Genomic DNA, 72,089 nt, shown 5'->3' on the forward strand with positions numbered 1-72,089 from the left:
ATTGACTTTTTCCACTAGAAAAAATAAATAAAACAATAAAAAATATACACTCATATTTTCCACAAAATATATTTTGAACGTTTCTTTTTTTTTTTTTTTACAATCACACAGCTTTTGGCTTCACAAGATGTTAATTGATGGACTGGGGTAGTGTGGATTATTGTGATGTTTTTATCAGCTGTTTGGACTCTCATTCTGATGGCACCCATTCACTGCAAAGGATCTACTGGTGAGCAAGTGATGTAATGCTACATTTCTCCAAATCTGATAAAGAAACTTCTACATCTTGGATGGACTGAGGGTGTTCATTTTTTTTTTAGCAAATTTTCATTTTTGGGTGAACTTTTCTTTAATGTGCATAAAGATTGATGTAAGTTCAACAGGATATGCTTTTGATGAGTCAGTACAGTATATACAAACCTGATTCCAAAAAAGTTGGGACACTGTACAAATTGTGAATAAAAACAGAATGCAATGATGTGGAAGTTTCAAATGTCAATATTTTATTCAGAATACAACACAGATGACATATCAATTGTTTAAACTGAGAAAATGCATCATTTTAAGGGAAAAATAAGTTGGGACAAGACCATGTTTACCACTGTGTGGCATCCCCTCTTCTTTTTATAACAAGTCTGCAAAATGTCTGGGGACTGAGGAGACAAGTTGCTCAAGTTTAGGAATATGAATGTTGTCACATTCTTGTCTAATACAGGCTTCTTGTTACTCAACTGTCTTAGGTCTTCTTTGTCGCATCTTCCTCTTTATGATGCACCAAATGTTTTCTATGGGTGAAAGATCTGGACTGCAGGCTGGCCATTTCAGTACCCGGATCCTTCTTCTACGCAGCCATGATGTTGTAATTGATGCAGTATGTGGTCTGGCATTGTCATGTTGGAAAATGCAAGGTCTTCCCTGAAAGAGACGACGTCTGGATGAGAGCATATGTTCTTCTAGAACTTGGATATACCTTTCAGCATTGATGGTGCCTTTCCAGATGTGTAAGCTGCCCATGCCACACGCACTCATGCAACCCCATACCATCAGAGATGCAAGCTTCTGAACTGAGCACTGATAACAACTTGGGTTGTCCTTGTCCTCTTTAGTCCGGATGACATGGCGTCCCAGTTTTCCAAAAAGAACTTCAAATTTTGATTCGTCTGACCACAGGACAGTTTTCCACTTTGCCACAGTCCATTTTAAATGAGCCTTGGCCCAGAGAAAACTCCTGCGCTTCTGGATCATGTTTAGATATGGCTAATTATTCCACAGCCCATGTTGTGATTTCCATTACAGCAGCATTCCTGTATGTGATTCAACCCAAAATAATTTCTGGAAGTATTCCTGAGCCCATGTTGTGATTTCCATTACAGCAGCATTCCTGTATGTGATGCAGTGCCATCTAAGGCCCGAATATCACGGGCATCCAGTATGGTTTTCCGGCCTTGACCCTTACGCACAGAGATTGTTCCAGATTCTCTGAATCTTTGGATGATATTATGCACTGTAGATGATGATAACTTCAAACTCTTTGCAATTTTTCTCTGAGAAACTCCTTTCTGATATTGCTCAACTATTTTTCACCGCAGCACTGGGGGAATTGGTGATCCTCTGCCCATCTTGACTTCTGAGAGACACTGCCACTCTGAGAGGCTCTTTTTACACCCAATCATGTTGCCAATTGACCTAATAAGTTGCAAATTGGTCCTCCAGCTGTTCCTTATATGTACATTTAACTTTGCCGGCCTCTTATTACTACCTGTCCCAACTTTTTTGGAATGTGAAGCTCTCATGAAATCCAAAATGAGCCAGTATTTGGCATGCCATTTCAAAATGTCTTACTTTCAACATTTGATATGTTATCTATATTCTATTGTGAATAAAATATACGTTTATGAGATTTGGAAATTATTCCATTCCTTTTTTACTCACAATTTGTACAGTGTCACAACTTTTTTGGAATCGGGTTTGTAATTCACTTTGTTTTCGTACTCGGGCAAAATATGTTTCTACCCTAATTTAGCATGATACATTACAGACCCATATTTAGTTCTGAATAATCTAGTTTCACAGTCCATTCAGTATACAACTGGTATCTCCGTTTATTTAGTTTTCCAGGCGAGCACCTCTTACCTTGAGGGGTTTTATGGGAACGGGTTTAACAGAACAGGGAGAGGAGAATATCCCATAAGATAAAATGATTAATATCACAGTTAACATTGATCTTCACGCACGCCTGCGAGCTTTAAAATATTTTTAAACAGCCTGTTTAAAAAGACGAGACATAAGATATAAAATTATATAAACTTGAGAAATAATAATAATAATAATAATATTAATAAAAACACATTAGAGTACATAGCTATGTTGTATTTACAGTTCACTCATGCTTTTTGACAGTCTTGCATTACGTTACAGGATATGCTTCGCTCTCATGGCCTTGAATGCATCGCGCTACGACCCAAAGAAACAGGCTGGCTTGGTGTTGTGGACCTTGACCTGGTTTCTCATCCCATCCCGGCATTATCTAACGCACTGAATAGGTCAACCGGGATGTGCTGCCAAGAATGGCTTTACTGGGGCAGTGGCCCATATGTGCAGGGTCAGACCATGTGTTGCCTGTTAGAGAAAAACGGAAAGGAAATAATTCATGTCCCATCATCCGTTCCCATGTTTTGTTTGATCGATTTCAGTCTGCGATTTCAGTGGTCGCTATACGTTAGTCTCCAGACCGTTCATGTCGATGGCACAATGGTCCTTGTCTCTGTGTTTCAGGTGTCGCGGTGGTACGGGCGGCTTTTTCCGATCGGGAGGCGGTGGACGGACCCCTTCCTCCAGCTGCATGAGACGGGCCACATCTGGAGGGATGTGCTCAGGTTTGCCCCCTGGTGGCGGGGACTGGAAACTACCATTGTTCTGCTGACAGTTCGGCAAACCCTGGTTAGTCATGGGCTTTGTTTCGCAGATGAGAGGGACCTACGGAGAAACAGGCAAATGCTGATTCAGTATTTATTTTTATGCACTGTTTAACTCAAATCTCAGGCTCAAATCAGCCTACCAGAGCAGTGTTGTTATCATTAACTAATTATTAAAAAAAAATTGTTCATTGACATAAAGCTAATATAAATAGTAGTTGAAAAACTTGAAAAAGTTGCCTTTGTAAGTAACTGAAATAAGTTTAAGTGAAAATGCTCCTATTTTGCATGTATTATGAATATAAGATCTTGTGCAACAATTTCAAATTGAAAAATTAAACATTCCTTTTAGATTAATGACATCAGCAATACATAAAATATAAATTTAAGGAGTGATGTAGAAAGAGCGCAGATATTAAATATCTATTTTATATCTATATCTATATGAAGGAACCAACGTCTCTCTACAGGACTGTCAGACTAGAGTTGTTATCATTAACGAAAAATATTTAAGAGCATTTTTGTTGATTGAAATAAAGAATATTAAATATTAGATATTCAAATGGCTAAAATTACTAACGGAAATAAAAATAAAAGTGGAGAACAAAATAAATAAAAACAATTTTTACAATTAACAAAATCACATACAAAATTATTAAAAAATTAAGCTAAAATAATAATAAAAAAAGTAGATAAAGAATACTAAAACAACACTGAATTGCTGTATTGCTCATATTACAGTCTATACACAACAAACAAACATGCTTCACATCTTTTGGTGGTGTGGTGTAGGTGTTAAATCTCAGATCACGTAATAGATTTAAGCTCTGTAATGAGAAAGCCATAAGCTATCATTATTTTAATCTTGAGCTAATTTGTCCCGTTGAATAGCACCTAAAGTAAGTGTACTATAAATGGCTCTTGGTTAAATTTGTCTGCTATATGACCACTTAATTACTAAGAGAGGAAAAATAAGATTGTCACAGAAGCACTCACATGTCCTGAAGAATCATTAGAAACAGGCATCAGCATATGGTGTGCATATGCCTTCAAGACAAATATGTTTTCCAAGCCATTTTTCCATAAATTGGACGGCTGTGTGTCTATAATGGATCCGTTTGTAACACATGTACATTCTTTTTTTTTTTTTACGAAACTATGTTTTTCCACCTTGTCGTGACTATCCTGTTTGTCGATATCTGCATGCAATAGTCACGATCTCTCCTCTCGTCACTAAGTTTGTCCTGATTTACAAAACCTCAGTGTCCTTGAGATGTCTTTGTGATTACAGCAAGGTACAAATTAAATGACCTGTCCTGTTTGTCAAGAAAAGACGTTGAAACCCACTTTAGTTTTCTGTGTTTCAGAGAATCGTGTTCATCGGTTATTTAACATGCTTGTTTTCCATTCAAATGTGCATCTGTCTTCATTCAAATTTTGTCAACTTGTCAATTTTTTTTTTTTTTCTGTCTCAGGTAACTCACCCCATCTCCCTCTTTAATGAAGTCCTTTCTGCAGATATGGGCCACCATCACATTGACCATAGCACCTAACATCACACTGAACAGTTGAGCACAAACAGACATGAAGAGGTAAGAATAGACATGATGAACAGAATTAACTTCATGCATTTTAAAAACACTGGTGGATAAAACATAGTCAGGATAAATACAGATGATGGGAAATGTACAACCAAGTCCAAAAGTGAGTGATTATTTGTCTATGTGTCCGACTCTGATTTTTGTGAAAACTCTGATTTGTGTGACTCCAGTAAACTCATTTTTATGATAATAGTGACCATTAGTCACTTCCTGTCGAGTTGATTTCCTGTCCAAGAGGCCAATCACCCAGAGCATGTTTTTGCATTTACAGTACAAGTGCAGCATACAGGGCAGCATAATGAAAAAATGCAAGGTCTTGAGAAAAGTTGAACTTCTTGTAACTCAACACAGCATTTTAAATATGAAGCATTCTTGCAGCTAAAGTGTGCAATGCTCAAATACATCCACCTAGTGCATATTTAAATAGAAAAAACAATGGAAAAGCAGCACAGTAGAATGCAACAACACATTGTGTGTGTGTACAGCCTCCAACGGTGCACTGACAAAAAGTGTTTTCTACCTAAATGTCCAAAAATATCAAGCACTTGTCCATACTTACAGGGCCCAATCAACAGCGATAATGAGAGTGATGTCGTCAGTGGGCAGTCCGACGGATGTCAACACTATTACCATGGTGACCAGGCCGGCCTGTGGGATCCCAGCTGCACCGATGCTCGCTGCTGTCGCTGTAATACTGGAAAACATGGTAAATGAATCATTACACAGCAAGCAACAAGTTATGAAGGACAAACAACCACTGTCACAGAAAAGCTTTTTCTTTACAAAGCTAATTTAGGTTGGCAGATCATAGGCTGGATATACTAGCACAAGTTGCATGCCAATTTTATGAATGACTGAGAACCAGACTTCATGCAAACAGTAATAACAAACAAAATCAAACACTGAAATAGCACCTGAACAAAACAATCTCTTGCATGCAAGCTTTCATGCATATGCAGCTCATGCACCTTCGCAGGTGTAACATCAGTCAGCTTGTGTGGGATTTAATGCACACTGCTTCACTGAGGAATAACATCTATCCATGTCACGCTTCGATCTGCACACAATTTATAATGCAAAGGGAAGAATAAAAGATCCTCTGACCTTCTCTAGCGAAGTAATGAGTCTCTAATGAGAAACACTGGTTGGTTTTTTGGGTAGATTGGTGCAGAAGAGACTGACTGCGAAGCTTAAATATAATGACATGATAGTTTTGAGCGATGTTATTTTTAAAAACAACATTTACAATAATTTGTTACTCATTATAAGAGATAACTAATTATGGAAAGTGACGAGTTACAGCATTAAGGTGACCTGTTAACTGGGTGGTGCAATAAAGGCACGTCTCCATTGCATTGCTTATGTGCACAGTGTAAAAGCTGTGGCCTGTTATGCATGCATCACAATAAATAAGAATTATATTGAGTGAATGCAGTAGTAAGAGTAGTGCAATAAATGTGCATCACTATTGCACTGCTTACATGCAATAAGTATATGCTACTATTGATTACAGTATAAATGCTGTAACCTGTTAATATAGACATCGCAATAAGTGCATGCTGCTGTTGCTCCACTTACTTGTGCAGAGTTAGTTCTGTAACCTGTTAATATAAGTGTCACAATAAATGCATGCTGTTATTGCACTGCATAAATGTGCAGTAAATTCTTTATCCTGACAATGGTTGTTGTTAGAAATGCATGCTGCTATACCAAAACTAATTAAACCTCAGTAAATTCTCAAAAATGTTAAAAAAAATGCACTTCCAATAATTACAACAATAGAAAATAACTTATCAAACACAATAAATGCATGCTGCTATTGCACTGCGTAAATGTACAGTAAATTATATATCCTGTTAATATAATTACAGCAATAAATGCATGCCGCTACAATTGAAAACTGCATGATAATCCTGGGGTAAGACAGCCATGTGACAGCAGCATTTATCCCTGTAACAGCACTGCCCAAATGCTCTCTAGCTCTCCGTTCCTGTCTATATTTCTACACCCTCCATTTCTTCATCTGACCTTCCATTCGCAAAATTGTGGGGTTGTCGCATCACTCTGTGATGTAGTGCACATAGTGAACTCTGAAGTATGCACGTCGACTTGGCTTGATGTTGCTTTTAGTCTATACGGGCTGACAGCAACATTTATGACTCTGTGGCATGGCTCTGAGATAACACTGCATGCCATATAATCTCATGAGTGATGATTCTGTCAGGCACCCATCTGTGCAGTGGCGGATGTCTTGTGCATGCATAAATACACCCCACATGAGCAGGTCCACACGCTTACATGGATGGAGGAAATGTAAAATAAATGATTTAAAAAAAAAATTAATAGCAATGTAAAAATTTCAGAACGGTTCAGCATATTTTATCTTCTTATATTATATTATATTTACACCTTAAACATTTCTTAAGCAGGTCTAGTTAATGCATATTGCGAGTTTGTTACAGTCAGCACTTTTGCAGGGAACTTGCATCAAGCTTGACAAATGTCTTCAAACAATGGGTGAGTAGTTCAACAGTATATATTACACTTTCAACATGTTTTCTGCTGATTTCAGTAAAACTAGTTACAGACACTCTGCTGTGTGGTAGCATTCTGCTTAAACAAGTAGTGCGAATATTTTAACCTGTTAATAAAGGTGACAAAATAAGTACACCCTGCATGCAAGTGCGAACAAAGGAATGAAATTACCATATGCTAATCTGCAGATGCATAGAGTAATTGCTTGTATTATGTGTTATTTGTTTCACTAATTTTATTTATGTTAATATGTGTCTGATTTACACAAGGTGCAATTGAAAAAGTAATAAAGGGCTTCTTACACTTGCAAACACCGGCGCATTAGATTATAGAATGCATGGCAGACACTTTCCTTTTGTTTTTAATGAAAATGTTTCCGTTAAGGTCGTGAGCTGTTTCTGTAGCGTATCCATTCAGATCCATGAATGCAAAGATGGATCTTAAGAGGTCTTGAGTTCTTTTCATATGAATATCAACAGCATCTCTTTGTATGTAATATATATACCGGTGCATCAAAAAAAAAAAAAAAGATTTTTTTTGCTTATTTCAAAAAGTGAAACTTTCATATATTCTAAAATTCATTGTATATAAAGTAAAACATTTCTAAAGTTTTTTTTTGTTTTTGTAATTTTGATGATTAGAGCTTACAGCTCATGAAAGTAAAAAAAAATTTGTATAACATACAAATATCAATTAAATCAAAGCAATTTAACTTGTTTCCTTCTTTAACAGGGTCACTTCAACGTGGAAAAAGCTTTGAATTGGTAAAAACTTTTCATTGTTGTTCTTGTAAGATATGTGTTACTTTCTCTTACATTTAATAACTGCAAACAAATATGGATTGCAATTACATAATGCAGTGTATCATGCAGCTGGATTAAAGCATCTTTCAGGCCTCGTTCAGTCTCTGCGTTAGCCGCGCTGTGTCGATGCGTTGTTTGCTTTCAAACCAAAATGTAAATACATGTAAAAAACGTATCCTTGTGGCGCGGCTGATACAGAAGAGTGTATGCCATCTGCGTACTGCTCAGAATTGCCAAAATGGCACTATGCTGATTTGGAGAGACACAGAGGAGAGGAATTGTTGAACAAAGTCATTATTTTTGTTTTCTTCATGTACAAAAAGTTTTCTCGTCACTTCGTAACGTTACAGTTGAATCACTGATGGCAGATGGACTATTCTGACAATGCTTTTCATACTCTCCTGGACCTTGACACTGTTATTTATTTGGCAGTCTATGGGACAGTCTCAAGCCTCCCTGTTTTCAGCCAAAATATCTTAAATTGTGTTCCGAAGACGAACAATACTTTTACGGGTTTGGAACAAAATGGGGTTAAGTGAATTATGACAAAATTTTCATTTTGGGATGGAGTATCCCTTTAAGACTTAATCATTGTTTTGTACCTGATAGTGATGATTTGGCCAAAGTCAAGCTCGTAGTTGTTGACCTGTGCGATAAAAATGGCAGCCACAGCCTCATACAGCGCAGTGCCATCCATGTTGATAGTGGCTCCCACGGGCAACACGAAGCGAATGATCCGCCGGTCTATGTGATTGTTCTCCAGCAGGCACTTGAAGGTGATAGGCAGAGTGGCAGAACTGCAAATGAAAAAATATCCCAACAATGTCTCAGTTTTACCCAAATATCAAAGGCTACACGTGAAAAGTCTTAATATAAACTCAAACATTTCTCATCATATTCAAACACTTCCAGATTTCATCTACTACTTGCATGATTGTTTGTTCAATATTATTTCCAGAGTACTAACAGAATCTGTAACACATTAAATCCCTTCTGAGAAAATCAGTGTAAGAAATGCTAATAAAGATGTTGATGATGATAATGATATTTCACCACCTGTTGCAGCAGTTTTTCTAATTACAAAAAAAAAAAAAAAAAAAAACGACTTCTACTTATACTGGATGCAAACACTGAAATGATGCGGGAAAGACTGAAGACATCGTGTTATGAATAAATTACAGATGAGTGTTGTGCAGTGGAGCTGTATTTTCAAGAAAAGAAAAAAAAATCCACTATTATGCTTTGTGTGTGTGTGTGTGTGTGTGTGTGTGTGTCGGCATTTTTCTTTTAAGTGGACACAGTGTTAACTATAGCCACTGGCAGGGTGAGTTGACAAAAGCGTTAAAGTATTGATGAAATTCCTCATGTGGATGAGAGCTTGTGCAATATTCATTTTGTTTTGCTTTTCTCTCTCTGTAATGTATTTTCCTGTGTCAGGAACCATGGGATGGGAGAAAACATGTTGTTTGTCAAGTCAGTATGAGTGGAAAATAAAATAAATGTCTTGTACTTTAAATATATTTTTCTATAAAATCTAGCTTGGTTACTTGCACAAAGGCAAGAAAATTAACAGGATGGAAATAGTGAGCTGAAGTTTTTAATATTTATGTTCAAAGGTTTGGGGTTAATTGACCGATTGATCAAAAGTAACAGTTACTTTACCAAATTCTAATTTTAATTTTAGATTTAAAATTTGTATTTCAAATAAATACTGTTCTTTTGAACTTTCTATTCATCAAAGAATCCTGTACAAAATTGTATCACAATTTCCACCAAAACATGAAGCAGCACAACTGTTTTTAACATTGATAAAAAGTTTTATCAATGTTAAAAATTACTTACTCATTTTAATTGCTAAAGAAGCATCAAGTACACATCTAACATGCACATTTTGGTCTTTAAATTGTTGCACTGAAAAAGCAAAACAAAGAACTAAAAAGAACTAGTTTTATTGAGCAGCAAATCAGTATATTAGAATGATTTCTGAAGGATCATGTGACACTGAAGACTGGAGTAATGATGCTGAAAATACAGCTTTGATCACAGAAATAAGTTACATTTTACAATATATTCAAATCAAAAACAGTTACTTTAAATTATAATAATAATTCACAATTTTACTGTTTTTACTGTATTTTTTGATCCAATAAATGCAGCCTTACTGAGATTTATTTTTAAAGCATTAAAAAATCTTGAACTTTTTAACAGTGTGTGTGTGTGTGTGTGTGTGTCTTCTAAAATTTTTATATCAATTAAATCAGGAAATAAAACAAAACACCAGAAAATCCATCAAATTTGTAACCACCAAAAATTATGTCACTTCTTGGAAGATGATGTCATTGTGGAGCTGGCTTTTGTTTAGTTAAACAAACCTAACAGGATGAATATGAAATCTGACTATGCTTCAGCTGGTGTTTGTGTGTGTTGTACCTGGAGGACGTGGCCAGAGAGATGAGCAGGGCCTGCAGGATTCCTCGAATGTAGACGATCGGGCTCTTCTTGGTAATGAAGAAGTACATGCTGGGCAAGATGAAGAGGCCATGCAGAATGAGGCCCATCACCACAGTGATGGCGTAAAAGCCCAGCTTCTTCCCCATCGCAGATGGGTCACTCATCTCCAGGATCTTACCGGCCACCAGAAACACAATGCCAAATGGGAAGTACCTGCACAATAAACTAGCTGTAAGTATATTCACAAAATATCCTCTAATTCTATATTACTTAACCCTTAAAGCGTACTGTATCATTACTGATGCAAATTTCTGAGGCCTAAATTATCAACATGATCAAGCCATTGCTGAAAAACCTGTTGCACACAATCTATTAAAAGCCTGTATTCTGATTGATAGTTTGTGTTTTTAGCAAGCAAAAGGCCTTTTAGTATAATCTTTACTGATTTTTATAAACCAAATGTATGAGTAACTTTTATATTGTTAGTAATATTTCAAGTCCAACACTTACTGAAGCACCTTAGGTTTATTTGATTATCCAGACATCATATTTCAGAAAAATCAGTGAATATCAAATACTGTATGATAATCATCATTGTATTGCAGTGCATTATATGTTTAGATCATAAAGCCAAGTATTTAAATATCATCTTACTTATTAACATAGACATAGACATATTATTGGCAGATGTAGAGTGATGACTGGTATTTACAGTATATAATTTTATGTAAATATCTCGCTGATTTACAATACAAGCTATCAGAATTACATCTTACTTTTTGGCCATATAAATATTAGCATCTGCACCAAGTTGCATATTTTTGCTCAGTTTTACATTTATGCATTTGGCAGACGCTTTTATCCAAAGCGACTTACAGTGGATTCAGACTACACTTTTTTTTTTTTTAAATGTGTGTTTCCTGGGAATTGAACCCACAACCTTTTGCGCTGCTAACGCAATGCTCTACCACTGAGCCACAGGAACCCATTTTGACCTCTGAATAAAACTTATGCTTTTTTACCTGAATTTGAGCTCCATATTCTCTATTTATCATACTGTATGAGTTGTAAAAGTCTGAAGTATTTTTTTTTTCTTTTTTAAAGGTTTTGTTTGGTTAAATACAAAAAAAATACAATAAATAAAGAAATATTAAATTAAATTAATTATATTTTTATGCTTTAGATTAAATCAATACTGTTTTATCATTCGTTTTTTAATGAGCTAAATTAATAAATAATTTATTTTTATTATACAATTTTTTTTATACAATCTTTTTTTTTTATAATAAAATATATAATTTATTAATTTAGCTTATTTAAATATAGTCTTACCAGATGACAATAGCCACGATTTTCAGCACTGCTTCATTGAGACTTTGGCAGAAGTTCACCAGAGCGCTGCCGTTAGGACCCATCCTGCCCAACATTATGCCTGTGCATAATTAAGCAGTGATATGCAAATATGAGATATGATATGAAAACATTTACACATTTATCATCCAATTCGTTTGTGCCAGCGTTCTCACCCATCGTGGCAGAGAAAATGACGATCCCCAGGACGTTCATGCCCTCGCTGGTGCCAGGAAGCGTCCGCATTACCACGTCAGGAGGTGGCGTCAGATCCAGCTGGAAGTTCTGGATGTCCGTCCCATTATCGTCCTGAATCCCGTAGATGAGAGCGCGGCGAGTGGTGGTTTCTGTCAGACTGGTGGCCACTGTAGTCTTGGGAGTCTTCATTATGGGGACACTATTGGTACGATACTACAGAGAAGAAACACAAAATGGATCTTGAATGAATGAAAATTTGATGAAATTGTACTTGCACTCAGGCCATCCAAGATGTAGATGAGTTTGTTTCTTCATCAGATTTGGAGAAATGTAGCATTACATCATTTGCTCACCAATGTCTGTGAATGGGTGCCGTCAGAATGAGAGTCCAAACAGCTGATAAAAACATCAGATTAATCCACAAGTAATTCACACCACTCCAGTCCATCAGTTAATGTCTTGTGAAGTGAAAATCTATGTGTTTGTAAGAAACAAATCTTTCATTAAGACTCTTTAACCTTAAACCGTTGCTTCCTCTGCCCATAATATTGCTTTCTGCAGTGAAAAAGTCTGCACAGATCAAGCATCATTTTCATGCTAAAACAGTTTTAAACAAATATGTGGACGGATTTTGATGTGAAAGGACAACAGAGCAATAACATCCACAACCAAAAGAATAAAATATCATGAAATATTTGCTACTTACAAACAAAAAAAAAAAAAAAAAACAAGATGTTAACTGAATTTGTTTCTTACAAACACGCAGCTTTTCACATCACAAGATGTTAACTGATGGACTGGAGTGCTGTGTATTATTGTGATGTTTTTTTATCTTATTAAATAAAACAAATTATTATAAAAAAACAAAATCAAGTAAAAACAATAAAATAACTAAAAAAAATATGACATTAATAAGAACCACCTATCATAAGAAAATTAGTAAGTAATAAACACCATCCATAAGCAGATTAGTTGCCTAATCTTAAATGGTAAAACACAGCATTATATACTATGACATTTTCATGGTCTATTTTTCCTTACATAAGGAGTGTGACTAATAATTCACAGCTATCTGTAGATTCTTACCTGTTGAAATGTGGCTTGAACGAGGTTGGCTGGAAACATGTTTCTGTTTGGAGACATAAAATACAGTTGCAGAGTTATACACGTGCATAGAGCAGCACTGAACTGCACTGAATACTTCCAATAGGACTTTCCTTGAAAACATATATTGTACACAACTTATAGTATAGTAACCTTCATACAACTGTCCTTGCCAGTTCCTTGGTGTGTGCAAATACTTAAAAAAAAAAAAAAAAAAAAAAAATCCTTTTACATTTTGTCATGAGGACAGAAAACAACCATGTAAAAGAAAATTGAAAAAATTGGAAGGCCAACAAATGCGTAATGAAAAATGAATTTTCTGCTGTTGAAGGATGTTGACATTTTCAAATATGGACAAAAAATTTATTCATTATTCATTATGGTGTGAATTCAATCCTGTGCCAGTTTTGTGAGGTTCTTCAGTGCAAAAAAAATTGCATCCTATTCACAAATAATCATGTATTCATGAAACCAATTATGTATTGGTTTGTATGGAATAATGTTGGTACACCTTTATATTAAATATTTAATAAATAAACATTTAATTTGATTTAATATTAAATATTTATATATAAAATACATAATATCAAATATTGATTTACTTGTTTTTCATTTTTAAGCGTTTTCCTCACAAAACTGAAATAAAAAAATGCATCTGTTTTTGAGGGATTGAAGTTGTAATTCTTTCTGATCTATTTCAGATCTTCAAGATATGGACCCCAGAAGCAAGTGTTGATCCTAACGGCAACATATGCAGTGAGTACAAACAAATACTCTTTTAATAATACACTACAAACTTTTCCAAAGCCAGAGTCTGGGATTCCTGTCGAAGCACACATGCACACAAAAGAAGATGTGCGATTAGTATCTGAAGGTGTTAAAGGAAGAATCTACAACACATACTTTTTGTACATACTAGATATTCAATGTTTACAGATTCTTAGATTTCATAGATTTGATTTGTTTTCATAATAAATTAGATTAAAAATTGAATGTTTAATACCATTAAATTTAACATAGCTATTACACTGATTTGATTTGTGATTTAAAAAATATCCAATAGTCATAAGAACCTCTATAAAAACACACACAAGACACACAAAGCAGTACAAATACCTGTGGAAACTATTGAGACTAGCCTGGATTGGTAGTAGTCATATTGTGCTGTATGAATGGATGAGATTCATTCATTAGCATCCAAACACAATCTGTGCATACGAGAGCCGCTGGAGCAGGACCAGATGTTCTGCATGATCCCAGTGCACTATTCACATCAAGACAATGTCCTGTGTTAATATCTGATAGAGTTTCCTGCAGGCGGATGCTGTGACAATTCAATATGATGCAAAAGTGCTGTTAGTTTGGGTCTACGTAAATAAAGCTGGCCTGGCTCATGTGGTCTTTTCACACTGAGGCATAAAGTGCTATATTGTTGCAGGAAAATAGCCGAACCCATTGAGTTTTCCTCTTATGCTTTAATGGAATTTAAATCAAATGTTCATAACCAACTCTCAGTTCCACAGTCCAAGTCTCTCAGTATACTGCACGTTTAAAAATAGACACTACCTACACACTGTAAAAATAAATTATTTAATTTAATTATTTAATTATATATAAAAAAGTTATTCCACTGACTAAAAAATTTAAGTTTAGTCAACTGAAATATCCAAGTTATCGTAAGTAAATTAAAATTTCAAGGTGAATAAACTAAAAAGTTATAAAGCTATAAAGTTTTAGTCAGCAAGGTAATAAATTATTTTAAGTTGAAACAATTATATATATATATATATATATATATATATATATATATATATATATATATATATATATATATATATAAATATTTTTTTTTTTTTTTATTTTACAGTGTAGTAGCGCATAGCTGCAATGGATTTCACAAAATATTTAATGGAAAATAGATGTGTGAATGCATTTGTTTGTGTTTGTGCAACACTTTTTTGCTTGTTTTGTTCTTATTCTCAATGTAAAAATGCTTGTGCATGCATTTTGCATCAGTTTATGTTCGTTCATTCTGTCCATTAAGGAGATTTTATACCTGTGTATGCAGGTTTTTAGTTCTTTGTTTTGCTTTTTCAGTGCAGCAATATAAAGACCACCATGTGCATCTTAGATGTGTACACTTTCATTTTCATGCTTCTTTAGCAATTAAAATGAGAGAGTAGTGTTTTTTGGCAGGCTTTGTAGATTTTCTTAATGAACAATAATTAGAATCACTGAGTTCACAAATAATATTTGTTTCCTTTCCTTTCCTTTCCTTTCCTTTCCTTTCGTTTCCTTTCCTTTCCTTTCCTTTCCTTTCCTTTCCTTTCCTTTCTCCTTTCCTTTTTCTCCCTTGCTAAAATATACAATAAAAACAAACAAAAATCCTCCTCTCCTCCTCTCCTCTCCTCTCCTCTCCTCTCCTCTCCTCTCATCTCCTCTCCTCTCCTCTCCTCTCCTCCCCTCCTCTCTTCTACTGTCCTCCTCTCTCCTCTCCTCTCCTCTCCTGTCCTCCTCTCCTCTCCTCTCCTCACTGGTCTGTGTGAGGTAATGAAGCACTAAATTTGGAATCAGTGAACATGAATATTCATAGCTAGGGTTCTATTTCATAAGAAGAATAAGAGAAGCTCAATTGCACGTGATTTTATTTTGGCATCTTTGTTTTCATAGTGACGGAGTCTCCAGATCGCTAAAGGCCATTAAAGCAGCATGCGGTAAACCTGCGTGGTTTAAAACAAATCTAGATCTCACATCTGCCCTTTGAACACAAGGCTCTCCAGATGTAGGGCTGAATGTGAAAGTTATCATTGGGTCTGTCCAGTTATTAATGATGAACATTTCAGTTGCTCACGGTGGACTGTCTGACTTAAAAGGATAGTTCACCCAAAAGTGAAAAATTTTGTCATCGTTTACACACCCACAAGTTGTTCCAAACCTTTAATATTTTTTTTCTTCTGTTGTACATAAAAGAATGTACTTTGAAAAATGTGGGAAACCATACCACAAACAGTTTCTTGTCCCCAATGATTCTGATATTATTTTTTTTTTCTTTACTATGGAACCTAATTACAAAAACAATCTATTTACCCACACACATCAAAGTATCTTCTTTTGTGTTCAACAGAAGAAAGAACTTTACGCAGGTTTAGAACAACCTGAGTAGGGGAAATTATGACAGAATTTAATTTTTGGAGTAACTGTAAAGAGATGGACCAACGAGACAGAGCAGGTATTACAAGCCTGTTTCGATTGTACTGATTGGAGTGTTTTTGAAGCTGCCGCCAATGATCTGGACGATCTCACAGAGACTGTAACATCACATATCAGTTTCTGTGAAGATATGCATCCCTACCAGGACTCATTTAACATTCAAGAATGATAAACCATGGTTTACAACCATGGTTTAAAACGTCGTCATTTTCGTCAGGCCAAAGAGGATGCCATACAGAAGGGGGGACAGAGAACGGCCAGATAATGCACTGAATAAAGAGATTAGTGTGGCCAAGGGGGACTATGCTAAAAACACCAGTTTTCTGCCAATGACCCTGCATCAGTGTGGAAAGGCCTGAAAGACATTACCAACTACAAGACACCATCCCCCAGCACTGAGGCCAATCAACAACTTGCTGAAGACCTGAATGGGTTTTTACTGTAGATTTGAAACTCCCAGTAGCACTCCACACTCGCTCTAAACATCTTCCCACACAATCATTAACACCTCTTGCAACCCCCCTCTCCCCAACTCCTACGCTTCAGATCAGTGCAGATGATGTGTGCCAGGTCTTCAGAAAGAACAAGAGAAGAAAGGCACCAGGCCCAGACGGTGTTACACCAGCCTGTCTGAAAACCTGTGCTGACCAGCTGACTGCCAGCTTCTCATAGATCTTCAACAGATCTCTGGAGCTGTGTGAAGTCCCTTCCTGCTTCAAACGCTTCACCATCATCCCCATCCCAAAGAAACCCAAGACTACAGGAATTAATGACTACAGACCTGTGGCTCTAACGTCTGTGGTCATGAAGACATTTGAGAGGTTGGTGTTGGCTTATCTGAAGGACATTACTGGACCCTTAATTGACCCCCTGCAGTTTGCTTACCTAGCAAGCAGGTCCATGGATGATGCAGTCAACATGTCAACATCTGGACAAAACAGGGACTTATGTGGGATCCTGTTTGTGGATTTTAGCTCCGTTTTCAACACCATCATCCCAACAATCCTCCAGACAAAACTGACCCAGCTGTCTGATCCTTACTCTGTCTGTCAGTAGATCTCTAGCTTTCTGACAGATAGGAAACAGCTAGTGAGAATTAGTAAATTCACATCCAACAGCAGCACCACCAGCACTGGGGCCCCTCAGGGATGCGTTCTCTCCCCACTGCTCTTCTCCCTGTATACCAACGACTGCACATCTAAAGACACATCTGTCAAGCTCCTGAAGTTTGCAGATGCTGGTTATTTGCCCTTTCTTTATAAGTCTACTTACAGACAAGAGGTTGAGCAGCTGGCTGGTTATTTGCCCTTTCTTTATAATTATTTCTGTATGAAAATACCAAATATTTTTCAGTGTCATGTATTCTTCTGTTTTATTCTTCTGTTTTTAATACATTTAAATTTTTTAGATATTTGTATTTTTATTGTTCATTTTTCCTATACAGCTTTTTTGATTATTTCATCATTATTTTTAAAATACTTTTTATGTAAAGCACTGTTATTTTAAGGCATTACCATTGTGTACTATGAATTGTGCTATACAAATTTATGTTCAGTTGAAATGTAATTCTTCTATATACTTCTATATACAAACTTATGTTTAATTCAGTGTTACATATTTCTCCGAAAATGTTCACTCCAAAATCCAAAATTTCAAGATTATATATTTCAGTGTGATTGTAATATATCATGTTATTATTTGTTCGATTTTCAGTCAGTTTATTTTTTTATTGTAAATTTTTTTTCTTATAGAACTTTTTGATTATTTAAATAGTTTTTATTTAAATCACTTGGAGATGCCGTTGTGTATGAAATGAGCTATATAATCTTAATTTAATGTAATTTAATGTAATGTAATTTAATGTAAAAAAATATATATATATATATTTTCAAATATTTGGTAATATTCAAATATTTGGTAATATTTTGAATTTGAAATATAAAATTCTTTATATTTATTGTAAAAAAATTTCTTATACATCATTTTGATTATGATTATAATTACTGATTGAAATGATAAAATTATTTTAATAACCATTTGAACTGCTGTGAATAACCATTAAGTATGAAATCTGATTAAATTTCAAGTTTTATTTTAGATCCACTGAGAAGCTATTGCAGTTTCTTGAATATTTAGAATTTGACTTTAATTATTATTTGCTTTTAAAAATGTAGCATTAAAAATATAATTTCTTTACATTTATTGTTATTTATTTTCTTACATGCCTGTTTTGATTAGTATTATTTCTAATACCTATTTGACCACTTTGAATAATCATTGTGCATAAATTGATATTTTAAAAATAATATTAATATTTAAATTTTTCTCAATTAATATTTTAATATTGATATTTTAAAATTAATATTAATATTTTAATTTTTCTCAATATTTTTAATTTGATTTTGTTTTTATATTTTAGTGATTTTTTGTTTTTATAATTATTTATAATTTTTTTTGTTATAAATATGTTGATGGTTTTTATGAACTGTTATTTTCTAGTTGATTTAGTATTAGTTTATATAGTTGAAGTTAAACTAAAGTTAAACTAAACAGAAGTGAGAAATGTTGCTTTAGCAATTAGCTGAAATAAAAATAATTTTAAGATTTTATATATTTTAGTTTATTTTGGGTAAAGTTTACTCTATTTCAAGAAACTAAATTAATTAATTAATTAATTGATGTATTTATTTGTTTATTTTCTAATTGGTCTTAGTTTTTGTTAACTATAATAACCCTGTATGTAGCACGAGGGTGAGCAAACACTTCTAATTTCTAATTTTTGTGTGAACTATCCCTTTAACCCGTCTCTGTTTTCTCTCTGTGTTGTCTTTAGGAGCACGATGAGGACCTTCTGACCGTATGAGATCCAGGAGAGCATCTGCGGAGCTCATGATGGGTTTCCCGCTGTCCTCGGAGTCCTCTTTCTGTGCCATTCCACCCGGATGGATGATTAACACCATGACGATTCCCACCACCACGGCCAGGAATGTGGTCCACAGGTAGTAAGAGACGGTGATGAGACCCAGCCGACTGGAGCACTTGGCATCCAGCGCAGCCAGACCTGACATCAGACTGACGGAGAGCAGACAGAGGCATGTTCATGTCAAGACAATAGAGGTTTAATACAATTAGCTTTAATTGTAATTTTTTTTACATTTGATACATTTGAATGTGTCCTGCTTAATTATATCATATCTGAGCAAAGAAATTATGACTATCATACATTTTGACAATGATTTAAAGGGAAAAAATGTCCTTCAGTGTAATAATAGCTCACATACCAAAAAAATAAAAAAATAAAAATAAATCTAGTCAGGAATATTAAAACAAGAATCATTAGATAATATTAAAAGACTCTTGTAAAGGGATTTAAGGATCACACTGCAGCCCCCTCAAAACTCATTAAATGTAATTGTAAATCTTCACCAATCTTTGCCACTATCCTTCAAACCCCTAGGTTTCACCCATATGTAATTTTTTTTTAAATAAAATATAATAAAATTTAGTATGATCACTTATTCTTATTTTATAAAATGGTTAGTTTCAAACTAACCATTGATCAGCATTTAACAAACAAAAAGTAACATATCAATACATGTTTTTTTGGTTTTAATATAATTTGTTGTGTGGTAACCATTTTATAAAAGCGGTTAATAAATTAAAATAATAAAAAAATACAATAAGTCACGCTTTGCATCATGCCTAACAACGACCTTCAGCCCTGACTCATTCACAGTACACCACAGCCTCTCGTACCTTATATATATATATTAATAAGTACAGGTCAGAACCAGTCTTCAGTGTCACATGATCCTTCAGAAATCATTCTAATATGATGATTTGCTGCTAATTTCTTCTTCTTATTATTATAAATGTTGAAAACAGGTGTGCTGCGTCATATTTTGGTGGAAACCAAGAGAGCGCTTCATTAGCTACAGATTACATATTAATGACTGCAGCAGAAATATAGCTTTTTCTCATTCACATGATTTCCTTTTCCTGCACCGAATGGCTTGTTTGATGATTTTGAGTATGGTAATGTTTTGATACATACAGTCACAGATGAGGATGTTGAACTATGAAGAGAAAGTGAAATTAATATTCTGGTCTCTCTTTTAATATCTATATTTTTATTTTATCCTTTGAATTGGACCAGTAAGAAATAGCAAGATCTTGACTTTTGCGTGACCAGAGGATGCTCTTTCAAACCTCAGGACACTTAACTCATTTGTTTCATTTTAGTACAACTTTTTGTCCTGCATTGCATACAATTACTAAAATAGTCTTATGAGTCAATAGTTGTCATACAATAAGATTATAGAGGTATGAATTAATGTGGATAGAAGGGATGGGTTGATCCTAAATAGATACCAGTTTTCTGTTGCTTTTTGTGCATTGCAGCTGCATTGAAATGTTTGTGTCACACATAAAACACAAATGCAAACAAAAGAGCAATTTACCTAAAAACAGAACAGCAAAAACTAATATCTAATGTGCAGTAGCTGGTAAAATTGTAACTAAAACACTATTTCAATGCCGTATATTCACTTTTTTTATGGCCTTGGTTCTGTACATGTTTTACACATTAATCCTTCAAAAAAATCAATGCCATAAGCAAAACCAACCAGCTCTGAGAAAAAAAAAATGCTGCATTACAAACTTTGATTTAAAGCAAAAGTATCTGACAATCAGAAGTAAAGACAAAGTTACAAGAAGTCTTTTATGAAAGGAATTAACTTCTCATCCCACGAATCACTGTGAGTGATGTTTAATTTACTATTGATAAAAAGTTTTGAATATTTAAGATCTTTGAATGCTTTTGAATAAAGTCTCTTATGTTCACCAAGGCTGCATTTATTTGATCCCATTCAAAGTTCAGGGGGAAATTTACTGAGTAATTTACTGAGAACTGAGTAATTTTGTTCAGCAATGATGTATTAAATTGCTCAAAAGTGATAGTAAAACTTCTGTATTACAAAATATTTCTATTTCAAATAAATGCTGTTCTTGAACTTTACATTCATCAAAAATTCCTGAAAAAATATTAGTTTCTACAAAAATATGGAGTAGCTCAACTCTTGTCAACATTAATAAAACAAAATGTTTCTTGAGCAGCAAATCAGAAAATTAGAATGATTTTTTAAGGATCATGTGACACTGAAGACTGAGTAAAGATGCTGAAAATTCAACTTGCATCAAATGATTAAATTGACATTTTATTTCCACAAGAGTTATTTGAAACAATAAAGTAAACAAATATTTTCACAATATTCCGGAGTTTTTTTTTTGTGAGCAGCAAACAAAATGATCAAATTTAGGAAAATTCAAATATTATATGAAAATGAAATTTGAACGGATTCAAAGCATGTGACACTGAAGGTCACTGAGTAAAGATGCTGAAAAATTCAACTTGCACAAATGAGTAAAGATGCTAAAATTCAACTTGCATCAAATTTTTTTTTTTAAATTAACAGCGATGTAGTCAAAAACTGAAAAGTTTTTCCCCTTCCGTTTTTAAAAAGTTTCAAAAGTTGTTGTAAAAAGTTGTTGTCGTATACACGACAACATTATCAAAATGATTCGCATTTACACATATCCGCGAAAACGGCGTATACACGACAACATTATCAAAATGATTCGCATTTACACATATCCGCGAAAACGGCCAAAAATGCTGTATTACGTATGTCAGGCCAGTAGTTGGTGCTGCCACCTTGTTAGTAAACAGTACCTGTAGGGAAGTGACGATTATATGATGTATATGATGCGTCTCTGCTGTTGGATGTAATATTTGTGAAGTAAATCCACACTTTGCTGAAGAATAGTTAGCAAACTCTTGAGCAGCAACAACAGTACCATGTACTCCACCATTGTTGTGTATGTTTGTTCGCGCTTGTGTTTAAAATGGACATCGTGCTGTGCATGTCTACATACCTAACACGTACTACGCAAGCGCATGACGTCACCGTTTTCAAAGATTCCCATATTGGGTGTTTACACGGAAACTGTAACGGTGCAATTTTCAAAAGCTTGCACTTTGAAACCCATTTTAAAAAATATGCATTTTCATTCCCCACAACTAAACTAACATGCAAAACGAACAAAAAAAACTCACGAAAAAGTCTCAAAACATTGTTGTGTAAAAACAAAACACACACTTTCAAAAACATTGAAAAAAAATCTTAATTATCGTAGTGCAAGTCAATCAGAAATTACAAAATAATATAGAACTATTGTTATTAAGTATAAAAACAATATATTTTAAAGTTCAAAACAAAACATTCATCTATATATAAGTAATTGAAAAAGCCATAATTGTAAGATAAAATGTTTTTGTTTTATTCCTTGGCAGAAACACAATTTTCACAATTCTGAGGGGAAAAAAAGGTTAGATTTGTAAGGTGTAACAGAACAATTCTCTGTTACATCTCAGTATATAATAAAAAAAAAATTTCTCAAAAAAATTAAATGTGCAATTCTGTTTCTATCTTGCAATTCTAACTTTTTATCGCAGAATTGATAGATATAAACTCAGAATTGCTAGAAAAAAAATCACAATTAACATTTTTAATTTTTAAAAATTAAATTAAATTAAATTTAAATTTTTAAACATTTTAACATTTTTAAAGAAAATAAGCTTCCATAGCGGTTTCCATGACCTTCTCATTCTGATGCTAACATGGCACTGCTGATGTCAGGTCAGTGTTAATGGGCATGTTTGCATGCAGTCCATCCTCTTGTTCAAGGTTGTGACCCTGATGAGCATTGTGGGTAATCCGTATCCAGCCGCAGTGACGTTTCAATCTGGACTTGGATGCTGACGGATTTATTTGTAAATCTATTTTTTCTGTCTCTTTATCCGCTCCTGTTGTCAGTGTGACTTTAGACCCTTGCTGACCTTTATCAGTAGAGAGGAAACAATCGTCATCAGAAATATGAAGCATATGTTGAACTAGAGTCATAATCTCACTGAATGTATGCACAAAACACCGTAGTGCTAAAAATGCATTTTTACAATGCATGAATATCAGTGCATTAGATGATAACATCAAACTGACTGGCATTTATTTTAATGGAACATTGTGCAAGAAGTTTTTTAAGCAAAACACTAATACATAAAACAATAAATGTAGTGTACAAAATGAGGTGACGTTCAGACATTATTAAGTCTCTTTAAACAATTGCTTCGGTACAGTGTTAATTTTGGCAGTCATTTTTGATTTAGTCTTAGTCTTTATCTTGAGACGAAAATGCTTAATAGTCTTAGTCACATTTCAGTCATTTGAGTATTTCAGAGTTTTAGTCTAGTTATAGTCGACGAAAAGACATTACAATTTTGTCATCTTTTAGTCATTACTTTTAGTCAATAGTTTTAGCCGAACTGTAGTTACCAAAATTTATTTTGCCTATAGGATGCATTTTGAATGTCCGGTAGTCCTCAAATAACATCATAGTCCAGTCTCGTGTAGTTAACGAAGACACGGCATAAATTTCGTCATAATTTCGTCATCAGATAATATTTTTAGCTCATCAACGTCTCATCTTAGTCACAGAAAAAATGTTCGTTAACGAATATTTTTCGTTGTCGTCTTCGTTAACGAAATTAACACTGCTTCAGTATGACAAAAGTAGGAGGTGAGTCTTGCAGCAGTGTGAAGAATGTCACGCATATTGCCATATACGTTGAACAAAACAATGGCTGAATTAAAGCTTGCATACAGTAGCTCAAAGTGTTTGTGCACTTGTAGTAAGTAATGTTCCAGACCTAAGTTTTGATGCATTGCAACATGCCACTTTCAAGGTCTAAAACAATACAATTATAAACCATTAAAGTTCAGTTTCTTGGACAGCTCTAATTATACATACTTTGTGTGTGCAAACACCTTGTGGCTTTGCATGGCATAACCGATAGCATCTTTAAATATAATTGCATGTTTCTGATGGATAAAAGGATTTAGGGGAAGATAAGACGTTCACATGTACTTTAAGGGCAAAAATGATACCTTTCAGGTCTCCTGTAAATGTCACATCCCACACATCTCCATAGAGAGTAACGCACACAGCCACTTTTACTGTGAGAGGGAAGAAAGCCTGGCCGACGCACATTCATCAGCATCATCTCACAGTAAGCGGCTGATCTCACGCCTCAGTGGGTCGACTTCAAAACAACAAATCCCCTCTGGAGCCCTGAGCCGCCTGACAGCAAGATCAGCAGCGTGACGTGACCCGAGATTTAGCTTCCACAAATATCGCCATACACACTCAAATGAAGCATGTGGCTGGAGAGAAGGCCAGACAAACAGGACGGCTGCCTTTATTTATCTCTCTATAAATTGTTTTGTGAACTCTGTCCAAGCTATTTCACTTTTTTTTTTTTTTGTACAAAAATCTGAGGGTTGTCCCCCCTAAAAAATATAATTAAAAACCATGCTGTGTATTGTAAATAACAATGTTTTATACTTTAAATAATCGCGTAAGTAGTAAAATAACACAAACGGGGCACAAATGTGTTTTAAGTTTAGAAACATTTTGAGTCTCCCCCTCCCTTGCCTAAGAGTGCTTTGGTCCAAATGCCTGCTTTCCTCATCACCTACACACACATGCAGTGTTGCCAAATCCACAGTTTTCCCGCGGAATTGGACTACTTTAAAACTGTTGCCGCGGGTTGTTTTTCATGTCCGAGGGTTGAATCGACACCAATAAAGGGATATTTAGCACCGGAGATGCTAATTTTACCCGGGAGCCCCACCAAAAAAAACATGTATTTTATCCCCCAGAACGTGATTGGGCTAGTTTTGAGTAGCAATTGCACAGGTTTTGTTGTGAAAACCTGCAACCCTGCACACACGAGTCTCACTCTGTTAGCAATAATAACGTTACCTGCTTAACGGAAAGGGTTGCCATGTTTTCACAATAGTGCTGTCAAATGATTAATCACGATTAATCATATCCAAAATAAAGTCTTTGTTTACATAATATATGCATGTATGCTGTGTATATTTATTATGTATATATAATTACAAACACACATGCATGTATACATTTAAGAAAAAATGTTATATTTATATATTAAATATATTTATATATATAATATAAAATATAAGAATATAAATATAAAAATGTATATACATGTAAATATTTTCAAATATATACTGTATGTGTATGTATTTATATATACATAATAAATATACACAGTACACATACATATAGTATGTAAACAAAAACTTTTATTTTGGATGCGATTAATCACGATTAATCATTTGACAGCACTAATTTTTCCATGAGTCACTCTGTTAGCAATAATAACGTTACCTGCTTAACGGAAAGGGTTGCCATGTTTTCACAACAAAACTCGCCCAATTGCTACTCAAAACTAGCCTAAATTATCCGCGTTTAAAGGGGTTCCCTGGTAAAAATCACGTTCCGGGGTCTAAAATACACGTTACTGGGGTCACTTCAACCTGCAGCAACAGTGATAAAGTAGCCCAATTCCATAGGAAAACAACAGACTTGGCAACACTGTGATGGATGGTAACGTCTACAACGGACACAACAGCTGTCTCAGCGTGACCACAACAGCTTAAAGTTCACAAGTTCACAAATAAAACAATGATTTGTGCAAAAAGAATGATTAGTTATCAATGGAGAATTTGTTACTGATATGTTCTGATGAAAATAATAATATGGGCTGCAAGAAAATAATAAATAAAAAGAGGCATGACAACACCGGCCCTCGCGGCCAAAAAACTAAAATAAAACTAAAAAAAAAAAACCCAACAGAACGGGCGTACCGACTAAACATGCTATCTATGAGATGGTGCTACCAAAAATATATTTGCAAAAATATAATTGCAATGTTATAAATGTAATACCGACTAAACATGCTATCTATGAGATGGTGCTACCAAAAATATATTTGCAATGTTTTAAGGGTAAGGGTAGGTATGGACATTAAAAAAAGCCTCAAACCACATGAATAAGATGCTGGTAGCACCGTCTGATAGGCAGCATTTTTCACTACTGATTTGTGCTACCTATCTTTTTAATAGGAGGTAACACAATCAGAGCAGGTAGCACAAATCATCAGAATAGGGAATCCTCCCGGTGGTGCTTTTGCTTTTCAGTTCACTGCTTACAGTAGCCTGATCTTCTTTCTCTTATTTACGGTTATGATGAAACACACACGGTGTGAAAAAGCATGCAGTTTCCCGGGAAGTCCATCCCGACAGCTTTCAAATATGATGATTATAGGCTTACTGTAGTGATTTAAAGGCAAAATGCATGTGTGTGTGTTTGAGAGGTATCGTCTCTGTTACGTATGGTAACCCTCGTTCCCTGCTATAAATGAGAAGGAGTGACTGGTAATAGCCTATGTTTCTAAAATTGATTTTGAGGATTTTCACTTAAGTATTTCTTGAGAAAATGACTGTGAATTTAGCTGATAAATTCTCCTCCATAATTGTGCTGGAAAAATAACAAATTAATTGATTGAGAGCTGCTCTCTATCTCTGTTGGCTCTCTTTTTCATCCCAAAATGACTCACTCGCCACAGTTTTGTTTGTGCGTTTGACTCCCTTTCATGCTGGTATCTTTAAATGCAAATCAAAGCTGTGAAGTGTTTGAGCATGTACAAATAAACTTTTCTGAATTGGCTCTTTCTTTTCAGTTATTTCAAACCAAGCAGATTCAAAAACAGGTTTCTGAAGGATCATGTGGCACTGAAGACTGGAGTAATGATGCTGAAAATTCAGCTTTGATTAAAGGAATAAATTATATTTTAAATATATATTCAAACAGGTTTTTGAAATTGTAATAATATTTTATAATATAACTGTATTATATTTAAAGAAATGCAGCCTTGGTTAGCAAAAGAGACTTCTTTCAAAAACATTAAAAAATCTTAATTTTCATTCATTGCCATGTTTCATTATTTTTATAGTGTCAGCACAATCACTGTGAATACATTATAAATATTCAATATATGTATATTTTCCTATGGATGAGCACATTGGTTGCAAAACCTGTCAGAATTGAGCAACATACAATTCATAAACACACCTTTTGAGTCTCTAAGTCAACGGGCCACATCTTTAAAGGAGTTTCAAGCTTTATAAAGGATTCAAAAGCCCTATAATTATCCTAAAATAGTCCATACGGCTTGTGCATTATCCTAGTGTTATTGATATTCTCACATATGAGAGTTTTTTTTTTTTATGTGGAACACACCAAAATCAACATTGTGACTTTATTAGAGTTCAAGAGAGAAGATGATTCATGAATAAATCATTATTTTGTGTCAGATCTATTCAATCAATCTTTGACCCTGTTCTCAGAACTCAAGTTCAGCTCACAGATTCAATGACCAGCGATTTTAATTGAAAAAATGACTTAAATATCGGTTTATGGGCTTATGGTTGCTTGCCATCATATAGTCTTCATATTGTGTTTTTGTGTGAGTGTGTGTGTTGAACAGAGGAAAGCTATAGATCAACATGAAGATGAAAAAAAGAAGTTCCAGATCTCGTTTTTATGTGCACACTCCATACCACACTATACTAACTGTGGTATACGGTATAACTGTTTTAATAACTTAAGTTTTCATTGTGAATCTCGGTAGTGGATGACAAAAGCATGTCATCGCCAAACAATACAGATGCAGCACAAACCATTCACATGTGCCACTCAAGGCAGCGGCTGAGCTGAGGTGCACTGCAGTGTCAAATCTCACATGATCAACAGATGAATGGAATGATTCTGAAATTGTTTTCAATGGCTCCAGTGCATCTCCTCTCATTGTTAAGGAGGTCACACTATAATATACAGGATTGTTTGCAAGGTTTATCATATTTACCTCTGTAGTAAGGATTTGTGTGATGAATAGTGGACATGATTGGTGTAAATAATATAGACTATCAAAGAACAAAGAAAAATGATTTGTGACTCTTGAGCACAAAAAAGTCGCTGGGGTATATTTTTAGCAATAGCAAAAAAAAAACAAAAAAAAACATTGCATGTTTCTATGAAGATATTTTGTAAATTTCCTACCATAAATATATCAAAACCTAATTTTTGATAAGTAATATGCATTGCTAAGGACTTCATTTGGACAACTGTGTTTTCTCAGTATTTTAAATTCAAACACCATTTTGATAAAATTACAAATATTGTCTGATCCTAACAAACCACACATTAATGGAAAGCTTATTTATTCAGGAAAGCTTTCAGATTATGTAAAAATAAAAAATAAAATTTTGAGAAATTGACCCTTATGACTGGTTTTGTGGTCCAGGGTCACATTTAGTATTTTTTCACTGTTGTTTACATCAGGCCTTGAATTGAGCTCGAAAAAGGACACTTGTATCTTCAAATTTGTATTTGGTTCATTGTTTTCAAAAAGTGGACTTTTTTTATTATTCCACAGTTTCCACCCATTTGTATTTAATTATGAGGTTTAAATACTTAATTTTGCTGACTTTTTATGCTAATTTGTGTCTGCTCGTATCCTAATGATGAACTAAAAATATTTACTACAGTGTTGTCAGATTGCTTACCAAGATCATGAATCACCTTCTTCAGTCCAAACACACAGTTCACAAGTTTAAAGATCACACTAACAGAATGCATTTAATGAACTTTGCTGACATATTATTAAAATACAAGTTCAATACCTCTAATCATAATCCCCTCTTGTCTTTCTGTCAGTGCCTCTTCACTTGTTGCGGTAAAGTTAAATTCATTAATCTGGTGCACTCTGAGAGTTCAAAAATAACCAACCCATGTTCAGTGTGCAAATTGAACAAAGATAGACGTTTTTTTATTTTTTTTATTAAGTGTTTTATTAATTTTTGTGCGACACACATTTCATTTTTAAGAACAAGCAACTGCACTAGCATCTGATCTACTGAATGGAGTAAGACTGCCTGTTAAACAGTTTACAAGACCAAAAGCCACTAGATTATGGAAATGCGTCATATCTGCATGTTTTGATTAGACATGCTCAACTGCCAAGAAGTTGAAATCAGATTTACAGACACTAGTTACTGGCTCTCACAATGTCCTGGGAGATATTCATTAATACCAGACTCAGAAAGAAATAATAAAAGAGCTGGAAAGAACTGCAGAAATATGATTTAGTTCATTTCAGTTTAAACACGATCTATTTTAGATGCGTCTCTTATGAATGGCATGGCAACAAGAAGACCGTTTTCCAGATAAGGTTCCTGTTATCTGATACTGTTCTTTACAGTGCAGCATAAAAAAAAAAAAAAGCTTCACTTTAAAACTTCTAGCACAATACATTCAGTTATAAGTTCAGAATGGAATTCTATGAATTCTATGCATTCTATTTTTAAAAATGGAGTGTGCAAAAGCACACATTTTGAACATTGTCACATGACCTCACATAAAGTTATGACCTTGTTAATGATGGTTGTTTAAAATCTCATTTTGTGTAAAATTGTCTTAACTTTTGCTGTATAATCGAATAACAAGTCAAGATGATGTTGAAAGTCAAGCCTGACATTATTCATGATTCATCCATTACAATGGAAAGTAAAGGTCAAAAGCATTTCATATTGGGATACATAATTCAGTTTTAATATATCTGCCTGTGCCTTTTTCTATTTACAGTTTTCAGTTCAGCTACACATCTTTACAGAAGATAATAGCATTATTATTCAGCTCAAATCAGTTCTCTGTTCAATTCGGTTCAAATTTCATTGTCATCTATTAGTGTCAGATCGATGATATGACTGAATATTAATTGTCTTTTAAGATAGAGAATTGTAAATTGTGCACATAATTAAAACTACAATCTGAAGACTTGTACTGAATATTTAAAAGTAATCTGTAAAAACATCCTCCGTTTCTCACTAACAAGACTTGCTTCAACGCTGAGGTCAGACCGCAAGTAAATAGCTGTTTTATAAAAACAGTCTGTCCTGTGTTGATCCATGATGACAATTACTCACCAAATCCAAAGACGAACATTCATTAAGCAGCCGTGGACAAGCATGCAACCACAAGACAGATCCTATTACATTCAATCTGACATGTTTTTGTGCAATCACACAAATGATGGACATTTTGGTTTTAAGACATCAAGTGCACTTGTGGTCTACAACAAAAGACTTACTACATGTCAGAAGCTAACATGCAAGAGAGATTTTCAACTAATTTGTGCAAGAGGAGTTATTAGAGCCTATAATAACCAAGACTATCTTGGGTAATTTAAGAAGCAGTAAACACTCCAAACTGCATCAGACAAGAGTCTTCACATCGATTTTATAATTCATCTAATGCATCTGAAGAATGCTCAAATAGGTAAAAATAACTTGGTTGGTTTTCTTACATCCCTCAGTTTTGTAGAAGACAAACAGAACAAGTCAAAAGTCATGGACAAAGTAATGAAACATTGACGTGAACCGATTGCAAACAAAGATGCTAACGGAAGTCTGGCCTCCAAATAACCCGGAGATATTTTAAGGTCAGTAAACATACTGTACATATTACAGGTTTGATGGACTGTTTGTTGTTAAAGGGTCAAAGGTCAAAATTTCTTAATGTTTGGTTGCATGATAGATCATCACTTTTCTACACAATGATAATTCTAGTAAAAGTGCTTTTACTCACACTACTAACTTTGGTGAATCTGTTCATTTGGACAAATTATGTAAGTTATACTTTTTTCTAAACTTAAATTTGAATGTTAGATAAAGCCAGGTTTAAAATTCTTGTTTTTATTTTATTGACATATTAGAATTAAAGGTTTTTTTTAAAGATGAGATTTTGGATATCTCTTTTTATCCCTCTATAAATGAGAAAGCAGTTAACAGTCAAAAAGAAAAAAAAAATCACTATGTTTTTGGGAATAAAATGTTATTCAAAACCCTCTGTAAAAGCCTTCAGAATATAATTTCAAATTCAAATTTATTTCTAGACCACTGAATAAAACAACCACATTTACCATAGTGCTGTACAATATATATATATAATATATATAATTTTATATAAGTAATATAAAAAAAATAAACCTTAAAAAAAGACAATCAAAATACATCTTAACTAGGATCAGAAGAGGCATATATGGTACTAGCAACCATCGCACTTATCTATGTTCGAACGATATCATAAAAAAAATATGTATTCAAGTGGCTTTTAAACTGAACGAGCGTCAGTACGTCCCTAATATATAATGGCAGGCTGTTCCATAATTTAGGGGCAGCGACCGCAAATGCGCGATGCCCTCTAGATTTCATCTTAGAACGAGGAACAACAGGAAGTTTCTGTGATTGAGATCGTAGGGATCTTATTGGCTTTTGTTCCGGAAGTAGATCAGCAATATAAGATGGAGCTAAGCCATGTAGAGATTTAAATAAATAAATAAAAAAAATTAAATTAATCCTAAAAGAAACAGGCAACCAATGCAATGATTTTAACACTAATGTACAAGTGCCTGTGAGCATTCTTGCAGGCGCATTTTGGACCATCTGCAGTCTGTCTAAAACTTAATTTTGAGCACCATAATATAGCAAATTGCAGTTGTGACGATAAACGCATGAATAACTTTTACCAAATCTTTCTGGGATAAAAAAGGCTTAATCTTAGAGATCATCCTCAATTTGAAAAAAAAAAAAACTTGTTCTGACAATTTAATTTATCTGCTTGTCGAATTTTAGTGCGCTATCACAAATCATCCCCAAATTTTTTACATGATGTTTCCTAAAAGGGCTCAGGGGACCCAGCTTAAATTGAACTGCGTTATCAAGTACAGAGGGACCAAAATGAATCAGTTCTGTTTTCAATTCATTTAGGCTCAAAAAATGTACAGACATCCATGCCTTGACATCATTCAGACAGGCCAACAACTTTCCATGGCAGTGGAATCATTTGATTTAAATGGTACATACACTTGTGCATTGTCTGTGTAGCAGTGAAAGGACACACTGTATTTATGCAGAATCAAACCTAATGGAAGCATATAGAGAGAGAAGACAAGCGGTGCTAATTTGAGGAACTAAGCGGTCCCTTGAGGAATACTACATGATAAATAATGATATGATTTATATGATAAAATATAGATAGGAGAACAATTGTTAAGATCAAATCTAAGTTCAAAGTAAATAAAACAAATATTATTGGAGTACATTTTACAAGAAAATACTTTTTCAGTTTTTCTGCTTGTGAGCAGCATTTTTTAGTGTAATCTGAAACAACACTTGAAAACGCATAAAAAGCCAAATAGTCCAAAATCTCAAAATTCACAAATGCATGAAAAAATGTTTTTATCTGTAATGTATTGCCCTAAAAAGACATCCTTCCCATAATTGCTGCAATGCTGTTTTGTTAAAGCTACTGTGCTCAGATTGTACTGTAGCTCTCCCAACTTCTAGCAGTTTTATCAGCACACCAAGTATTAAAAATGAACCAAGTCTGAAACTACACAACTAGCGTGATAAACATCAGAAATCTTTTAGAATAGCTAGACTGAAAAAAGGGTGTTCGTTTAGCCTGCTGACATTAGTGGGCGTTTCAAAAGTAATCTGAACTTTAGCACTGTGTGCTGATGTATACTTTGGAATTAAAAGGACCTGAGAATCCTCTTTCACAAAGCTGCTGTGTCAAGGAATGGAATGAAAAAAAAAAAAAGCATTTACCTTTCTTGAACCCTTCAGCATTATATTATGTTAGTATTACACCCTCACCTTAAGTGCTCTTCAACAAACTTTCATCTCAGATTCTCACAGTATCCAGGGCAGACAAATCTATCATTTATTTCATTTTTAATTGTACAAATGAGGACTTTGGGGTGAAATCTACATCCCGGTGGGACAAAGTATTTTTTACAGTGGTACTTACATGCATTTCTGTCTGTACCTGACATAATGCACTACTGCATAAAGGACATGCAGTATTTATTTTTAAGCATATTTTTAAGGCAATGACATTAAAATTCACCCTATTTACTTTCTTAATGCATGTTCCTGGTCTCATGCTGAAAACACAGTTTACCAGTACAAACATCTTAAATCATTCTTAAATCAAGATAAATTTATTTGAGAATCAAAATGACTCAATGAAAAATGAAAACAAGAAAAAACAACTGTCAATGGGCTAAGAAAAATAAAAATTAATCAAAAGAGAAAATAGCATTTTTTTGCATATTGTTTTAGTCAAATTGTACTTATTGCATATTGTTTTAGTCAGCAATGCATTAATTATGAAAGTAAAACTGGTTAGTAATGCATTTCATGTTAAATTTAAAGTTTGACACTTTTATGTCCCGCTTGGCAAATTATATTGTCCCACATACTGGAAGAAGAACCTTACACCTTTTTTAATTACGGTCCCTTAATTTAGATGAGAAACTTTTCAGACATTGATGAAATTTTTAATAAGTTCTTTTTAGAAGATGTGGAATGAACATCTGTATAATTATGAGGCATTCGGTACAAGACAAACTTTAACTGAAACAGTCATACTGGCACATTTTAATTTGAGGCTCATCAGGAGAAAAGGAAGAAAATCGCAGAAAACTATTATACGAGTACATTCTGATCAAGCACAGCATTCTGTCTGCATGATTAAAACATTTCATAACCTGAAGAGAATGCTGCACATAATTCAATTAAATCTCAGACAGTAGAAACCGAATGTGTTAAACAATGTTTATGGCTCTCCACATTATTACTCTTTGACACATTAAAAGGTCATATCATGAAATAAATGTGTGTGTGTGTGTGTGTGTGTGTGTGTGTGTGTGTGTGTGTGTGTGTGTGTGTCTGTGTATAAAGGTTCATTCATCAAAGTCAGTGGTCAGATGAAGAGACCAGGATGTGCTCTTCTTCTCAAAGGAAATAGGCTAACATATTGAAGTAAATATAGGCTGACGTATCAAGAGCTCTGTGTTTCCAGGAAATGAATGGGATGTTCTCAGAAACTGTGTGGAAGGACCATACAGCTCCTCTTTTGATGATAAACCTTTTAAACCCACTACTGTGCCATTCACACCCCTCTCTGCATCAAATGGATTAGTGTTATTTGTCAGATCAGGGGCCTGTTTCATAAAAAAAGTTTACCAAATAAGCCAGGTTTATTTCAGTTAGTCTGACTTATTGTCAGTTGATTTAGTTTAAAATAATTCAGAATAACTGAAATAAGCCTGGCTTGTTTGGTAAACTTGTTTTATGAAACAGCCCTCAGGTTGCTTATGTTTTTCCAGTAAGATGGCAGATTATTGCAGTGCAGTGTTTGTGAGCATGATGCACATGACTAAATCAAGAGAAGCTCTTTATTTAGCACAGCTGGGCTAATTTCTTTAATGATGTAGAAATTGGTTTATTAAAACGAGTTGATGGCAGGCATCTGAGATGAAGCCAGGACTGCTGAATTTGTTACTATTCGTGATGAAAGCTGCCATTTCTATTAATAACTTTTGCAAATCCAGTTAAAACCATGAAATGTTTGGAACATGGTTTCTAGGAGGTTCAAGTTAGTTTAGGTGGCTAAGATTGATCAAAAGTGAAATCTGTAATGCTTCTAATTCAAATAAATACCTTAAAAAAAACATTCACTGTTTCCAGAAAATGTATGAAGCAGGCCAACTGTTTTCAACATTGATTTTCTTTCTTTCTTTCTTTCTTTCTTTCTTTCTTTCTTTCTTTCTTTCTTGTTGTCTTTTTTGATCTTTCTTTTTCTTTTCTTTCTTTCTTTCACTTTCTTTTGTAATAAAATGTTTCTTGAGCAGCAAAATCAGCATTAGAATGTTTCTGAAGGATCATGTTTCACTGAAGTCTGGGAGTAATAAAGACATATAATCAGCTTGTTATCCATTAAGAGCAATATCAAGTCTTACCTAGACACGACCAGAGGCAAGAGCAATATCAAGTCTTACCTAGACACGACCAGAGGCAAAATCAACATCTTCAACATCCTCATCAGCAGCTCTCCAGGAAACTGGAAGTATTTCACTTCCTAGAGTAGAAAAGAGACACAGCAATCAACAAAACACTGACCAGTCACAACTTTCGAAGAGAGAAATGCTGAAGATTAACATGTGAGAGAATATTTGATATGGATTTGGCCTTTAGGCCTCTTTACCAGTTTTCTGGGGAAGATGATTTTGTAAAAGCCCTCAGGCTTTCTTTGGTGTAAAGTTACCCAGCAGTGCAGTTCAGTGATCAAGACTTGTTTTAAGACAGAAATGAAATGTCTGCCAGACATAGTGCTGAGGTTTTTTACTTACAGAAATTATCAAAAAACTGAGAAATTATGTCCCATTGCACAAATAGTCTAATCAGGCCTCTCTTCTGTTGTGTTGAGGTCAGTTTGACCCACACTCGATTTTCAGACTGTTTGAATACTGATTAAACTGTGTATTTCTTATTAGTTCTCATTTAGGGTGCAAACATCAACACTTTGAAAAACAGCAAAGACTAAAGTAAAAAAAATTAAATAAAATAAAAAATTTAAAAAAACTTTAAATCTACAAAAAAAATACAAAATAAATTAAAAAATATGCAAAATTTAAGCCTACTTTAAATTTTACTGGAAATTGACGACTCATCTTCTGATTTATTACAGCTGTTTCTTTGTCAAAGTTTATTTTTGGTGTTTTTTTTTTTTTTTAATTTATAGATTATTTATTTTTTTATTTCTTTGGATTTCTTTTACAGGAGTGTTTCAGCACTGATACACATTCCAGATTAAAACAACAACAAATATATGCCAATGGGTTTAGAAAAATTAAATACTATTCATTTTCAAAGGGAAAACAAGTTTATTTTTTCTGACCCATTGACAGATATTTGTTCTTGTTTTAAGTATAAGCTCACATAATATTGTTCAATTTTGTAGAAAACAAGACTTCATATCTTCACTTTGCTTATCGAGTAAATGTTATCTTAATTTAAGGTTGTTATATTGTAATATTTCTACTGGAAAACAAAACAAAATACAGAGGAAGATATATTTATTATATTATTATTCTGAATAGAATTTAATTTAACAGAGTAAAAGAATAGACTATAGTGCAGGGTAATATAATACATTAAGTCCTTTTGAAACACAAACAAATCATTTGTACTTTAGTTGCACCACTGTGTCTGTTTTTTATTCATATTTTGTATTTTTTGTATTGCTGTGTTTGTGCTGGATAATTATGAACAAATAAAAAACTAAATAATTGACCCCTAACATAATAGAAATAACAATTAAATAGATGGAAGCTACTAATTTTCTCACATTTTTTATATTTTTTAGTCTTTGACCATCAAGGTTTTCTGTTTTTAAATAAACCAATGTCGTTTTTTTTTTTTTTTAATTTATAGTGCCGATTTTTGGCAAATTGCATGGAAACCAATGTGGTACTGTATCCAGTTTCTGAACACAGCAAGAAGATTAACTTGAGAAACTCCACAAAACAGCAGGAATCCGAAAATCTTATTGAGTTTCCCGTCATCTCCCCCTAGCAGTGACCGCAGTCCGAAACTAAAGAAACTGCCAGTGCAGAACTCTGAGAAAGCCTCTTTGCTTTCAGTGGTTGGATGCTTTTGGCCTGCGGTCAGAACTCTGAGAAAGCCTCTTTGCTTTAAGCTCTGCTGGTTTTGTGTCGTGCTATGAGAGCAGAGGACTGCCAGAGCTGAGAAATTAATCATCTTAAAACTCACAGCAGCACTCCATAGACTGCTCACACGGACTCGTACACAATTATTAAAATATTTTAAATTCTGTTTGGATGAGTGCTTGCTGATTAAATGCAAATATTTAAATATCTAAATGTTAAAATAATTGTCATGCATACATTCACACAAAGATTTAAGTGCAAATATGCATACAGGCACAAACTGGCAAAATGGAAAGGGAATGGATTTAATCAATGCAAAAGAAGTTCATTATTTGTCTTACAGAATTGGCCTGTTAGATACATATTTTGTTTCATGTATGCAAATTAGATTTCTATTCGATTCCAAAATAAATTCAAAAATTAAAAACTCCCTCAACAATTTGTGTGGTATTTTTTATTTTATTTTATTTATTTATTTAATTACTTATTATAAAAAAAATATATATCTCAGGGAAGAAATTATTTTTTTTTGCATTTTTTTTAGATCTGCATGGCATAAAGATGGCATGGCTGAGGATAAAAAAAATATATATCACATTTAACAAATAATTACAGCATATACAGTACAAACAAGAATCCTATACATTTTTACATGATAAAATTACCTCCATCTTTCCAATGCAGGAAACACAGAAGCTGCATGTGAAGAGGCATTAGATGTATTTGCATAAATCATTCAACACAGAAAACACATAAGAAGAATCATAAGATGCATTTACATATAATCACATAAATCATTTTATAAAATATGTTTTAAATATTTTTGAACATATAAATAAGAAATGTTGGGGAAAATCCGATGATACTTTCAAATATGAAACAAAACTACCAGTAGGTGGCGGCAAATTACTGTTTTAATGAGTGAGTCATTTAGTCATTCATTCAACCCATTCATTTAAACGGCTGATTCATTCAGAAATATACAAGTACAAATGATACAAGTAAATGGGTTACTAAGGCTCAATCCCATTTCTACCCCTTACCCCAACACTTACTCCATCCCTCCGTTTCGTGCATGTCACACCGCACCATTCGTGTTAATTGTATACATTATACCCGCGCCACACCACATCCAGTGTAGACACCGTCACTGATTATAATGGGCTCTATTGTATTTTGTCATGTCACACCGCACCATTCGTGTTCGGTTCAGAAAAGAACCACACAGGTGTGCTTGGGTTGTCTGAATCACATTTTGCTAGTTAAATGCCGGAAAAAACGGTAGGCGCGTCCACTGCTATTGCGCAAAGAGCGCTCTGTTTATAATCACTAAAAAGCTCTCGCTAATCTTGCAAAGAGCGCTCTGTTTACAATCACTAAAAAGCTCTCGCTAATCTAATTCAATCTCAAAAACACAAATTATAATCAATAAACAACTAATTCCACCACAATCACAATAAATCTCTTATTTACATTGTGTCTGCACTGTTATAATGAGATGATCAGTGCTGAACACAACACCTGAACAAATACTCCAGCGTTTTGAGCGTGGATTCTAACTTAAAAGCCTCTGATTGGCTGTTGCGTTTAAGAAATCAACATATATGTCTGTGATTGGCTACATTGCTCAATGCTGCCAAAAAAACGTTGAAATGGAAACCGATCTCAAGAGTGCAAACCATAACGCAATGGCCGATCACGTGGAAAATCAACTAATTCTGGTACCTGGCCAGTCGATTAGTGCATCTGTAGTGTTATTCTCAGAAACAGAAAAAAAAATTGTATGTCACAGTGTGCTGTAAAGAAATATCAAAATGACCTTGCTTACAAAATAATTATTCTGAACCTTTTTAATGTCATTTCTCCTTGCAGATTACAGAACATTTCTGATGATGAGCTCCTGGGAAGGAACATGGCATATTATCTCATTCAAAACTCTGCTTGTTGCAAGATTAAAAACAAAGTTCTCTTCCTGTCTGAATGGATTAGAAAATTTTAATTATAGTGGAAGCCACTTCACAGCAGGTCTTACTGTAGAAAAAATAAAAGTACGAATACTAATTCTGTTTCTCACACATAAAGAAATACAGATACAGAGCCATAATTTACAATACAACAATGACTGTCATTATTCCTTTAAGAACCTCTCATGCTTTGTTTCTGAATGCTCAATTTTGCCTGTAGAATTGTTATGATATGCCTTTGTTCCTTTACTCTGAGAAGAATTACAAAGCAGTTGTTTAAAAATTAGCTATTGATTTGTGCATAAGTGGCTCGATAGCAGAGGCTGGATGGCACGCATGTGCTCCTAAAGTGTAACAAGGAACATTGTGTGCATTTTTTAACTGTTAAAGTAGAGCAGGGCGGAATACCAAACAACAATACAAATGCATCATGCAAAATTCTGACATTTATATGATACAAACTGCCTTGCGACACTAAAGGTGAATATAAACTAACAGATAGACTTTTCCCTTTATAACAATAAAATAAAAGAAAAAATCACCAAAAAAAAAAAAAAAATTAAATGTCCTTACCCACATAACCCACAAACAGACCAAGATGGGTCTGTTTCTTGACTGTAACAGGTTTGGAGAAATATGTAGTGATGTAGCAGTACATCACACCAACACAAACTCATAATCTAAAGTGAATCCGTCACAACAAAATCAAAACACAAAAAAAAAACAAATCAACGTTTTTATCAGCTGTTTGGACTTTGGATTTGGTTAAGACTTTGGATTTGGAAGATTTTGGTTCTCTTTTCATCACTCCATAAATCAGAACAGATTTATGGGGTTTACAGTCAACAGACAGAAAAAAAATATATATATTATTTTCAACATATTTTTTATAAATTATTATTTGGGATATATACAGTGGTGGCCAAAATGGTCAGAACACACCAGCTAAAAATGCTTTTAAGTCAGTTATTTCTATCTTTTGCTGTAGTGTGTCAGTAGGAAATATCAGTTTACATTTCCAAACATTCATTTTGCCATTAATTGTAATAATCCAGTGAGATTTTTGTCTGACAACAGCCAGTGCTCCACACAGAGATCTGATCTGATCATCATCAGTCTGTCTGGAATGAAAGAAAGAAACAGAACAAACTGAGACAGACTCAATCAAGAAGAACTGTGCCAACGTCTCCAAGATGATTCAAGAAACCTACCTGCAAATCAACCTGAAAAACTGTGTGCAAGTGCACCGAGGGCTGTTTTAAATGCAAAGGATGCTCACACCAAATGTTGATTTAATTTAGTTAATAGAAGTTATTTTATTGTATTTCTATTTATGACAATATTTTTGACAGAATCCTCATTTTACAGCATTTCTGTGCCTAAAACTTTTAACTGTACTGTAGCTTTGCAGGTTATTTTGGCCACCACTGTAAATGCTACTGAAATGGACATTTCTGGCTTAATGCATGAGAAAAAAAATCACTGCCTTTAAAGATATGTATTGTAATTGAAATCTACAGATGCAAATAGATAGTGTAATAACATTTAAATGTGCATTTTGGAAGTTTTCTTTTTACTAGTTTTAGAGGAGACAAGGAAAGCACATTGCACTGATGCCAAATAAATTAATAATTTTATTAATTTGAAAATATTAATCATTATGAATGATCTTAACTTTTGGTTTCTCCATAAATTATGGGATGTTTACAGAGCAAATGACGAACATGTCCTTCTAGCTGTCTGCTATGCTTTAAAAGCAAGTTTTAGAGCACAGTGGTTCTTGGTCAGACTCTAAAAAGCAATTTAGGCATGAGTGCTCTAGTGTTCTTGCTAAGCAGAACGTATTAGTACATGTTTAAGAGCAAAATCTCATGAAGCCAGAACACTGAACATTAGATCTGAACCATCACTGCAGAGCCTCATTCAGACTAATGCAGAACCTAATGAATTTCACTCAGTTCACATTATTGTTGACCAGTAGCCTACTTCTGGTACCTTTAAAGTGTCACAAGAGTCTATGACTGTTTTCTGAATTTATTTGGTATATGTTCAGTTTCTAGTTCCTTATAACTGTTCAGGCTCCTTAACAGTTGCATTAACAATTTTTTTAGTAGCCTTATAACGAATAACTATTTGGGATGGCAAATTGTCATGGCAAATGTATAATTTAAAAAAAGAAATAAATATTTTCTATTTCTTTTCTTTTCTTATTTCTTTTTGTTTATAATATTAGCCTACTTAGAAAATGGCACATTTCTTTATTTATATACAGGTGCATCTCAATAAACTAGAATGTCGTGGAAAAGTTTATTTCAACTCAACTCAAATTGTGAAACTTGTGTATTAAATTAATTCAGTGCACACAGACTGAAGTAGTTTAAGTTTTTGGTTCTTTTAATTGTGATGATTTTGGCTCACATTTAACAAAAACCTCAACAATCTCAACAAATTAGAATACTTCATAAGACCATAAAAAAAAAAAAAAAAAAAAAAAAAAACATTTTTAGTGAATTGTTGGCCTTCTGGAAAGTATCTTCATTTACTGTACATGTATTCAATAACTTGGTAGGGCTCCTTTTGCTTTAATTACTGCCTCAGTTCGGCGTGGCATGGAGGTGATCAGTTTGTGGCACTGCTGAGGTGGTATGGAAGCCCAGGTTTCTTTGACAGTGGCCTTCAGCTCATCTGCATTTTTGGGTCTCTTGTTCCCTTTCAGTCGGTCACTCTCGACGCCACGTCGGTGACCGACGAAAATGGGATATCGCTTCGATAGACCAATCTACTTCGAGTGTAAACTAAAGAGCCAATGCACATTGGCATGCAATTACTGCATCCAGCTGCCACTGATCACAGCGTGAGTATAATAAGGCAGCAGGTGCAATGCATACCAGCTTTTCGCTTCGGAGCCGAGCGTTAGTATCGTTCTGCTCAACTATGTCTGCTGTGAACTACGAGTTCAGCACGCTCTCGGAAGCTTCGTGTGTTGGCGAGACGGCGCTTCAGCGGTGGTCGTTCCAGCGTCGAGTGGATTGCACACTTCAGACTGCACTACAAGCGGCCAATTCCCCTGTGCGCTTCAGCACTAAAAGAGCATTTCCTAAAGAGCAAATTTCTCTAAAAGAGCTTCATGGGTGCGTCTTTGTAAAGACGACGGATCGTCCTTATAAGGATGCCGTTTCACCCGTGCGTTTCTGGGTGCGGTCGTTACCTGGCAACGGGTGATGGTCACGATTGCTGCCTCACGTGTCTGGGCAAACACGCTGAGGTAGCTTTCGTGGATGAGTCATCTTCTCTCTGCGGGAAGATGACCATCTCGGAGCTGCGAACCAGGCTCTGCTTCCTTCAAAAAAGGGGGCGGAGTCCCGTTGCCACGATTTGGGGCTCGTTCTGGCGGCCGACAGACGAAAACCATTTCCAGCAGTAGCACGGGGGGTTTGAGGATTATAGTGGTGGCAAACCCCGCAGGGAACCAACCCTCTGGGGACCAACACTCCTCTTGCATCTCCGATCCAGAGGAGTAACCCACGGAACGCGCTGGGCCCCTCTTCAAAGAGCGTACCAGTGGTATCCAGTGGGCTTCCCCCTTACCAGATGTCGATCTCAGCATCGGAGGGAGAGCTGTCAGATGAAGATTCAGCTGTGCTGCTGCCCTCTGGGACGGTGGCGGAGCCTGAATTGGATCCGGAGATGACAGCTATGCTTTCCCGGGCCGCCGAGAGGGTAGGGCTCGAGTGGAAATCTCCACCCCGTTCCGAGCCCTCGAGGCAGGATGATTGGTTTCTCTCAGGTGGCGCTGCGCTGGTTTTCAGCACCCCACCCTGGTGCCTTTCTTCCCGGAAAGTGCATACGAGCTCACCAGGTCGTGGATGGCACCTTTTACTGCCAGAAACTGGCTGGTGGGGTCCTCCTCCCTCAACCACCCTCGATGGCAGTGCAGCGAAGGGGTATTCGGTGATTCCCCCAGTGGAGCGGGCAGTAGCGATGCAAGTGTGTCCTAAGTCTGCCTCCTGCTGGCGGGGAGACCCGGTGCTTCCTTCCCGGGCCTATAGGGATTCGTCTGGTCTAACTGGCGGTGCCTATATGGCTTGCGGGGAAGCTGCTTCTGCCTTACACGCTGTGGCGTTACTGCAGGTGCACCAGGCCAAGGCACTGAAAGACCTGCACGAGGGTGGTTACGATCCAGAAGTTCTGAAAACTCAGAACCGCCACTGGCCTCGCGCTCCGAGCGATGAAGGTCAACGTGCATTCTCTGGGTCGTGCGATGTCCACGCTTGTGGTCCAGGAGATGCGTGAGACAGACAGTCTGGTTGAAATGAGGGACGCCGACAAAGATCAGTTCCTTAATGCCTGTGTCCCCCAGCCCGTCCTCTTCGGTGACGTGGTCGAGAACCTGGCCCAGCAGTTCTTGGCTGCACGGGAGCAGACTGAGGCGGTCCAACCTTCTGCCCTGCGTGCAGCTGCTGCCTCCACCCGTCCGCCGGTTGCAACGCCCCAGCCTGCTCGTCGCCACTGAGGGCGGCCCCCTGCGTCCACCCGCTCCCGCGCCGCATCCCCGCAGCAGCCTCCAGCAAGTGGCGCCGTAGAGCTGGGCATAGGCAGGCCGCCCCACCCGTCCTGGCCCCAGTCAAACCTGGCGGTGAGCGGAAGAGCAAGAGGCCCCGGGACGGGTGGCCCAGAGAGAGGTAGCCGCTTTCTGGGGGATGGTGAAAGCACCTCTCCCTCCCCTTGAACTACAGTGAAAGCGTCCGATGCCCCTGTTCTGCGAGAAGAGATCGCAGTCTTACTGGCGAAAGACGCGATAGAGCCGGTCCCTCCAGCCGATATGAGGACGGGGTTTTACAGCCCCTACTTCATTGTACCCAAGAAAGGTTTTGAACCGGGCCCTTCATCGGCTACTGTTCAAGATGTTGACGCAGAAACGCATCTTCGGGTGCGTCCGTCCCCGAGATTGGTTTGCAGCGATCGACCTGAAGGACGCGTACTTTCATGTGTCGATCCTTCCGCGTCACAGACCTTTTCTGCGGTTTGCGTTCGAAGGACGGGCATATCAGTACAAGGTCCTGCCCTTCGGGCTGTCCCTGTCTCCCCGTGTCTTCACAAAAGTCACGGAGGCGGCTCTTGTTCCCTCAAAAAGAGCAGGGTGTATGCATCCTCAACTATCTAGACAACTGGCTTATACTAGCACAGTCTCGGGATCAGTTGTGCGAGCACAGGGACCTGCTGCTCCAGCACCTCAGCCTGTTGGGCCTTCGAGGTCAACTGGGAAAAGAGCAAACTCTTGCCAACGCAGAGGATCTCTTTTCTCGGTATGGAGTTGGATTCGGTCGAACAGGACAGCACGCCTCACAGAGGAACTTGCGCGGGTCGGTGCTAGCCTGCTTGAATACATTCAAGAGCAGGACAGCGGTCCCACTGAAACTCTTTCAGAGGCTCCTGGGGCATATGGCGGCCGCAGCGGCACTTACACCGCTCGGGCCTGTTACATATGAGACCGCTCCAGCACTGGCTTTATGGCCGAGTCCCGAGGTGGGCGTGGAAGCGCAGCACTCACCGGGTCCAAGTTACACCGGCCTATCGCCAAACCCTCACCCCGTGGTCAGATCTTGCGTTTCTCAGGGCACGGGTGCCCCTAGAGCAGATCTCCAGGCATGCTGTGGTTTACACGGATGCCTCCACCACCGGCTGGGGGGCCACGTACAACGGGCAATGCAGTCTCAGGGGTTTGGACGGGCCCGCAGCTGCAGTGGCACATCAATTGCCTAGAGTTGTTAGCAGTGCACCTTGCCTTGAACCGTCTCAAAGGTCACTTACGAGGCAAGCATGTGCTGGTCCGAACGGACAACACAGCGACCGTTGCGTACATCAACCGACAAGGTGGTCTGCGCTCCCGTCGCATGTCACAACTCACCCGCCACCTCCTCCTTTGGAGTCAGAGGTTCTGAGGTCTCTTCGTGCCGTTCACATTCCAGGCCTGCTCAACCGTACAGCCGACGAGCTGTCTCGAGCAATGCTCCCAGGAGAATGGCGACTCCATCCCCTGACGGTCCAGCTGATTTGGAGACGGTTCGGAGCCGCTCAGGTAGACCTGTTTGCTTCTCCAGAGACCGCTCACTGCCAGTTGTTCTACTCCCTGACCGAGGGAACTCTCGGCAGGGATGCACTGGCACACAGCTGGCCGCGGGGCCTACGCAAGTAGTGAGCCTTCTTGCACAGACACTGTGCAAAGTCCGGGAGGACGAGGAGCAAGTCTTGCTAGTGGCGCCGTATTGGCCCACGCGGACCTGGTTCCCCGAACTAGTGCTCCTCGTGACAGCCCCTCCTTGGCCGATTCCTCTGAGGAAGGATCTACTGACTCAGAGACGGGGCACCATTTGGCACCCGCGTCCAGACCTTTGGAAACTCCATATCTGGTCCCTGGACGGGACGCGGAGGTTCTAGGTGGACCTGCCCCAGGAGGTAGTGAACACCATCACTTCGGCAAGAGCACCGTCTACGAGACACGCTTACGCCTTGAAGTGGAACCTGTTCGTCGAGTGGTGTTCTTCTCGCCGAGAAGACCCCCGAAGATGCCCGATTGCGGTTGTGCTTTCCTTTCTCCAGCAAGGGCTGGAGCGAAGGCTGTCTCCCTCCACCCTCAAAGTCCAGGTTGCCGCTATTACTGCGTGCGTACCATGACCCCGTGAATGGGAAGTCTTTAGGTAAGCATGACCTCGTCATCAGGTTCCTTAGAGGGGCCAGGAGGTTAAATCCTTCCCCGCCCCCCTCCATACCCTCTTGGGACCTGACTCTGGTGCTGAAATCACTACAGCAGGGCCCATTCGAGCCTTTGCATTCAGTCGACCCAAAGTTTCTTTCATTGAAAACTCTGCTCCTGCTTGCACTGGCCTCCATCAAGAGGGTAGGGGACCTGCATGCATTTTCGGTCGACCATTCGTGCCTAGAGTTTGGGCCGGCTGACTCCCAGGTAATCCTGAGGCCCCGGCCCGGCTATGTGCCCAAGGTTCCCACTACACCCTTCAAAGACCAAGTGGTGGACCTGCAAGCGCTGCCCCTGGAGGAGGCAGACCCAGCCCTAGCTTTGCTCTGTCCCCTAGCTTTGTCCGAGCATTGAGATGCTACGTAGACCGGACACAAAGCTTCAGGACCTCAGACCAGCTCTTTGTCTGTTACGGAGGCCGGCAGAAGGGGAATGCCGTCTCTAAGTAGAGGATGGCCCGCTGGATTGTGGATGCCATAGCCCTGTCTTATCAGGCACAGGGTGTGCCCTGCCCGTTCAGGTTGCGAGCTCACTCAACAAGAAGTGTTGCATCCTCCTGGGCGCTGGCTCGTGGCGCCTCGCTGACAGATATTTGTAGAGCTGCGGGCTGGGCGACCCCTAACACGTTCGCTAGGTTCTATAGCCTCCGTGTAGAGCCGGTATCCTCCTGTGTTCTCACCTCAAATGGGTAGTGGCACCGAGAGGCCCCGGTTAGTGTCGGCTTGCTAAAACCGCTCCAGAGTGTCCGTACTGTAGACCCTGTTGAGATCCTCCATCACCCTAGGCAGCTGGACGTGGCAGAACGTCCGGCGCCAGACCTTCATGATGAATCCGTGAGAACCATGGAAGGCTGGGTTCCATATTGAGACCTAAGCGGTACTCGTATGCGTATAGTCCACGGTATAGCCTTAGAGCCCGTGTTTCTCCGGCAGACTTCTGCCTTTCCAGGAGGGTTTGAATCACCTCAAATTTCTCCGTATACACCTAAACGAATGCTATATGTGTATTTGCTCCCGAGACCTCCTTCGGGAAGGATGGAGCCTCCGCAGCGTCCCTGTTCCAAGTGGAACGGGTACGTTTTTCCCAGTGTTATCCAGTCTCACCCAGTGAGGTAGTGCTTTGACAATGGTGAGTGGAGCTACTTGTTCCGAGCCCCGGCCTACACCTAATAGGGGCGCAGGCGGCTCGCACAGGGCACTGGAAGGGGCAGCACCCATGGCGCTTTGGTAGGGATCCCATTTTCGTCGGTCACCGACGTGGCGTCGAGAGTGACCGACTGAAAGGGAACGTCTCGGTTACGTATGGTAACCCTCGTTCCCTGAAGGAGGGAACGGAGACGCCACGTCCCGTCGCCATGATTGCTGTACCACCGCTGAGCCGCCGGGTCTCCGGCTCGGCTCCTCAGCGAAAACCTGGTATGCATTGCACCTGCTGCCTTATTATACTCACGCTGTGATCAGCAGCAGCTGGATGCAATAATTGCATGCCAATGTACATTGGCTCGTTTAGTTTACACTCGAAGTAGATCGGTCTATCGAAGCGATATCCCATTTTCGTCGGTCACCGACGTGGCGTCTCCATTCCCTCCTTCAGGGAACGAGGGTTACCATACGTAACCGAGACGTTTCTCATTTTCCTCTTGACAATACACCATAGATTCTCTCTGGGGTTCAGGTCTGGTGGGTTTGCTGGCCAGTCAAGCACACAAACACCATGGTCATTTAACCAACTTTTGGTGCTTTTGGCAGTGTGGGCAGGTGCCAAATCCTGCTGTAAAATGAAATCAGCATCTTCAAAATGCTGGTCAGCAGAAAGAAGCATGAAGTGCTCCAAAATTTCTTGGTAAACAGGTGCAATAACTTTGGGTTTCAAAAAACACAATGGACCAACACCAGCAGATGACATTGCACTCCAAATCATCACAGACTGTGGAAACTTAACACTGGACTTCAAGCAACTTGGGCTATGAGCTTCTCCACCCTTCCTCCAGACTCTAGGACCTTGGTTTCCAAATGAAATACAAAACTTGCTCTCATCTGAAAAGAGGACTTTGGACCACTTGGCAACAGTCCAGTTCTTCTTCTCCTTAGCCCAGTTAAGACGCCTCTGACGTTGTCTGTGGTTCAGGAGTGGCTTAACAAGAGGAATACAATAACTGTAGCCAAATTCCTTGACACGTCTGTATGCCTTGACCCCAGCCTCAGTCCATTTCTTGTGAAGTTCACTCAAATTCTTGAATCGATTTTGCTTGACAATCCTCATAAGGCTCGGTTCTCTCGGTTGGTTGAGCATCTTTTTCTTCCACACTTTTTCCTTCCACTCAACTTTCAATTAACATGCTTGGATACAGCACTCTGTGAACACCCAGCTTCTTTGGCAATGAATGTTTGTGTCTTACCCTCCTTGTGAAGGGTGTCAATGATTGTCTTCAGGACAGCTGTCAGATCAGCAGTCTTCCCCATGATTGTAGCCTAGTGAACCAAACTGAGAGACCATTTTGAAGGCTTAGGAAACATTTGCAGGTGTTTTGAGTTGATTAGCTGATTTGCATGTCACCATATTCTAATTTGTTAGTGAATTGGTCAGTTTTTGTTAAATGTGAGCAAAATCATCACAATTAAAAGAACCAAAGACTTAAACTACTTCAGACTGTGATCAAATAAATTAAATAAAAAAAAAACACAACAATATTAGTTTGTATTACTGAAATAAAATAACTTTTCCATGAAATTCTAATTTATTGAGATGCACCTGCAAAAACGACTCTTAAAAGTCAGTTGTTGTCGAGTCATCATGCTACGCTTTTGATTCTTTATTCTCCCTCTCTCTTTTATTCTCATCAGACTCATGCGAATCATTCCTTCGGGAAACGGACTGCAGTGGCTGAGGTGAGTTTTCATTCCTCCTTTTGCACAGTATGATTTTGACTCACTAAAACCGGTTCATCTCTGAGTCATTAAAAACATTAGTTCATGAACCGGACTTAACCCAATCCCTACCCCTAAACCTAAACCTACCCATAACTTATTCCTAAAATCAGTGAGAAAATATAGCTGATTTACAAGGGTCTAGAAGCATCTAACCCAGATAGTAAGCCTAAAACAGGTATTTCCTGAAAAGTTATATCTCAATTCTGATTGGTTTGATTGCAATGTTGTTCCAGGATCAACAAGATGTTGATCCAGGAACATGTTTGTACTTGGTGAAATCATGCTCACCATCTGTGCCTGAATGGAAAAGAGCATTCTGCATACTTCAAAACATCTCTTGGTAAAAGAGTAATACAGGTGTAGAAACAACATGAGTGGGAATAATTATTTTTTATTTTTTAATGAATTCTGAGTTTGTTTCCTGTAATCTACACAACACTGATGCCTTGGTGTCTGATGTGGCAAAATAATAATAATAATAATAATAATAATAATAATAATAATAATAATAAAAATAAATAATAATAATTATAAATAAATAAAAAAGAATAATAATAATAATAATAGATGAGTATTCAATATATGAGTATTCTGTCTGGATATGTGATGACGTCTGTACTTTATCTGTGCGGCGATGCCCTATGGATAAGCAGATATGGAAACACAGCTTGTCTTGAAAGGAGTAAAGTGAAAAGTGAAAGTGAGTGAAAGTGACGTGACATTCAGCCAAGTATGGTGACCCATACTCAGAATTCGTGCTCTGCATTTAACCCATCCGAAGTGCACACACACAGAGCAGTGAACACACACACACTGTGAACACACACCCGGAGCAGTGGGCATCCATTCCATACACTCGAGCCCGGGGAGCAGTTGGGGGTTCGATGCCTTGCTCAAGGGCACCTAAGTCATGGTATTGAAGGTGGATTTTTATTCACACGAAATAAAAATTCTGTCATTGTTTACTCACCCTCATGTTGGTTGAGCATCTTAGTGGCTGAGGTGAGTTTTCATTCCTCCTTTTGCACAGTATGATTTTGACTCACTAAAACCGGTTCATCTCTGAGTCATTAAAAACATTAGTTCATGAACCGGACTACAGTGGCTACGCTGTGAGCTTTTTTTATTCATTACAAAATCCGTCTCTTAAGAGTAATTTTTTGGGGGGTGTGAGACTTTTTAGTGACTTACCCCACACTTTTTAGTGTTTTGATTCACTAAAAAGAACTGCTAACAGAACTTGTTCGTTCTGTAATCGAACAGCACTGGTCGCGTTGTCTGTTTCGTGTTGTAGATTCAGTATTGTTTTTTGTTTGTTTGTTTGTTTGTTTTTCTGACCCCGTTAAATAATTATCACAAGAAAGTATTTTGTCCGAATCACTGGGAGAACTTGTGAGAATCGTTAACGGAACTGATGTCAAACTGACTCGTCTACACCAAAGGCTAGTATGAAAAAAGCATCAATTTGCAACAATATTCGATCACTGTAACATCTGGCACTGTCATTTAATACAGTATTTGAAGCATTTCATTAACTCTATATCTATCTATCTATCTATCTATCTATCTGTCTGTCTGTCTGTCTGTCTGTCTGTCTGTCTGTCTGTCTGTCTGTCATCTGTATATTTTGGGTGGATGTGACTTACTGTATAGTTCAGGTAAAATATTAACATCATGGTGAACACTGTAATTTCAGAGTACAAACATCGCAAAGTTTTCCCATCAAGTGCTTCCTCAAGACCTCAGGACACCTGCTTGAATCCTGCCATCTAGTGGAAAAAATGTCCACTAATTACTCATCAGAGGAATTGAGCTGAAGATCAGCTGCTAATCAGGTAATATTGTCCTGAATCAAAGAATGTATTTCCTCAAATAAATAAACTTGAAGTGGACTCATTTTAAAGCCCGCTAAGTTTTCTCAAATCATACAATAGCACTGCATGACGAACCGAGTGAATTCTAAGTTGATAATGACTTTGGATACAAAGCAATGGATAAATAGGACGATTTACCTTTTCAGAGTCTGACAGATGTGGTCCTTATCTGTCGCTGTGATTTTGCCAAGCAAGACATGTTCCTGAATCAACATTACTGTCCAAAAATACAGACTTAACCCAATCCCTACCCCTAAACCTAAACCTACCCATAACTTATTCCTAAAATCAGTGAGAAAATATAGCTGATTTACAAGGGTCTAGAAGCATCTAACCCAGATAGTAAGCCTAAAACAGATATTTCCTGAAAAGTTATATCTCAATTCTGATTGGTTGATTGCAATGTTGTTCCAGGATCAACAAGATGTTGATCCAGGAACATGTTGTACTTGGTGAAATCATGGTCACCATCTGTGCCTGAATGGAAAAGAGCATTCTGCATACTTCAAAACATCTCTTGGTAAAAGAGTAATACAGGTGTAGAAACAACATGAGTGGGAATAATTTTTTTTTTTTATGAATTCTGAGTTTGTTTCCTGTAATCTACACAACACTGATGCCTTGGTGTCTGATGTGGCAAAATAATAATAATAATAATAATAAAAATAAATAATAACAATTATAAATAAATAAAAAAGAATAATAATAATAATAATAATAATAGATGAGTATTCAATATATGAGTATTCTGTCTGGATATGTGATGACGTCTGTACTTTATCTGTGCAGGGATGCCCTCAGGATAAGCAGATATGGAAACACAGCTTGTCTTGAAAGGAGTAAATCACAAGAAATAAAAATTCTGTCATTGTTTACTCACCCTCATGTTGTTTGCAAACATGTAAGACTTTCTTTCTCTCTGGGTTTTCATTACAGTACAGTTAAAATAAGAATCGTTAGGATTTGTCCAGCTACAAAAAAAAAAAAAAAAAAAAAAAAACACTATAAAGCAGACTGGTATTGTCTTATAAGTTTTCAAGGCTATACACGAGCTTTGTGGGAGGAACAAATTGAAATCTTACCTTCTATCCTCTCAAATATCATTCAACAGCACAAAAAACAAATGTATTTATTTATTTTTTTTCTTTTCAATTTTAGGTGTTTTTGGCATGTTTTTTTCAAAATAGTTTGTAGTAATTTTTTTGTGTTTTTTTTTTCAATTTTAGTTTTTTTAGTACATCAAGTTAACCCAAATTATTTAGTTTTTTTCATTTTCAAGTTTACTTACTTTTTTTTTTTAATGTCTATATCGGTTTTAATCATTTTCATTTTTTTTATATCTTTTTTTGTTTTTTTTTATAGAAGTCAGTTTTGTGACAGAAAATGTCGCAGTTTACCTATTTATCTTTAAAAAATTGTGAGGGGGATAAATAAATCAGAAATAAAAGATAAATAAATAAATAAAAAATAAATAAATTTTCTTATAAATATATATATATATATATATATATATATATATATATATATATATATATATATATATATATATATATATTGTGTGGCGGTAACAGGCTTCCATTGGGTTAGTTATTTCAGTACATAAAGTTAAACTAAATGAAAATGAGAAATGTTGAATACCGGAGATAAAATAAGTTTGAGTTATTTTTGAGTTATTTGTATATCACACCAGATAAATGGACTACTTTCATGATGCTTTTAAGGTGCTTTTAGTTCTTTTTGAAGCATGACACCTCCTATATATTGTATAACTCCACAAAAAAGTTGCACATGTCACTTCTTCAAGTGTCTTGCTCAACAGAATCACAGCAGGATCTCATTTAGGGCCACACAAGCTGCAGCCTTTAAAAGCTCCTGCTGGCTTTCTGAATGTGTGAGATATTCCCGGTCAATTCATATGCATCATAGGCACACCACGCGCTGCAGGATTGATTTTATACCAGTATTTTAAAAATGCACACAACAGAATTCAGCTGAGCTTCAGTCAGAGTTGAGATTTCTGCTCACGCTCAGATGCTTTGACACTGAGATATGAGTCCAGTCCCAGTATAGTACTCTCTCTTTGAACACAGCAAGCAAAAGAGCCTCCCAAATCTGTCTTTGTGTTGGTGAAGCAAAATGCATAAGGTACGGAAATATCAGAAAATATAATGAAGTACACTTTTAAAAAGTGTAATAATGTCAGATGAAAAGTTCTACACATTTTAAATCATTGTTTTACAGTTGTTTGTTAACAAAAATACAATTAAACTTAATTTCAAATAACACACATTAAATTATCTAATACATTTTCATTTAATTGCAAATAACATCCAGTTCACCCATACTGTAAGTATATTCTTTATATATATATATATATATTTGCATTTAAAAAAATAATAAATTATGTAAAAGTATAAAGTAAAGCGCTTATAATAGTCAAGCTGTTTTTTTGGTGTTTTCCTGGTCCAATTTGGTCTTTTAGGTAGTCTATCAGGCCCAACAGCTGGTAGTCCAACTGGTCAACTATATAAGCCTGGTTAAACCATGACTAATGACCACACATTACCCTCTTGGACCAGCTAGAAACTATGTAAAAACCAGCTAACACTATTAGTTCAAATGTCTTTCCGAACTTGTATGGTTTTTCAGTTTCTGATTTAATTTTATTTCCTCCCTATTTGCATGGCTCTTTTCCATATAATGAACATGAATGAGCATTGCTGAGCTCAAGAAATGACAAAAATAACATTTAAGTATCATTGAAAACCTCTGCATGATTCCTCTGTGATTCAAGCCATTATTCATCCCAGAATGTCCCCATGCAATGCATATATTCCAAGGAGTCGCATTAAGCAGATTTTCAGTGAACAGCTTTAATATTGTATCTCTTCCTTATACAACATGGAAAATGGTGCACAAATTGCTTTTTTATCATTTTTGCTTGATGACTTGACGTTGACTTTCATCATTTCCATGAAAGAAAGAAAATGGGAATAATTAACATTATCTTTTTTATTCACTTTGTCCTTTAAACTGGATTTGGCCAGGTTTTCCAGCATGGCGAAGACTATGTAAGCATGCACACATTTTTGTGATCATCTGTGACTATCACTCTCAACACATTTAGAATTTCTCAATGCAACTGTTGAACATGTGCATGCTGTGTCTTCGTCTCGTTCAATGCAGAGAATGAAGAAGCATTGTTGCGCTGATTGAACTAACTGCACGCACAATACAATGCTTATAAAATAACAACTGCTCTAGCAAAAAAGCCTTTTCTTCAAAGGGCCCGTAAACACTTTTGTGTCCAAACGGAAGTGTTTTGTATCCCATTTCCTTTGCCAAAAAACGATAAAGACAGAAGTGCTTCAGACTAATGTGATGCATGACTCACGATCACCTCTTCGCGGTCCACAACATCATTTCGGTGGCAACACTGAGATTACGTGGAGTCATTACGTCGCTATCGCTGAGCTTTATTGACAAACACAAAGCCCCTCCAACAGATGTAGCACTCAGCTTCTGCTCTCCACAATACAAACAACAAAAGTGGGAGAGTGAGAGTCTGTATTGTGAGACGGCTTTGTGAAAGAAGTTTGCAAATCTGTCCAGGAGAAGGACAGCAGGGTTTTGCATTTATCAAAGCATCTAGTCAAAGTTGAATGTGGATTGTAGGAAAACATACATAAATGTCCAATGGCTCTGAGAAAAAAAAAATGATGTCAAATAACAGTTTGTTTCCTCATAAAAAGACACCATTAATTATACACACAAACAGATAAATCATTTCAGCACACGTGCTAGCAGTTTAACATTCCTAAGAATATTTATTTTTTCCCACTACCTTGGAGGACCCTCCAAGATGGAAAGGCATTATATCGACACTTGACTGTAAAATTTTGGCCCCGCTCTATACATGCCTTTCCCAAATAAATGCTTTGTGGGAAGACGACTTAGAAATGGTTATTTCTAATGAGGACTGGGATTCAGTTTTATATAGAATAAACAAGTCTTCAGTCTGTGCAAGAGATGGACATTTGCAGTGCAAACTTGTACACTGTGTATTTACTGTATTTACACTATTTAAGCACTTTCAGCATATAGATCCCACCATATATATCCTTACATTTATCCCAGCATATCAATCACATCCTATCACTCAATAAATTTAGTCCTGCATAAAGCTTAGGGGCTTCTGGTCCACTGTTTTTGGGACTGCCTTTGGTTTCTTAGGTAAATCGATCTCCACTTGCCCATTGATAGCCATTTTTGGAATTACTCCCCTATCATATAATCTTACAAAGATACAATTTGATTGTGTAGCTTTTATCACGCTCCTAGCCAAATGACTAATATTGCTGAAGTGGAAGGATCAAAGGCCTCCAACTCCAACACGATGGATTTGTGATGCTGTCTTTTTTGGAGAAGTTTGAGAAAATTAAACATTCTGAGAAATCTGACCTCATCTGACCAGTTTGTCACAGAACATGTTTCATTATCGGACATAGACTAAATGTATCATACTAATTTTCATTGTGTCCTAAGCCACACTTTTATTTACCCCTTTTTAATCTATTATTTATTTATTAATAATTATTATGTATTTATTATCATTATTATTATTATTTATCTATTGTATTATTGAGTTGATCTTGTCTTTTGTTCTGCTTTGTTTTCTTCTTTGGAATATTGTCCTAAAACTCATAAAGTAAAAAAAAAAAAAAAAAAAAAAAAAAAAACAGATCAATTAAGATATTTTCATGATGACAAGCACACATGCACACACACTACTGCAAATTTTAAAAGTACACTGAATAATTTTTAAAAAGTTTTTGAAAGAAGTCTTTACTGCTCACCATGCATTTACTTAATGAAAATACAGTAAAAACAGCAATATTGTGAAATATTATTACAATTTAAAAAAAAATGTTTTCTTTTGTAGTATATTGTAAAATGAAATTTATTTTAGTGATGCAAAGCTGAATTTTCAGCACCATTACTGCAGTCTTCAGTCTTACATGATCCTTCAGAAGATCATTCTAATTTGCTGATTTGCTGCCCAATTATTCAGTTATCAATTATTATTGGTGCTAAATTGTTCTTATTATTATCAGTGTTGAAAACTCTCAGTGTTTTTCTGCTAAATACTTATAATTTTTTAGTTTAATATTTCACAATTTTGCATTGTTTTCTGTATTTTTGATCCAATAAATGCAGCCTTGAATAAAAGACTTCTTTCAAAAATATTTTAAAAATCATTTGTGAGTATATAAGTGTATTTGGTTTAAAAACAAAACTGTTTAAAAAAATAATAAAATTTGAGCTTCTTAAGGGTAAAATTAAAAATTCTATATTATTTTATTTATTTATCTGCAGTTGTATTTATTTTAAAAACAGTCTATACCATGTAGAACTTTGGCTGTGTGTGTGTGTCTAGTGATTTCAGGTCAGGTCCTTTCTTTGTCCTCTCATGACTTTCATACATAATTCATAATTCATAAAAATGCACCACACATCATAGGCTCTTGTCCGAAATTTTTGTTTGCTTTTGTATAAAAAGAAATCAATAGAGAGATATACTGTACTTGCAGTGAATTATATATAATTATCATATATATATATATATATATATATATATATATTCGCATACTATTCTCTATAAATATAGAAAGGGCATGAGAGATATTTGTGAAAGCTAATCTTATACTTCCTGTCCCTCAAAGGACTGAATGTGAATCAATGACTTGCTACTGTGACAAAGAGTGTGTTGAGTATGAGAGAGAGCGTGGTGTATGAAGTGAACCAAACATTAAGACAGTTTCCTCTCACAGATAGCAATGGACTTGTTTACACTGTGTCTCAAGCAGATAATTCCCATCAACAAATAATCTCTCAATATTGAACGCGAAAATGCTGTGATGGCAAACAATCACAGCCAATTTGAACACATTTTGAGATTTCAGTAAGGATGAGATACTGCAAAAATGTTTACATTGTACATACATTTATATAAATGAGATTGCCATGTTCCTGTAGGTCAACTTCCAGAGCTTAACTACTGTAGCAATATGAAGGTCATGGGTTCAATTCCCAGTGCATGCATGTACTGACAAATTACCATAAGTCACTCTAGATAAAAGTGGATGCCAAATTCATAAATGCACATAAGATTTTGTTTTATTTTTAGGTCCAAACTGGGTTTCTCTTGCAAAATAAGCCAATTTGTATTTTATTTTTTATTTTTTTAAAGAGCTCATTGCAATTTAGCTGAAACTGTAGCATCACTGACCTGCTTTAAATGCTGCGAGGCTAAGCAGCATTTGCTTAATGTACAATTACTAAGAGCATTTGTATGATTGGACAGTAATCCCCGGACGTCACAGCAAATGGTCTGTGGAGGTTTTATTTTTAGGTGTATTTGAGAATCATATCTGAGGTTTTAGTTGAAGAGGACACGAAATGAAAAAGGGAGAAATGGCACCTTTTGTTTGTCCGTTCTTTCAGTCGCTGTTGCTTTAACGTAATGAAGAACTAGAAAATACCACATTGCAAAAAAAATGTAGTAAAAAAAGAAGTAAAATTATGAAGATATGTATCTATGTATTTGTAAAAAATATATACAAATTAGAAAAAAAATTATGCTTAAAACAAGACAAAATATCTGTCACTGGGGTCAGAAAAATAATCATGCTTTCCTTTTGAATTAAGTTTATTTTTCTTACCCCACTGGCAAATTTTTAATTAAGTCACAATTTGTAAAAGTCATTTAGCTTCTTAAGTAATTGAATATACTGTAGATTCAAGAATGTTTAATTATTTGTACTGGAAAACAATACAAAATACAAAAAAAAAGAAAAAAGAAAAGAAAAGAAATGCAGTATCATAATAATAATCCTAATGTTATTTAAAATTTCAACAAGTTCACATGATAAATCAAATGCATTGCTCTGATTGATAAAAAAAGGATATTCAGGGGAAAAAAAAGTTTCAAAACCAAGACTAACATTTAACCAAATTATTAAAGACTGGGGTTGAGTCATGGTTTAATCAAAAACCCCATATTGATCAACAAATAATCATAAAAAAGCCCAGATTTTAGGGTTTTCAATGGGACGCCATTCATAAAAAGCAAACCCAGATGTCATTTGGACCAAATGAGACCATAGTGGTTTACTGGAAAAGCCCTTATTGACCAACCAATAACCATAAAAAAAAATCTGTAATTTTAGCTTTCTACTGGAAGGTCATCCAAAAAAAAGAAAAGAAAAAAGGAAACCCAGAGGTCATTTGGACTAAATGAGACTATGAGTCCATAATAGTTCAGTCAAAAAATCCATATTGATCAACCAATAGTCATTAAAAAGACCTGACTGAGGACTTTTACTGGAGAGTGATCCAAATTAAATAAAACCTAAATGTAATTTGAACCCAATAAGATAATAATTAAATCTAAAAACCATATTTATCAGTCAATAATCTTAAAATCATTTTTTATTGAAAAGTCATCCAAAAAATTAAACCCAAAGGTCATTTGGACCAAATAACACAATAAGACCCTAATAATTTAATCGAAAAACCCATATTGATCAACCAATAATCATAAAAAAGCCCTGATTTTAGGCTTCTACTGAAAAGTCAAAAAAAGACCACGAGGAGATGTTTGGCCCATACTGAGGGATATAGGAGAGGCTTTTATGGGAGGTTTTTTGGGGAGAATTTTACATTGTTTTGGTGGCTTCTTCTGCAACCGTTCATTGTTGTACATTATAGGGGTTGACAAGGAGACTAACCTGCTCCGAGAGGTTTTTGGAGCGCAGAAAGAAGCCGAGCAGACATCCGATAACAACGGCCAACACCGAGAGGATGAGCAGGCCGTTCTGCTTACAGACCCCTTTCACTCGCACCCAGACTGCATCCAGCGCCACAGCCATCGTGTGTCCCACGTCCACAAAACACCAGCCACACTAGAAGATCTCCATATATCCACCGCCCAGATCCAGATAAGAGAACGACCCACGCAGATGGACAAGAAAGAATGGACTGACGGATAACGATGTGCAGATAATTAGTACGGGTTTTGCTCAGGATCTGGAGAAAACAGTCATACTCTCTTGCCTTCACCATGCAGCGATGGACTAAGAAGATCATCACACTTTTCTAGCATCCACTGTTTGCAGCCCATTCAGGACACAGCAGCTCCGCCCACCTTCCAGCTACGCCAATAGGAAACGAGCGACAGTTGGTGTTGTGCACAGTGCGGACAGCATCAATCCTATTAGTGAAAGCACGCTGTATAAAGGGGTCTGTGGCCTGGCTTACATGCACAGAGCATCAAACGAAGATAAAACTGGCTGGATCTGTTCATAAATGACGTTGAAGGGAAATGGTTTCATTTATGGGTGTGTGGATGTTTACAAGTGCATACCAGGTGCATTTTGGGATTTTGGGGTTAAAGCACAACATTTTTATTTATTTATTTATTTTGTTTTTTGTCTTTGTTTATGCAGATTCTGAACTCGTTCGGCAGGAATTCACTTTTGTGAATTGACCATTTTAAGAGCTAAACATGTAAGCAGAAGAGGATTTTACTTCCAATTCTCCAGAAATCTGCAGAAGAAATTTAGATATGTTAAGAAATATTGAGAATATAGTCTTGGACACAATGCATATATAAACCAAGAACATGGGCAGTAAAATAATGTACACTACTGTTAAAAAAAACTTTGGGGTCAGTAAGATTATTATTATTTTTTTTAATAAATCAATACTTTTATTCAGTAAAATTAATCAAAAGTTACAGTGAAAAGACATATTGAAAGTAAAAATACAGTTACAAAATGTTTCATTTCTATTTCAAATAAATGGTGTTCTTTTAAACTTTCTATTCATCAAAGAAACTTTGAAAAATATATATCACATTTTCTACAAAAATATTAAGCAGCATGTTTTCAACATTGATAAGAAAATAAAAAAAAATTCTTAAGCAGCAAATCATCATATTAGAATAATTTCTGAAGAATCATGTGACACTGAAGCTTCAGCTTTGCATCATAAAAATAAATTACATTTTTACATTTATTCTAATAGAAAACTGTTGTTAAACTGTGTAAACAAATATTACACAATATTACTGTTTTTACTGTATTTTTATAAAATAAAGATTTAAGTAAGGAAAAGAGACCTCTATCAAAAACATTTAAAAATTGTACCAAACTTTTTAACAGTAGTGTAAATCAATAAAAAAGAAGCAAAATGCCAGACCAAAATAATACATAGTATGACAAGCAATGTGCACAATCTGCGCAGTCAGTGATTTTTTTTTTTTTTTTTTTTTATCGTATGAGATCAGAGAATCACAGGAGCGTTAGATGACATAATCCCAACACACCACACACATCAACACTCCTCATTCACAATTAATCCAAAGCACCGAAGGCTAAGCGTGGCTCTCCAGCTGTCTTACTCATCAGTGACTCTCAGAAGATGCACAAGCACTGGGTCAGTCGCTACAGAGAGCGAACAAATAAAGAGCTTTTAATGGAGCACAAGCTGGAGGAAATCTGCTAGAGTAATGCGTGCCTGTCAGATGCTTCATTAAAACCCTTCATTGTACCCCTGTGAGGGAAGATTTGCATATGTCCTAGCCACTTGTTATTCATGATGATGGTACTGAAGTGACAGCTAAAGGTTCATTAGTGGTCAAAATAAACAGCACTACACTCCAACCGCATCTTCAAAAATGGTAATGATTCAACACCAGAAAAAATACAGAGTGCATATTTATTCTGCCAGTGTCAGACATAATTTGACATACTTTGACATTCATCAAGACATTTTTTTTTTTGATACGTTGATAAGTTGATTCAACTCTGTGCTGTCCTCTGCAAGTCAGGTGAAGTGATGCTAAGAGAAAGGTGTAACCGGAAGCCCATTTCTGTCACTGAGTAAAAAATAAAAAAGGTAATTGCGACTTTTTAATCTCACAATTCTGACATTTTTCTCGCAATTATACACCTTACAATTTTTTAGCAACTGCAATATAAACTTGCAGTTCTGAGAGTCTTTTTACCTTTAAAACTCGCAATTGTGTTTTTATATCTCAAAGACAAAATTGTGAGATATAAATTTGTGATTGTGAGAAAAGTCTTTGTAAAAAAAAAAAAACCTGCAAAGAATTGTGGGATATAAACTTGCAGTTGCAAGAATTAGAATTGCAAGTTATAAACTCACAATTGTGGCTTCTTTCTCACAATTGCAAGTTTATATCCCACAATTTTGACTTGTTTCCTTACAATTCTGAAAACAATTCCGAATTTCAAGATATAATCTTGCAATTGTGAGAAAAAACGTCAGAACTGTGAGTTTAACAATTCTGACTTTATTTCTCGCAATTGTGAGTTTATATCTATCAATTCTTTCTTCTTTCTTACAATTGCGAGCTTAAAAGGGGTAATGAACTGAGAAAACAAAATGACATATACTTTTGACATATACTGTAAGAAGTCATTGTACTATAAAACATCCTGAAAGTTTCAGAACTCAAAACTTTGTTGTTAGTCTGAAAACAGCTTATATTGAAGGCAGTCTGCAAAAATGATGATGGAATAGGAGATCAACTCCTGCTCCTGCATCACTCCCCTGACTACTGATTCACGCATGTAGTGTTTACGAGAGAGGCGAACATGCAGGTCTATGCAGAAACCAAACGATAAAGATGCTCCGAATACAAGACTGTGCAGTGCCAATATGTGGAAAAACAGTGTTTGCATTGCCTTTCTTCTGATCCCAATGTGAGGAAAGAGTGAATGAACTTTATTTTTAATGAAGTACCAGACCGCGTTAGTAAGAACTTGGTGATTTGTTCACATCATTTTACCACTGATTGGTTTACAGACAAGGCACAACTCAACTAAACCATCAACTAGAAATCAGAAGGAACATCTATGACACAGTTGATAATTGGGGACTATGAAAAAAAATGGCTCACAAGGTCAGAGCCTTCAAACCATATAGCAAAAGCTACGGCTCAGCCCATATGCTGTGTATTTTTGTAACAAAAAGTTAAAATGTGTGGTGATTATTCAGGTCAAAATATGTGCTTAAATGGTATGCTTGAAACTCCGTAAACTTGGGATTATAAAAGGTTGAAGTAATTTCTGCACCATTAGTAGCACCAAATTGAAATTGAATAAAATAATAATTGTTCTCCCTCATGTCAAACCTGTATTACATTCTTTCATCGGTTGTACACAAAAGGCTGTGAAAAAGCTTTTTTCAAAGTGCTCCAAAAAGGACATTCTGAAATGCAGAAAAGCTTTTTGGGTGTTTGTGTAGTTAGTATTATAAGTTGTATTATTTAGTGGACACCCTTGTTTGTGTGCCAAGTTTCCACTGTTGTGATCCATAACAAAGAACAGAATGGAACAGAAATGTCAGATTTGGTTAATGCATTACATTACAGCTGATGCAATGGGTAAAGAGAGATTCAAATGTTTCTGCTGCCATATGGGCTTCTTTACACATTTTGTCTGGCCTAACAGTCAATGGTGCAGTACAAATAGCCTTTGCCAACAAAATGGGCTGTTTGCACAAATAGACACTCTGAATCCTAAAGTGCAAAAAAATTCCAAGTCAAAAGCCTAGAACTATTCTGCCATACCTGCATGTTTTTTTACATTTTAAAGCATCAAAAGTCCAAAACTATACAAGCTGTACATATTTAGTTTTGACAAACTGTTGCCTGAAATCTACATATATGGAAGAGGCAGATGTTCTTGTTTGATGAAAGGCACAAAGGGAGAGATTTTCAGGCCATGGAGAAAACTCTGCTAATGGACCTGTGCATAATGCGTCATGTTTTAGTCAGGACAGCCACCAGCGGATGTTTACCAGTAGAGTAATCCGACTCAGTCAGGCCGTCCCACATGCACACACACTGAGATAGACCTCTCCTTACCTCCGCATGTACCCACCATTGTGACACACACCGGACATGACCCCTTTAACAGGCTTCTGTCTGTGTTTTAAGGTTAGTTTGCAAGTATAGAAAAAATCAAAACAGTATGACTGCGTGTGCAAGGTTGCCTGTGCATATGCGATTATTTGTGCAATTTTGTGTGTTCAGTTTATCTCGTCATCCCATGTGACGTGAGGACGTCATCCCTCACGTCACATGTTTGCCCAGACTCCATGCTCAGTAATCCCGCTCTTTTGACAATATTTCTGCTCAATCTGGTTTCATCAGGTCAGGATTAGCAGAGATTAGTTAGATGCCCAGCCGCTGGTGTGCACATTCACTCATTCATTAATAATGTTAGTGTTTCTGTCATCAGAATAGTAGCACATCACGTTTCTGTTGCTATATTTTTCAACTCCAAACCATATGTATTAAACTTTGGTGTGTAACTTAACATGCACCATTTGTGCTCCAGATAGGAACAGGACTTTGACTTGGTGGAGAAAAGTGGTCAATTTCATTGGCTCATATTGAAATAGGGATTCAATCCAAAGAGTATCTAGGGACCAAAATAGACTTGGTTCATTAAGACACCACCTGGAACACCAACCTCTTTGGTCAGTAATTTTAAAACTGTGCTGATGCTGTTTGAATATGTGTCTGGCTTTTGGGAAATATTAAGTATTATTTGTCATTCTAGCAGAGAATTTTGAATTACGGACAATGACTCAAAAGAAACTAACCACAAGAGGAGGTTTGCAGCACGGGGATTGCACACAATTGTTCATCGTCAAAGCTAATACTTCCACTAGAAAAGAGGCTTAGCCTGGACAAAGTGCTGCATAGGAAACAAATTCTCAAAATTACCCCATTTTTCTGGTCCTTTTTAACACTATGATCATTACCACATGCCTCAGGACAACAAAAGAGTGACAGGAAACTACAAGAGAGAGAAAATGGGTTTGAGAACTACTCCAACACAAGGCTAACTACTGAATTTGAATTTAATTAGGCAGAGGCAGAATTGACATTATACGAATGTGGAATTAATATAAAATGGAATGGCACCATATAGTGTTTAAATGTAGTAATTATTTTAGCTTAGCCACAAAACTGGCATGGACTAATGAATTTCCTCTTTTGTGTGACTGTTACATTTCTTTGAAGTGCAAGTCAGTAAATTATTTTCCTCTCATTCTGTGTGCATGGCCAATTCAGCCCATTCAAATCTTTGCCCACCCTTGATAAGCATTACAGCTTATCAGGAATTTATGCATTAACCACTTTGCCTTCTAGATTTCCAAAGGGAGACTCTGTTTAAGTCATCTAAAACAAAAGGACAGCTTGTTCAGACAAGGTTCATCATACTGGCAGATTTTAATGAACATTTAATTTCATACAGATTTAAATCACTTGAAGAAGACTGCAACAGACTGTTAGGACAACAGAAAGAATCATTGGTGTGCATCTGCCCAGTCTTCAGGACTTGTACAACTCCAGAATGAAGAAACGGGCAGGTAACATCATCAAAGACCCCTCTCACCCCGGATACAATCTGTTTGCACTTCTCCCCTCAGGCAGACGCTACAGATCTCTGTGCACTAGAACATCTAGGCATAAAAACAGTTTTTTTTTCCCTCATGCCATCTACAGCTTAAACAACTAACATATGAATCATTACCTGTATTCTGTAATTCTTTTCCATAAATCATTCTATATCTTTAATTATTGCCTTTCTCAAGTATTACGTAAATACATATGCATATCTCTTTATTTATACAGTTCTATATAGAGTAAAAATGCTCAAATCTGTACATAAATCAATCCACTGCTCCAGATTCTTACACATTTTTTATTGCTAAGTTTTACTAATTTTATTTTATTTTATTTTATTTTTATTCTGTTCTCATGTCAGATGTGTATGTATGCATGTATGTATGTACCAGGAGCACCTTAAAAAAAAAACACAACAAAATCATTTCTTCCATTCACACACCTAGTTAATAAAACCAAAAAAAACTGAACTATTTTTTCAGTCCTTCATGTAAAAGAATCACAGGTAACACTTTATAATAACTGCACACTATTAATCATTAATTAAGCATTAGTAAACAGATAATTCATAATTTATAAAGCATTAATAGACATTAATAAGTAGTTTATAAACACAGATATAAATGCTGTATTCTTGATTTAAAAGCATATCTATAATGTGTTTAATAACTTTATTGTCATACTTTATTTCATGATCAATTTATAATTTCTCAATGAAGTATATCATTATTTACAAACCCAGTTATTTAGGAGTTGCCAGTGATTCATAAGATCACAAGAAATTGTAAAGTAAATGTAGTAAATTCAGGTAGTTATAAAGCATCTAGTAGTGGTCAGTTAACTATTTATGTGAGCTCATCTAAAGTGAGGACTAGTTATGCCTTGTAAAGCATTTATAAAGGATATTTAAAGGTTCAGTTATCTTCTAAACAGGAAAAGGAAACAAACACAACACAGTGATACAGAACATAGAAATATTAACAGCCTTTAAATCTCATTTGTAAATGCTTTACAAGCCATAAATAGTTCTCACTTTAGATGAGCTCACAAAAATAGTTAACTAACAACTACATATGTTTTATAACTACCTGAATTAACCCTGAATTACAGTAGAAATACATGTTAATAAACCATTTATTAACACTCTATAACTATATGTCTGAATAATAAGATGTATGAATGCACATTTAAATAGTTTATTAATCATTTACTTACAATTTCTAAGTGATCTAATGAACCACTGACAACTCCTTTATAACTGGTGTGTAAATAATGCTATACTTCATTTAGAAATGATAAATTGACCATTAATAAAGTATAAAAACAATTATTAAATACATTATAGATATGCTTTTAAATCAAGTATAAAGCATTTATATCTGTATTTATAAACTGCTTATTAATTACCGTTATCTTTAAGTGACTTACTAAACAACTCTCTCCAAATGCTTAACTAATGATTAATAGCATGCAGTTATTATAAAGTGTTACCGAATCACATTTAAAAAAAAGTCATACTCGTAACTGAAGAGTAAAGATCTGCAATCCAGTTACTTTGGTTGAGATTCTAATACTAAAACTTTGAAAAGTAAATGCATGTTATTGAACTCCCAGAAACAACTGGTTGCATGTGTTTTCTATATAAAATAACTGAAATAGGTTGCTAGAGAATTACACATTGGGAAATGTAAGTGGGTGTTCATATGAAATGTCCTGAGATTACCCTGAACAGAATTAAAAAAAATATATAAATTCTGTCATTAATTACTCACCCACATGTTGTTCCAATCTCGTAAGATCTCCATTCATCATCGGAACACAAATTAAGATATTTTTGATGAAATCCAAGAGCTTTCTGACATGCGGAAACGCAGCTGACACGTTCAAGTCCCAGAAATGTAGTATGGACATTGATATAATAGTCCATGTGACATCAGTGGTTCAACCTTAGTTTTATGAAGCTACAAGAACACTTTTTTGTGAGCAAAAAAAAAAAAAAAAATAATAATAATTAAATTGAGAGAAAGTAATGAATGCCTAAGCTTCAGCATGCAAATTCAGCCACCTTGTGTTTTTTATATATAGCAGCTTCAAAAAAAGGCTTTTTTTCTGTGGTATTAAACTTCTCATATGCCACACTGTTAACTTCTTATGCAAACTGCCAAATATGACACTCAAAAATGAATACAATTTATGAACACACACAGTAGAAAAGAGAAAATGGGTATTTTTTTTATTATATTTATTTATTTTACACATCTTTTTACTGCTTGTATATCCTTGATTTGGTTTCTTCTTTGATATAGATAGACAGTTAATTCCTTACACGTAGACACAGAACAGACATGCTAGTTTGCAGTCAGCTGTAGTCTGTGCAGTGTGTTCAAGCACAGCTTTTTGGTCCAGACTTTTGGTCCAGACACTGCTTTCATCGCCGCTGGTTTTTTAAAGTCAGGTTGGTGTGTCCCAGAGGACTCTTACTGTCTTAACTAAAAAATACAACACAAATAAAAATGACTTGACTTTTGAAGGCCTCCACTATGATATCTTTGGAGGGTTGCAGAGCAAAGGGCTCAAAAAATAATAGCCATTTGGAACTCCAGCATGGCTGCCAAGATTGTTCTCCCCTCAAAGGCACTGTTTATGCCATTTCATATGCAATGAACGAGAGGCACAGAGCTGAAATGCAGTTTTCTCCTTCTCCTGCAGAGTCTATCCAGCACAGTTCTTCGTAGGTGATAAAAAGGCATTCAGATAGACAGTTTCTATTTTGATATGGCATGGTATAGTGGCATGAATCAGTAAAAGCAAAGGTTGAACACAAAGTCACATCAAAGTTGGGGAACACATGGGGGCATCGGTCAGCACTTTGAATAGCGCTGCAATAAACTGTAATATATCTTGGAGTCCACTAACTGATGCTTACTTTGAAATTTTCAAATAGGATGTGTGGTTTAAATGGATAGCTCACACAAAAATTTAAATTCTGTCATTAATTACTCACCCACATGTTGTTCCAATCTCATAAGATCTCCATTCATCATCGGAACCAAGATGAAGTGGGGACCCCAGGCAAAAATCTAAAATATTATTTTATTAATATATCTTCACTACCTAGATATATATTTATACAACATACAAAAAGTAGTTAGAACACATGTAATAGATCATAAATTGTTTATTTTTTAAAGCAAGGTACTTATTCTTTATCAAAATATCAATCTTTATCTTTATGGCAGACGATACAATACTGTACAAATACAATCTTGAAGATATAATACAATATACTTAATATTTACAGTAACGGATTGTCACCTTAAAAAATGGTGCTTACGACCCTAAGCTACAGCAAATGCTGTCACTACTGTATGTCCTTCATATCCAAAGACCTTCATATGTTCCGTTCGGTTGAAATTAGTGCCCGTGCTGACAACCTCTCTAGGTTCATTGTTGACCTGAGGTATGTTTTATCAGCTTTACTAGTTTTATTAGTTGACAACTAATTATGTTAACTCAACTAATTTAATGTAGAAGAGCTAAATGAATAATGTCAACTAAGTAAATGTAATGATATTTATTTATATTGATTCGTAGGCTCCCCACTGGCAACAAGACACAGGGATGCAAACTAATCGTGGGTGACAAAGACGAGCACCCCCCCACCCCCTTTCCCCAAATAAAACCCTACATTTTTTAAATACGTCTAATAATTTAAAAAGCTTTTTTTATTTATTTATTTTTTTTTTTTTTTTTTAACTCTGCCAAAATTCACTTTAAATGTTTACTTTCATTCATGAAGAAGACAGATGAAAAATTGTCTCCTGGTGGAAAACAAAGACTTAAGATGAAAATGACATGAAATTCCCATTATATCCAGGAGATGGCAGCAGAGGATCACTCATTAGCTCAGTTGCCATTTCAACTCCCTAGTTTTTTTTTTCACGTCTTGCTTTTGGATTTATTATAAAATGACTATGAAATATAGCAAGTGCAGGAAGTCACAAAGTCTCATGTCATTTAAAAACAAACAAACAAACAAACAAACAAATAAATGAATGAATAAATAAATAAGCCCACCAACGGCCTAGTATGGTAAATTATGTAAATACTTAACTAGTTAACTACAAATTAAGTTAATTATTAATGGTATAATAATTAAATAATGCATTAAATATTTTGAACATTTTTTTAATTTAAAAATTTAATTTTTCAAACATGGTCTAAAAAGGACACATCAAAGGAGAGCTTTTAAGTTATCTTTACCTGTAGAAGCTACTAAAGGCAACACAGACTTCTTGCTTCTATAGTTTTGTTATTTTATAATTTACTCTGTATCACTTAAAGCACAACTCTGTTTTGACGCTGGCTTGTCAAATAGTTTGTTCCGTCCATTGCTACAATTATCACCGTCAAACGTGGATCAATTTGGCGGATTCACTCGCATCATTTTTTACACTCGTGTTTGTCATTCCAGAAATAGTAGACGTTCGGTCCTCTTAAATCTTTCTTCAAACTGTGAATGTAACGTTAGTATTTAAGCAAAGGGTGCTTCATTATGGTGCAACTGTCTGAGCTTACTCACATGAAAATTCCTGATATAATCATTAACTAGAAACAGCACAATGAATATTTTATTTACGTTGTGTATGCTTTCTTTTTGTCTTGTTATAATAGGAAGATCTGTGAGCATGTAGAACTACGTAAACTTGTGAAAACAAAAATTAGATCAGAGAGGATTCTGATTAACCTAAAGTAAACACCTCTGATTGGCCACTGCTTTTAAAAGAGATGCCTGTGATTGGCTACAAAACTGAATGCTGCAAAACACGTTTTGTAATTTGTAACCAAAGCACACACACACAAAAACACACAGTAGCGTTTGAAAGCGGGTGACTTCAAGCGGGTAAAGAATTGAGTTGATACTACTGTCTGGAACTGTAAAAAAAATTCAGCAAAAAGTGACAAGTTTGCATCCCTGATACCGAAACTTGCCAAGTGGTGACGCTGGTGATGTGCGCGTCTTCCCTGGTACCACCTATTCTATTGCAGCCTATATTAATACCTGCTACACACTACATAATATGCTGCTGCTAAGTGCAACCTTAGCTAACCTGTTTCCCAGTAACCCTATTAGTAATGGGACTATTACCAGTAATTCATCTAGCAATTAAATGAAAATAAGCTGGAATTAACAATAAAAACATTTGTTTGTCATATAATTATCCTTAAATCAGTCTTATCCCCAGCATTTTGCCGCTGTCATGTTTCCTCTTTTCCTCCTCTTCTTGCTTTTTTCCGCTTCTGGCTGCCAGATGGATAAGACCTCTTCATGTTTACTTCATGTTTAAATTAGCAAATGCATGAGTGAAAGTGAATGAAAGTGACATATAGCCAAGTATGGTGACCCATACTCAGAATTCGTGCTCTGCATTTAACCCATCCAAAGTGCACACACACAGCGGTGAACACACACACACACACACCGTGAACACACACCCGGAGCAGTGGGCAGCCATTTATGCTGCGGCGGCTGGGGAGCAGTTGGGGGTGCAGTGTCTTGCTCAAGGGCACCTCAGTCGTGGTATTGCCGGCCTGAGACTCAAACCCACAACCTTTGGGTTAGGAGTCAAACTCTCTAACCACTAGACCACAACTTCCCCTAAAACGCTGTGCCAGTTTGAAAACGGTGGCCGACGCATCACGAGGAAAAGGCAAGCACATCCAATGTAATGCGAAAGGGGGCCTCCTAGGGGGGATGCAGATATAGTCATCTTTATTTATATAGCACTTTTAATAATACAGTTTGTGTCAAAGCAACTGTACAGCATTAATTGGGAAAATAGTGTGTCAGTTATGCAAAATTACAATAGTAAACACTCATATACTGCTCCATGTTATATTAATAATGACATTTCCGATTGTTAAAATCGTCAGCTGTCAGGGGCCCCCTCAAAATGCGGGGCCCCAGGCGACTGCCTGCCTTGCCGGCACTATTGCTACACCTCTGATCACCAACATCTCTCGAGATCTTCAATCACTTCACTCAGCGGCTCTAACTGTTGTACTAACTTGGAGTGAATGGTCTGTCCTTTTCGCTGACCTTTCCCTACCAATCATTTCCTTCTTTTGTCTTGCTTTTTCTTAGGTTCATCCACTGATATCCTCACCGTGCCCTTGCTGACTTGTGTTATTTTGTTCTTTTCTTCTTCTGGTCAGCGCACTTTAGATGGAGTTGAACCTAACTGTTAGAGCTCAGGCAGGTCCATGAGTAAAAATATCTTATCTGCCAGCATGCATTAGCGACACAAAGCAGCAAGTTACATGTCTGAAATACAGCTGCTTGGGTAGCTGATAATTGGTATTAATGCTGACTTGAAATCGGGCTCATTTCTTTTTTCTGTATGGAAGTGTGGCTACAGACCTTTGAGGCTGTGGACTCTGTCATGTTACTGTGGCAACACTCCATCAGCTTCAGGTGTCTAGATGCTTTATAGTTGGTCTCTAGTGGATAAACAATGCAGCATCAGTATTCAAACTGGTTTATAAAAACACAAGAAAATACAAGGAGGAAAAAACACAATTCACTGTTTTAGCACAAAATCCTTCATCTTGATTCACAAAAAACTAAAGACTCACTTGAAAAAATAATAATTCTGCATATAATTCTATCAATAACTAAAGAAAACAAAATACAAATCTTTAATTAAAAAATAATAATTGTGCATATATTTTGATCTAGTACGTAAAACATAGTTCAAATCTTTAATTATTGAAAAACACACTGAAGCAGTAAGAAAATGTGAAAACACGTTTTTCTGTGGATATTAGCATATACAGGGGATGAAAAGAGGAGAGAGAGAGAGAGAGAGAGTGGAAACAAGAGAGCGACGAAGTGAGAGAGAGAGAGAGAGAGAGAGAGAGAGAGAGAGAGAGAGAGAGAGAGAGAGAGAGAGAATAAAGCTCTCAGCATCTCACGGTCAGATGTTAGTGTTTGGCAGTCTTCACATCACTGTTTACTCTTACTGGACTGTACCTCTCAGTTGACTAATGAAGCTCTGGAGGAGCTTCAGGTTTTAACAGGTGGTGGGTTCAGGGTTCGAGTCGTGGGCAGCATGAGCGCGGATTGCGAGGAGTATTACAACACGGAGAACGTGTTTGTCAGCGCCTTCACGTGCCCAAAGAGCGACAGCGACGCGCGCGCGGTCTTCTGCTGCGGGTTCAGTGACGTCAAATACTGCTGCGACGATCCCAACAGCTTTTTCCCTTATGAATATGGATATATGTGGTGGCTCAGGTACGACACCGATATTTTGTGTATTACTTGTCATGAATCCCTAATTTAAAATAATTTGGCAATTCACTTTATATGGCAGGCTAACTGTTGTTTTCCACAAATTAAGCTGCTATAGTTGCTATGGTTGGTGCCAACTTTCTAGTCATGTCGTATAAAAAATAAAAAAATAATAAAAAATAAAAAAATATAATATATATATATAAAAAACTAGAAATTAGAGAAAAGACAGTTACTGATATTGTGTGCAGCTGGTTATCACTGTAGGCTACATAAGAAATGTTTACAAAACTTTATTGTTTAATTGTATCTTTAACCAAACAACAATTGTTCTCTCAAAATTTGTTCATTGTCCATGTCCAAAATTAAATTTTGCTCACACTAATGCAGGTCATTCAGAACTTTAACTAGCTGAATTTTGTTGAACATATAAGATGTTTTTTCTATGTATCTCAGGAGATCAAATTGTCTGAGGTTTTTCCAGCCTTACCATATTAACTTTTGTTATATGGATAATATATTCTGCAAAACATTTTTTGAGAAAATAAAACATAAAATGCAGTTTCGAGCTAAACAAAGCGCAAAACCAAACAGGTCTTCACAAGACAAACATTGTTTAAATGCAAACATGTTCACCAATGAACACCGAGGTAGAAATAATGTAGAAATAAAGGTTCTTCAGATTATAAAAAGGTATCCTTAGACTGAATTCTTTGTGGAGCCAAAAATATTTCATCTATGTGAACAACTTTAAAAAACCTTTAATCACTGTGTAGCTTAAGAGTAAAGGTTCTTCACTGATTATTTGATGAGGCATTAACCTCAGCAGATAGCTTTAGTCAAGTTGTATGATCAAATGCTTGAGTCTTAATCAAGTGCTAATTTGATACGCACAGTAACCTATAATGATCTCACAAGACTTGAATAAAGATGGTCTCATAAAACAAGGGTCTGTTTAATGGTATTAACTCCAGAGCATTGATTGACAGGTTAAACTGAAATTAAATGACTAATTAATTAATGCAAATTGTTG

General features: G+C 36.2%; 2 protein-coding genes across 2 annotated transcripts in view; one reads left to right on the forward strand and one right to left on the reverse strand.

The window, feature by feature from the left end:
- Nucleotides 1–2,355: 2,355 nt before the first annotated feature.
- Nucleotides 2,356–58,462, reverse strand: slc1a7b (solute carrier family 1 member 7b). Its single transcript, XM_042750952.1, has 11 exons — nucleotides 58,046–58,462; nucleotides 35,060–35,139; nucleotides 19,024–19,239; nucleotides 12,940–12,982; nucleotides 11,832–12,066; nucleotides 11,638–11,737; nucleotides 10,285–10,518; nucleotides 8,457–8,651; nucleotides 5,076–5,210; nucleotides 4,400–4,475; nucleotides 2,356–2,976 (listed from the first exon to the last, which is right to left on the reverse strand). The coding sequence occupies exons 1-11, from the start codon at nucleotides 58,184–58,186 to the stop codon at nucleotides 2,713–2,715; spliced, it is 1,719 nt and encodes a 572-aa protein (XP_042606886.1). The 5' UTR covers nucleotides 58,187–58,462; the 3' UTR covers nucleotides 2,356–2,712.
- A 12,306-nt stretch (nucleotides 58,463–70,768) lies between these two features.
- LOC109048555 (protein shisa-like-2A) overlaps nucleotides 70,769–72,089 on the forward strand; it is an 18,950-nt gene continuing 17,629 nt past the window's right edge. The window contains exon 1 of the mRNA XM_042750789.1: nucleotides 70,769–71,059. Within this exon, the coding sequence (XP_042606723.1) occupies nucleotides 70,878–71,059 (182 nt within the window). The 5' untranslated portion in view covers nucleotides 70,769–70,877. The remainder of the gene's footprint in view (nucleotides 71,060–72,089) is intronic.

This window comes from Cyprinus carpio, chromosome B23, assembly GCF_018340385.1.
Source record: "Cyprinus carpio isolate SPL01 chromosome B23, ASM1834038v1, whole genome shotgun sequence".
Taxonomy (NCBI): Eukaryota; Metazoa; Chordata; class Actinopteri; order Cypriniformes; family Cyprinidae; genus Cyprinus; species Cyprinus carpio.

What these genes read in the sequence shown, in the direction of transcription:
- slc1a7b (XM_042750952.1), bottom strand. Translation starts at nt 58,186, where the DNA reads ATGGCTGTGGCGCTGGATGCAGTCTGGGTGCGAGTGAAAGGGGTCTGT. An exon ending in CCAAAAACCTCTCGGAGCAG is followed by an intron (nt 35,140 to 58,045) that starts GTTAGTCTCCTT and finishes TTTCTACTCTAG; the next exon opens with GAAGTGAAATACTTCCAGTT. An exon ending in TTCAAGCCACATTTCAACAG is followed by an intron (nt 12,067 to 12,939) that starts GTAAGAATCTAC and finishes TCTTCTCTGTAG; the next exon opens with TATCGTACCAATAGTGTCCC.